The sequence below is a fragment of the Rissa tridactyla genome, unplaced genomic scaffold, assembly GCF_028500815.1.
Source record: "Rissa tridactyla isolate bRisTri1 unplaced genomic scaffold, bRisTri1.patW.cur.20221130 scaffold_47, whole genome shotgun sequence".
Taxonomy (NCBI): Eukaryota; Metazoa; Chordata; class Aves; order Charadriiformes; family Laridae; genus Rissa; species Rissa tridactyla.
The window spans coordinates 546584-616263 of NW_026529679.1; the positions used below are offsets into that span (position 1 = coordinate 546584).

Sequence of the window (69680 nt, forward strand, 5' to 3'; positions counted from 1 at the left end):
ACTCTCTAACTGGAACAACTGGAAAGGGGCTCAACACTGCCCAAGTCGTGTTACAGCGGGGCAAGACACAAGGCTCTCCTCTCCACAGCCAATCTATCCCGCCTCTTCCTTACCCCTGGCTTTCAGGCAGGTCTCCACGTTCCTGCCTATAGAGCATCTTCTTTGCCTTGGACTCTCCGTCTGAGTGCGGCTCCCGCTCTACTCCCAGACTGCTTTCCCACTCGGGCTCAATTCCCTCTCACATGGTGTTGCTCCAGCTCTCTTCCACCAGCCATGACCAGTTGTCTGCCCCAATCTCTCCTCCTTTCAGCTCACGTTCATTCACCTGAATGTGTTTTCACCTGCTGTTTGTGGGCCTCTCGCCCATCCCACCTCCGCCAGCCCTTCTCCCTCCAGCCCACGTTTGATCTCAGCAGTTTCTTCTCTCCCACCGACTGATCTTCGGTTCCGCTGGTTCACAATTGCCAACACCCGCTTCAAGGCATCAGCGCTTCTCGGAGAACATATTGCCGGGCTTCATTAACAATGCAAAAAATACATTTGTTCCTCAAACTCATTAGCTGTATTCCTTTGGCTCACCCTTCACGTAAAAATTTATCCTGATGCAAGAGGCAGCCTGTAAGACTTCAGCCAAAATGGTTAACATTCAGTAAAATTATAGGCAATGCAATTACACTCAAGCTGTGGATAAGGTCAGGTAATTTTAACCGTAATTGGCATTTTTGTCCAAGTCTGATATAACAAGGAACGCAGTGTGTTGTGTTTGTGTTTAAGAATACATAAACGAAGGAAAGATAAGGTGCAAATTAAAACAGTGTTAAATAATTAGCTATTTCATACAAATAATAGCTTTAGTTCATTTCTATTATAAAATGTTTGCATGTGTATAATCTCACCAGTTGTTGCTGACTCTGCAAAGATTAAAAATGATGACTATAAAATACAATACAAACACAGGCAACCTAGATATGTCTGGAAAAATTACCTTAAACAGGTGCTTTGAGATAGACAACTAAATCTTACAGCTTTCCAATTCAAGTAGCAGTGCTGTGTTAACACACCCAGCGGCCATTTGCTGCGGAGAGGAGCTTCAGGGCAGGTAAGTCTGCTCTGGGGAAGCGATCTGAAGCCAAAAGGGCCATGGAAAAGCTCTTTTTGGGTCTTCTTAGAAGCCAGGAAAAGCAGTGTGCCTGTGCTGGGGGCTGGCAGCTTGTGGGCGGGCCTGCTGAGCCAGCTCCTTGGGCTGTTTCAGCTGCTGTTTGCAGCTCGTTGGGTAGGACACGAGGTGCTGCACTTGGCTCAAGTGAAGATCAGCTGTGCTTAGTGAAGATTAGCCATGGCTTCCACCCGCAAGAAGGTGGTGTGCTCAGCCTCAACCAGAAAGGATGTGGGAACCCCGACGGAGCTCCCCCAGAGACACACAGCTGTCCAGGTCACGGGCTGCAGGGAGTGGTGGAGCCTTTCACCAACAATGGGAGGCAGCTGTGAGAACTGCTGCCTACATTGGGAACAGGTAAATGATGTGCTCAGCCTGGTGGCAGAGCTGAGTGAGGAAGCTGAAAGGTTAAGAAGCAATTAGCCCAGCTGAAGTGCATCAACACGAATGCACGCAGCATGGGCAACAAGCAGGAAGAGTTGGAGGCCATTGTACAGCAGGGAAACTATGACGTAGTTGCCATCACAGAAGCGTGGTGGGAAGACACGCACAACTGGAGTGCAGTGATTGAGGGCTACCAACTCTTCAGAAGGGACAGGCAAGGAAGGAGAGGTGGTGGGATGGCCCTCTATGTCAGGGGCAGTTTTGGATGCCAAGAACGTAACAATGTGCCTGACGACATTGTTGAGTGTTTATGGATAAGAATGAAGGGGAAGGCCAATAAGCCGGACATCGTGATGGGAGTTTGTTATAGACCCCCCAACCAGGATGCAGAGGCCGACGAAATATTCTATAAGCAGTTGGCAGAGGTCTCGCGATCGCTCGCCCTTGTTCTTGTGGGGGACTTCAACTTCCCAGATGGCTGCTGGAAATATAACACAGCAGAGAGGGAACAGTCCCGGCGGTTCCTGGAGTGCGTGGAAGACAACTTCCTAACACAGCTGGTGAGGGAGCCAACTAGGGAAAGTGCCCTACTGGACCTGCTGCTTGTTAACAGAGAAGGTCTTGTAGGGGATGTAAAGATTGGAGGTCGTCTTGGGCAGAGTGACCATGAAATGACAGAATTTTCGATTCTTGATGAAGCAAGGCGGGGAGCCAGCAGAACTGCCACCTTAGATTTCCGAAGGGCAAACTTTGGCCTGCTTAGGAGCATGATTGAGAGTGTCCCTTGGGGGACAGTCCTTAAGGGCAAAGGTGCCCAGGAAGGCTGGTCTTACTTCAAGGAGGAACTCTTAAAAGCTCAGGAGAAGGCCATCCCCAAGTCCCAAAAGACAAGCAGACAGGGAAGAAGACCAGCCTGGCTAAATAGAGAGCTTTGGCTGGACCGCAAGAATAAAAAGAAAGTTTATGATCCTTGGAGAAGGGGGTTGGCTACTGATGAAAAATACCAAGATGTAGTGAAGCTCTGCAAAGCAAAATTAGAAGGGCCAAAGCTCAAGCAGAACTATCTTGGCCACCACAGTTAAAGATAACAGGAAGAGGTTCTTTCAGTATATCAATAGAAAAAGGAAGACTAGGGAAAATGTAGGCCCACTAACGAATGAGATGGGCGCCCTAGTGGTGGAAGACACAGAGAAGGCAAAGCTACTGAATGCCTTCTTTGCTTCAGTCTTCACTGCTAAAGCTGTCCCTCATGAATGCCAGGCCCTGGAGGCAAGGGGGAAGGTCTGGAGAGAGGAAGAGTTTTCCCCAGTAGAGGAAGATCAGGTTAGAGATCACTTGGCTAAACTGGACATCCAAAAGTCCATGGGCCCTGACGAGATGCACCCGCGAGTGCTGAGAGAGCTGGCAGATGTTATTGCTTGGCCACTCTCCATCATCTTCGAAAGGTCATGGAGAAGAGGAGAGGTGCCTGAGGACTGGAGGAAGACCAATATCACTCCAGTCTTCCAAAAGGGCAAGAAGGAGGACGCAGGGAACTACAGACCGGTTAGTCTCACCTCCATCCCTGGGAAGGGAATGGAGCGACTCATTCTGGATGTCATATCCAAGCACGTTCAGGAGCAGGAAGTTATTGGAAGTGGTCAACATGGATTCAGCAAGGGTAGATCATGCTTGACCAATCTCATAGCCTTCTATGATGTTATAACTGCTTGGCTGGATGAGGGCAGAGCAGCAGATGTCATCTACCTTGACTTCAGCAAGGCTTTTGACACTGTCTCTCATAACATCCTCCTTAGGAAACTGAGGAAGTGTGGACTAGACGAGGGGACAGTGAGGTGGATGGAGAGCTGGCTGCGTGACAGGACTTAGAAGGTTGTGATTGATGGAACCAGTGGTGTCCCCCAGGGGTCAATACTTGGACCAGTATTGTTTAACGTATTCATCAATGACCTGGACGAGGGGACAGAGTGTATGCTCAGCAAGTTCGCCGATGATACCAAACTGGGTGGGGTGGCTGACACCCCAGAGGGCCGTGCTGCCATCCAGAGTGACCTGGACAGGCTGGAGAGCTGGGCAGAGAAGAACCTAACGAGGTTCAACAAGGACAAGTGTAGGGTCCTGCACCTGGGGAGGAAGAATGTCAGGCACCAGAATAGGTTAGGGGTGGACCTGCTGAAAAGCAGCCCTGAAGAGAAGGATTTGGGGGTCTTGGTGGAGAGTAAATCATCCATGAGCAAGTAATGTGCCCTTGTTGCCAAGAAGGCCAACTGAATTCTGGGCTGCATAGGGAAGAGTGTGGCCAGCAGGTCAAGGGAGGTCATTCCCTGCCTCCACTCTGCACTGGTGAGGCCACAACTGGAATACTGTGTCCAGCTCTGGGCTCCCCAGTTCAAGAGAGACAGGGAACTACTGGAGAGAGTCCAGCGTAGGGCAACAAAGAGGTCTGAGGGACAGGAGCATCTCCCTTATGAGGAAAGGCTGAGAGAGATGGGACTCTTTAGCCTGGAGAAGAGAAGGCTGAGGGGAGACCTTATTAATGTTGACAAGTATCTAAAGGGTGGGTTTAAGGAGGATGGAGCCAGACTCTTTTCAGTGGTTCCCAGTAACAGGATGAGGGGTAACGGGCACAACCTGGAACGTGGGAAGTTCTGATCAACTACGAGAAGAAACTTCTTTCCGGTGAGGGTGACAGAGCACTGGAACAGGCTGCCCAGGGAGGTTGTGGAGTCCCCTTCTCTGGAGACTTCCAAGACCCGCCTGGGTGCAGTCCTGAGTAATGTGCTCTGGGCAATCCTGCTTTGGCAGGGGAGTTGGACTAGATGATCTCTAGAGGTCCCTTCCAACTCTGAAAAATTCTGTGATTCCATGATTCTGTGAACATCTGCAGCCAAATTATTTGGTTTGCCAGGGACACCAAGACCTTAAAGGAACATCTAACCAAGATGTCTCTACAATGCCAATTTGGCAGTAAAAACCCAAGTCCAGGCATCCTTTGGGGATTGACAACCACTGCAGAACTGCAGCTGATGGCCCTGCCCTGGCCCCCTTGGAAGAGGATGGAAGTTGAGGAGAAGTGGGCAGTAAACGATCAATGGTTGGGAAAAAGCAGCCAAGCAAGCGGCAAAGGCAGGAGCCGAGTTGTCCCAAGGCCAGCTCAGCCCAAGGAGCTTTGGCTGGCCCGCTCTTGAGGATGCCAAGCCCTGGCCAGGTGAGCTCACAAGCAGCGGGCGGGTGCCGCATCACTGCCCCTTTGTGACAGGGACTACCCCCACACGCACGGGGATGCACTGCGGCCCCGCAGCCACCACAGCCCGGGCACCTCCTGGGGCCACCAGCCGGCAGGTGTTGGGCTGCCCCAGGCACTGCTGGCCAAGGGCTGCTCGTCTGCCCGTGGAGCTCCCGCCTCTGCCTGGAGCCGCACCAGCCCCAGGAATAAAAACCTGCCCAGGGCTGTCAGCGAGCCCCCTCACAGCTTTGGCTGGCACAGTCGGGGGGCTGAGGGCTTCTTTTCCACTCTTCCCAGGTACAGCACTGCGTCTGCGAGACTCCTGTAGCAAAGTACCTGCTGTCTGACAGTTTCCTTTCCAATGAATTTTATCCACCCCAAAGATACAGCCACAGGCTGACTCTGAACAAGCACCACCAAAGAACCACCTTGAGCAACCGCACTGGGTGGACCTTGGGTGGCTGCCAGGCCCCCACCCAGCTGCTCTCCCAACCCTGCAGCTCCAAAAGCCATTTGTGGGTGGCTTTTTAGCATCTGGTTCAACCCCTCAAGCCCCCTGGAGGGCAGTGAGTGTTGCTTCTGCCCCAACAAGGCAGCTGGTTGCTATTCCTGCCCACCTTGAGCTCGCCAGTTGGGCCCCTGCACCGCCTGGGTCCTCTAGTTTTCCCCACTCTTGCTCGGGGCAGTGGGTTCCTCCTGCTCAGCTCAGGGCAGGGAGTTTTCCTCCTGCTCCACTCAGGGAGGCTTTCTTCTTTATATCCTTCGCTTTGGGCATCCAGTGTGGCCTCAGCCATCCTCGGGTGGCTTCTTTTCATCATGTCCCTCTCAGGACAACCGTTTTTTCCCCTCTCTTTTGCCCCTGCCCTATACCAGGTGCCTGGATTTATTCCTGCCCTGCTCAAGGTGGCTCTTTGTGCCTCTGCTGAAATTGGGGTGACTCGCTTTGCTCCTGCCCCACTTGGGGAATTTAGTTACTTCCCTCTCCTGCTCAGAGTATCTTCTTCTACCCTGGCCCTGTCCCCACTCATTAGAAATTCTCTAACTCTGGGAGATTTTGGGGAGCCTGGAAAATCCAAGGGAATAGTTAGTGGTGTGTGATGATCAGTATGACGAGGAAGGCTAAAGGATTGTCTCAGTGGAATGATTTTTATCTTGAGCAGTTTTTTTCTGTCTTTCAGGCAGAGTTGTCCCTGTTGTGGCCCAGCAGTCAGAATAAGAGCAAACGCTGGGGAAATGGGGGACAAAGGAACCACAGCTGGGGAGTCGGTGGGAGGTTGGTGCAGCGCCTGGGCTGTGCAGCTCCTCACAGTTGACATCGACCTTCTCCCTATCGCTTGGCCAATTCTGCTGAAGTCAACAGCGTGGTTGTTATGGCCAGAGGATACCCCCGTGTTGGCCAGAAATGCAAAGAAATGCCCTGTGAAGCACTGGCTGTGCTTACGTCATAAAGAGTGTTGCCGGCCTCCTGTGTTCTACACAACATTTCGACGCAGTTCTTGCTCAGTGGATGCAGCCGTTGCAGCTCACTGCTGCTCTGGGAGTGAACCTCGCCAGTTTGGTCAGGTTTTGAGAGAAGGACAAACTTTCTTGCCCGATGGGGCACAAAGGGACTCTTGGGGCAGCACGGTGATGCCGGTGGTGCTGGGAAGGGACCGTGGAAGTTGTTAGAGGAGAGCTAGTCATGCTTTGCTGGGAAAGACGTAACTTATTTAGTGCAGCTCCTCACATCTCCCCCCTTCCTAAGTGTCTCCTGATCGTGCTGTATCTGTTCCCAACTTGCCTTCCTCACCTCCTCTTCCTTACGGTTTCAAGTGCCTTGAGATCAGCAGCCGTTTTCAGGCAGAGCTTCCAAACCTCCAGGACAGATCCCGTTTGGCCGAGGAGGAAGAGGGAGCATCGTTGGGGTGGAAGCCCTGGGGAGACATGGAGATGAACCCAGAGACACAGGACAAAGGTTTCTCTAAAACTTTTCTTCCACAGTCACCCCTGGGATACTGGGGGTCAAAGTTTCCTCATTTTCACAGCAGCTTTTTGGGCTTTTGGATTCTCTCCCTTCTCTTCTTGACTGCCTTCCCCCCTGGTAGCGTTAGAGGGAAGGAGATGGCTCAGTTCTGGCAGGACAGTGACCAAATAATAACCGGTGGTGCTCTCGGCAGCATCCTCCATGAGAAATGGGCATTTGTAGGCGTCGCACCTCATCTGCTCAAAGCCCCATCCAACCTGGTCTTGAACACCTCCAGGGATGGAGCCTCCAGAACTTCTCTGGGCAAGCTCTTCTTTTCTAGGCTGCTCTCGATCCATTCTCCGCCCAGCCTTGGTTTGTGCTTGGGATGATGTCCTCTTGCAGCGTGAAGCTTCAAACATTTTGGTGGTGTTATCCTCCTTGCTTGGATTTGTCTTGTTTTAATATACTGATCTCTGGGGGATATTTTGTTCTGCATTTTTTCGCAAAGGCAATTGATGATAAAATTGGGGTTGGATGCAGTTTCAGGGACACGGGTGCGTGGTGCCAGTGTGGCTGCCCTGGGACCCTCTGCCCAGGCTGCAGCTGCATCTTCCAAGGGGCTCTGCTCTCCAGCAGGTCCTCTGTGACAGCGGCCAGTCCCAGGCATGTGCTTCAGAGACACTGCGTCCTCTGGAGGCACCACCGGGCACTGATGGTCAGACAGCGGAGCTCTGCCTGAAAACCTCAGAAATTTTTAGACCTGTTAAAATGTATCAACTCAACCTCATCGGCTAAAAGAATCAATACTTTAAATCAAATGTCATTGTTTTCCCATGAGATCAGTGCTCCCTCTCAGGCTGTGCATTTAATCTCCCTCATCTGTCATGTATTTCCACCTCTCCCAACTAAATTGACCATGTCTGAAGTCACCTTTCCAGAACTACATCTGCACAGAAGCACTTGCGATGGCTCTCAAGACTTCCCTTTCCCTTCTTCTTTGAGCGTTCAGATACCTCCCAGCAGTCCACACGATGCTTTGAGCTTCAGGGAGTCAAAAGCTTGCCTATAATTCAATAGTCTCTCTCATTCTGTCTTTAGCACAATCTTGAATTTTGCTTATTTGATAGTTTTTCATCTCCCTCAAATATTTCTTGCATGGTTAAGCCTTGTGGAAGGTGAACCTCATTGGTTGCAGATTGTACATGGCAAACGGTTATGAAGTGTGCTTTGTTTTCAAGGTGAATCTGATCAGTTTTTTCTGTTTTTTCAAAAACAAGACAATCCCTGTTTGCCTGTGTGCAGCAGGTCTCTGAGGAAAGCAGGTGGGAGCTGGTGCAAAGGAGCTGGAACATCCAGCTGCAGACTGCTGTGGAGAAGTGTGATGGAAGGAAAAGGGATGCAAGTCCCAGGTGGCCGATGAGAGCCATGGTGGGGTTGGGGAGGTGAGGAGCAAGGTTGGCCATCCTGCGTCAGACCTCAAGGGACAGCTTCTGCCACCAGCCCAGATCTCCTTAGGAGAGACCCTGGATCCATATCAGTCAGAGAATGCTGCTGTCACCTCTTCTCTAAACTGAAACACAATAAACTACACCCTTGAAAATGAACAGTCTTTTTCATTAGAAGCTCTTTGAAATCTTTCTCCACAAGAACACTAGGAAACATCTCCAATTAAGTGGACAAGAGTAGAAAAGGAAGAGACATGGTCTGTTCGGGCTTTCCTTGTTGCAATGAGCCCCATGGTGCATTTGGTGCTGAGCCCTTGAGCCTCAGGTTGCACAAAGCTCTCAGGAAGTCAAAGTGAGAAGAAAGAAAGTACCTTGAAGTATGAATGAGTCCCTCTGAGGCAAACCCTGAGAAAGCCTCCCCAGGGGCTCGTTAGAGCAGCTGAGAGGAGGCCATGATTGCAGGCAGGCAAAGGTGCTGTGCAGGCAGCTGAGCTGCTGAGAAAGCCCTGGCTTTGTTTGATGGAGCAGAAAGGCCAAGCCCTGAGCCCCAGGCCCTGGCAAGGCAGATCCCGTCCCTCCCGCATGGCTCAGGGCTCTTCCTTGGGCAGTGGGAGGTGGGGGGTGTGATGCTGAGTGAAGGACACCGGTGGGACAGTGCCCAGCCTTGCTGGGGGTGTGCAAGGAGGCCAGGAGGCGCCCCCCCAGTGCCTTAGGACAACATGTCTCCTCACAGGCCTTGGTGGCAGAGACCATTGCTGTGCCCCAGGGGACAAAGACTTGCGTTCTCTTGGTGACTTCCAGCCTTGCCAGTGCCCTTTGCCATCTCCACCACAGCTTGTCCTATGCTGTTCCACAGCTGCTTCTTTTTCCCTGCAGGCTGGAGACACCCATCTCCCTTCCCCACCTTGCTCTCACCCTGGCAGTTCCAGACACTCACTGACATCTGTCCACCCTCACACTCTGCTCCTTGACACACAAAGACATGGACTCATCTCAGACTCCTTCTGCATGTCTTCTGGAAATGGCTTCTGCTGCTGCAGGAAATACAATGGCTGCCATAGGATGGAGGATACCAGCTCGCCAGACAGTGATGGGCATCACACACTCGCCATGCCCACCCCCATCCAGGACTGGGGTTAAGGGCCCAGGCATCTTGGCTCTGCTGGAAATCCCTCCAGTGAGTCCAGAAATCCCAACCCAGGGAAGAGAAATCCCAAGACACTTCACTGCTGAGAAGGGAAAAGCTGGCTGAAGCCCTGGGACCACTAGTGTGGACGTCCCAACACCTATGGAAGAGTCCAGGAAAGTTTCCAGGAAGAAGAGACCTCACAGGCACCAAACACAGCCACAAGCCTCATCCTGGCCTGAAAAGGTATGCAGAAGGAAATGACCTCACAAACACAGACCCCAGTCATGAGCCTGCTGCTGGACAATCATGTGCCCAAGGAACCATAACCTCAGAAGCAACCTCTAGCTGCTGGCATGTTCCATACATGCTGGCATGGTCCATCCTGTGTGTTGCATTCATACCCATGCTGCTGGCATGTCCCGTACTTGGGACCTCACAGGAACCAAGCCTGGTCATCAAGCCTCTGCTGGCCTAAGGGGTGCTCTGGAACACAGGCCTTCAAACACCCAGGAGCTTGCTCATGGGCTCTCAGGTCCTCAGGCAGCAGCACCCTCACAACTGCCATTCAGGCCATTCGCCTGCTGCGGGGCTATCAAGGACTCAGGCAGACGTGACCTCCAAATCAATAGCTGCCTGCTTCTGGCCTATCAGAGATTGTGGCAGCACTGACCTCCTAACCACCATCCACACCATGTGCCTGCTGCTGGCCTGTCAGGTACTCATGGAGAAAGGACCTCGTTGGCACCGAACCCAGCCTTGAGCCTGGGGTTGGCCTGCCACCTGCAGAGACAGGGGTGACCCCAAAATGAGCATCCAAAGCAGATGCCCACTGTTAGAGCAGCGGTGACCTCACAATAACATGCCAGACCTTGGCCTGCTGCTGGCCTGTTGGGTTCTCAGGCAGAAGGCACCTCACAAGCATCTACCCGAGGCATTGCTGGACTGCCATGTCCTCACAGAATCATGTAGATTGAAAGGGATCTTTGCAGATCATCTAGTTCAACCCCCCTGCCCTAGAGGGAGTCAGCAAGAGCAGGTCACTTAAGAAGATGTCCAGGCTGGTTTTTAGTATCTCCACGACAGGACACTCCACAGCCTCTCAGGGCAGCCTGTGCCAGGGTCATGTGCCCTTGATGCCAAAACCTGTTTTCTTGAGTTCAGTTGGAATTTCTTATTTTTGAGGATTGGGGCTTATCTGGGGATGGTGAGGGATGTGGGCTTCTTCAACCTGGTGAACCTCCTCCAGTGAGGGTCACCGTCCAAAAGGGATAACCTCACTCCAAGTATGGGAGAGAGATGGATGGGATATGACAGATGTAAACACATGGAAGGATTTGGCTGAAGAGATTCTTAGCCTGCTGAAAGACCAGGGCATTCTTCCAACTGCCTGAAGCTCAAAGCAGCACCTGGGGAGTTTAGAGGGATGTGCCTGAGCGAGGAGTAAGGGGACGGGGAAACTGGAGAGCAAGGGGAAGGCGGGCCCTGCTGCCCCATTATCGGTCTGATGGCCCCACCGTGCTGGAACCGCATGGGACAGGTGTGGTCAAGGGTGGGGAGACATGGCCCTGGCAAAGTGCCCTGGCAGCCCTCAGGGCTCTGTCCCCCTCAGCCCTCCTCTTTTGGTGGCCTCCCGCAGTGCTTGGGCCACAGATGGTCTGTGTCCCCTCAGTGGCAGCCCCTCTCCCCAGGCCAGCACAAGAGTCCTGCTCCAGGCACAGAGCAGCCTGCCCTGAGTGGGGGCCTGCAGAAAGAGGTTTCTCCTTCTCATGGATTCCTCCCTGCAGGCACAGAAATGCTCCCTAGCTCTTCTTCAGGGACACCACTTCTCCTGGGAGAGGCCTTCCCCAGGTGAGCGTGTCCCGGCTGGCCTGGCTGGACATTCCTGGTTCCCACTCCGTGCTCCCTGCAGGGCCCTGAGCTGGCGGTGCTGCTCTGCAGAGGGAGGGGGCTGTGGTGCCCTGGGGCCATGGGGTGACCCTGCACTGGCCATGCTGGTCAGGATGGGGAGCAAGCCAGCCAGAAAGGGATCACTGCTGCTGAGCCCCCTTCCATCTTCCCTCATTGCTCAGTAGCCAAGGACAGGGCTTGGCAGGATACTGGGATGTCTCCAGTGTCTCAAAGGGCAGGGAAGAGCTGCCCTAGATCAATCCCACTGGTTTTCCAGGACACTGGGCTGAACCATTGTTTAGTCTTATGTCTCTTTTGCCTGCTGGATCCTGGCATTGCAGGAGCCTCGTTAGCCCATGGGCTCTTCAGGTTCACATTTCCTTCAAGGACACTCCGCCTTGGATGGTCACTCATTTGATGAGGTGCCAATCACTGCTCATCCAGACTCACGTACTTTTCTGGGAGATCCCCTGAGCTCTCCTGGCAACTCCAGGTTCCTCTCCAAGATAGCATTGGCCATCGGCCCCACCACAAGTGGGACAATACCAGGAAGGGTAAGCAAAAACCATTTGCACTCTGCTTGGACATGTGCCACCAAGAAGGGAGCTCTAGGTCCAGCCTTTCATCCCTAACAGATTCCCATGCAACTCTGACCCTAGAACACCATGAGGACTTTTCATGGAACAGTTCCTTGGGTGTGTTCCTGATACCAGCTTTGGAAGAGTCATTCAGCCTCTGCCCCTGCCTTGAGGAGTCCCCTCTGACACAGTGGTTCATATGGCCTGTTCCTGCCTGCAGCCACAGGGGTGCCACTGTAGAGACAACAGGACTGTCACAAGGTACACGAGGCCTTCGGGGGAACACAAAGGCAAGGGCACAGCAGGACAGTGGGGATGTGAGGAGAGACCAGCACTGGAAAGGCCACGTCCTGCTGCTGTCCTTGGCCATGGCTCCAGGGAAGCAGCAGCCCCGACTCGCAGGCGGCACAGACAGAGTGCCCAGCGAGGCAGCCAGGGGCAGCCCCAAGGGACCCAGGGGCTGATCCTCCATGGGGCAGATGAGCATTTGCCTCCTGAACCCCTCCTGCATGCTGGGGCTGCTCACCCAGCTCCAGAGGAGAAGTAAAGAGATGAGAGGTGAGACAAATAGGTTTTTTCCACATTTCTTTATTGAGCTTTTTTAAAAAGGGAGCCTGGATCCATATATAAATAAGATCTTTGGGTCAAGAAAAAAAGAAGTAGAAGGCCAAGAATAATAACATCACAGGTCTCCAACAAAAAAAACCAACACATAAAAACAAAGAAACAAACCAAACCAAAATAAAACAAAAACAAAACCAAAAAAAATCCCACAAAGAGAAAGTAAAGAAACATATGAAAAAAAGTTCATCCTGGCTTTTCCCGAGATACAGTGGAACCCCATTGGCATAATGGGCGCCTTATTAATCTAAAGGAGATGGGATCCCAATAGCTTCCTCAGGGCATCCTTGAGCTCTTTGTTCCTCATGCTGTAGATGAGGGGGTTCACTGCTGGAGGCACCACTGAGTACAGCACTGCCACCACCAGATCCAGGGATGACCATGAGATGGAGGCGGGCTTCAAGTGAGCAAATAATCCAGTGCTGACAAGCAGGGAGACCACGGCCAGGTGAGGGAGGCACGTGGAAAAGGCTTTGTGCCGTCCCTGCTCAGAGGGGATCCTCAGCACGGCCCTGAAGATCTGCACATAGGACAGCACGATGAACACAAAACAAACAAAAGCTAAAGAACAACCTAATACAAGAAGCCAAACTTCCCTGAGGTAGGAATGTGAGCAGGAGAGCTTGAGGATTTGTGGGATTTCACAGAAGAACTGGTCCACAGCATTGCCCTGGCAGAGGGGTAGGGAAAATGTACTGGCCGTGTGCAGCAGAGCAGTGAGAAACCCACTGCCCCAGGCAGCTGCTGCCGTGTGGACACAAGCTCTGCTGCCCATCAGGGTCCCGTAGTGCAGGGGTTTGCAGATGGCAACGTAGCGGTCATAGGACATGACGGTGAGAAGATAAAACTCTGCTGACATAAAAAAGAAAAAGAGAAAGACCTGTGCAGCACATCCCCAGTAGGAGATGGCCCTGTTGTCCCACAGAGAATTGGCCATGGATTTGGGGACAGTGGTGGAGATGCAGCCAAGGTCGAGGAGGGCGAGGCTGAGGAGGAAGAAGTACATGGGGGTGTGGAGGCGGTGGTCACAGGCGATGGTGGTGATGATGAGGCCGTTGGCCAGGAGGGCAGCCAGGTAGATGCCCAGGAAGAGCCCAAAGTGCAAGAGCTGCAGCTCCCGTGTGTCTGCGAATGCCAGGAGGAGGAACTGGCTGATGGAGCTGCTGTTGGACATGTGCTTAGTCCGTGCATGGGGGACTGTTTAAAGAGGAGAAGACATTCACAAGTTAAGGCAGACTTCGTTGATCCCATCCTATTCCTTTTTCCAAAATTTTCCCCAAAATGACTTCTCTTTCCATGGAATAATTTCATTCAGACCCTTTTCGTGAGATCAGCTTTGTGCTGCTGAGGGCAGTATCTTTGTAGGGGCAGAGATCCAGATGTTGATTTCCAATACTCTCTGGGTTATTCACCTCTAAAAGAAACAGAGTTGGATTTTCAATTCCTTCTCCTCAACTGAGAGATGAATTTTTGTGTCCCATCACCCACCCAGACAATCCAGAGCAGAAGTTTGGAAGAAGAGGGTCCTTCCCTTTCGGGTAGCCCCTGCCGTGCTGTGCTTCTTGAAAAGTCTCCTGTGAATGTCCTGCAGTGATCTGCAGCTGTGAGCAGCTCTCACCCACGCAGCACCCTCTCAATAGCAGGACCCTTCCCTGCTGCGTCCCCACATGCCCATGGGGTCTCGCCAGGCTGGATGAGAGCTGACCCTGCAGGCGGCAGAGTCCCTGCCCCGGCACACAGACCCATGGGTTGCAGGGACCGTGCTCTGAAAGACAGCCCTGGGCACCCCTGGCTGCACACCCAGCTTATCAGCTATTCATATTTCATACCAGCCCCCTCTGCCCCCTTACAGATCCCATAAGCTGTGGCTGTGCCAGCTTTAGGAGATGCCTCCAGGAACTCCACCTGCACTGCCCTGCACCCAGAGACTCACCCTGTCAAGGGCCGCAAAGATTTCTCCTCCAGTGAGCTCTGAGTTGTCCTCCCAATCCTGACACCTTTAAGGTCTCTCTCTGCCTCGCTCATCTCCCTGAGACACCCTGGCAGTGCCCTCAGCCCTGCTGCGCTTGGCAGAGGAGCTGCTCCTGGGCAGAGCCGTCTCTCTGCAGCGCTGCCCGCTTGCCATGAGCTCCCTCCATGCCAGGAGCCCAGCCCAGCTCAGACGCAGAGGACCAGCCCAAAGCCTTTTAATGACCCCTCTGGTGGGTTTGATGCCAAGTCCATGAACCTCGGTCGCTGAGAGGAAGTTGAAGAAACCTCTCAAGGAGTCAAAGTCAAATTCAAACTCCAAAGTTTCTTGTAGTATTAATGGGTCCCACTGAGGGACACCACTGAGACATTGTCCCCAGGGTCTGGTTAGAGCAGAAACCTGGAGGCAGTGATGACAGGTTGGGAAAAGCAGGCTGAAGGTCTGATGCTGAGTAAACCTGGATGTGTTTCATTAGCGCAAAGGGCCAAGCCCTGACCCCATCACCCAAAGGGCCAAGGCACGACCCCCAGCCCCCAGGAAGGGAGATCCTGTCCCTCACTCATTCCTCAGGGCTCTTCCTGGCACAGGGGGATGTGGAGATGTGCAATGCCAAGGACAGGGCTATGGTGCGACACCACCAGTCTCCTGAGTATGGACAAGGAGGCAATGAGACCCCAGTGCTGGAAGGACTGGTTGTCTCCTCATAGGCGTCAGTGGCAGAGACAACAGCCATAGCCCAAGGCATGAAGAGGTTGGCTCTGTCAGGGGCCTTTCAGCTTTGCCACATCCCTCTGTCTTCTCCACCACAGGCTGTCCTACGGTGTCCCATCACCTCTGCCTCTTTCCCTGCAGGCTGTAGTCATCCACCCGGCTGCCCCACCTTGCTCTCACCTTCCTTTGCTCAGATCTCTCCATCCTCCCTGGCTCCTCCTTGAAACGCAAAGCCTTAGGCTTATCCAGGCTCCTTCTGGGTGTCGTGTTGCACCACAGCATTGCTCTTGGGGTGACATTTCTTTCTCCTTGTGTCCAGTCTGCACCTCCCCAGCTGCATGTTGGGGCATTATTTCTTTCTCATGCTGTTTTCCACTACAGAGAAAAGCTCCACCAGCTCTGAAAGCACCCTTCAAGCACGCTCAGGCTTCTCCTGTACTGTCCTCAGTCTCCACACCACTGTGCCCAGGGCCCTCAGCCTCCTGATACTGCTCAAGTGCTTGAGGCCTCCAAACCCCATCTTGGGAGAGCTCTGGGCTCTCTCCACGCTGTTTGCAGATGAAAACATAGTGGTCATAGGCCAAGAAAGATGGAGTGAGACTTTTTACCGAGGCCTGTAACAGCAGAACAAGGGACAATGGCTTACACTGAATGATGGTAGATTTAGATTGGACATAAGGAAGAAATGCTTTATGATGAGTCTGGTGAGACCCTGGAAGAGGTTGCCCAGAGCAGTGGTGGATGCCCCATCCCTGGAAGTATCCAAGGTTAGGAGCTTCGAGCAACTAGAACTAATGAAAGATGTCCCTGCCCATGGCAGGGGGTTTGGACTGGATGATTGTTTAGGACTTTTCCAAGCACAACCATTCTATGATTCTTTGATTCATCCAACTGAGGAGGGGGGTTTCTGCATCAGAGGTCTGACACTCGTGCTGGGAAGCCAGAAAGCACATTTTTGCATTGTGCGAGACTTGCCGTGGGATTTCTAGGAAAGGACCAAAGGAAGGGAAAGGTTGGGATCAAGGTGGTTTGTGGAGGAAGAAGCATGGGAAAACAGAGAGAAAAGGGATGAAATGAGATGGTCATGTGTAAACAGGTGGCTGGTCAGGACACTTCCCTGGCTGTGGCCCACAACTGATCACCACAGCCTGTCCTGTTTTCTTAATACCTCCTTTTCGAAGAGATTTGTGGGGCGAGGGAGATCTCTGCTCTCTCTGCACAGATGGAGGTTCAAGTGCCAGACACTGGAGTGGGAACCACAAGTCATCAGACCTTTTGAATGTTGGGGGGCCAGCAACTGGTGATAATGGTGCATATGCATATAACATTGGTGCGTATGTTAGTGGTTTACCCACAAGCAAACACCAGAGAAACCAGAAAGTAGAATACGCCTGCGGGGGCCTAATTTTGGACTGGACACTAGAGGGACCACAACATCTGCAACTTGGGTACTGGAAGAAAAAGGTAGCCCAGACCACCTCCTAGAGAAACTGGGGGGGGTCACAGTATCATAGAATTGTCTAGGTTGGAAGGGACCTTTCAGATCAGCAAGTCCAACCATCAACCTAACACTGACAAAACCCATCACTGATCCATGTTGCTAAGCACTACCTTGACCCGTCTAATTGGAAATACCTCCAGGGATGGGGATTCCACCACTTCCCTGGGCAGCCTGTTCCAATATTTGATAACCCTTTCAGTGCTTCCTAATTTCCTAGTATCCAGTCTAAGCATCCTGTGGCGCAACTTGAGGCCGTTTCCTCTTGTCCTATCACTTGATAGTTGGGAGAAGAGACCGACCCCCACCTCTCTACACCCTCCTTTCAGGGAGTTGCAGAGAGCAAGAAGGTCTCCCCTCAGCCTCCTTTTCTCCACGCTGAACACCCCCATTTCCCTCAGACACTCCTCACAGGACTTGTGCTCCAGACCCCTCACCAGCTCCCTTGCCCTCCTCTGGACCCGCTCCAGCCCCACAATGTCTTTCCTGTAGTGAGGGGCCTAAAACTGGACACAGCACTCCAGGTGGGGCCTCACCAGGGCCCAGCACAGGGGGACGATCACTTCCATGGTCCAACTCACCACACTGTTCCTGGTAAAGGCCAGGATGCTGTTGGCCTTCTTGGCCACCTGGGCACACTGCTGGCTCGTAGTCAGCCGGCTGTTGACCAACACCCCCAGGTCCTTTTCTGCCGGGCAGCTTTCGAGTGACTCCTCCCCAGGCCTGTAGCGCTGCATGGCGTTGTTGTGAAACAAGTGCAGGACGCGGCACTTGGCCTTGGTGAACCTCATACCATTGGCCTCGGCCCATCGATCCAGCCTGTGCAGATCCCTCTGCAGAGCCAACCTACCCTCAAGCAGGTCGACACATTCATCCAGATAATTGAGAAAGGCTTTAAAGAGAATGGGGCCCAGCACCGAGCCCTGGGGAACACCACTTGTGACCGGCTGCCAACTGGATGGAACGCCATTCACCACCACTCTTTGGGGCCCACCTTCCAGCCGGTTTTTCACCCGGTGAATTGTTCGAACATACAAGCCATGAGCAGCCAGTTTCTCCAGGAGAATATCATGGGAAACAGTATTTCCCACATTTGAGCCCAAATGATTTCAATTCGCACTGCCTCCCTCTCGCCTCTGACACTGGGTATTGTGTGACACAACTGTCCTGGCTCTCCAGGCATGATGGGCAACAGTTTGATGCCTCAGCCGGAGCTTTTCCTCTTGCTGGAAATGGGAGTGCAGCAGGGTCAAGCCAAGAGGCCCAAGAAACCCAGCTTCCCACAGGGACAACTGATGAAAACATCCCATAGGCTGTGGGAGTTTCTCTTCACTGACAGAAAATTTGTCAGTTCAGAATATACAGATGTGCCCATTTTTCCTCTCTTTTTTTAACTTGGCTTTTCTGGATGTAATCTTTTACGCCACTTTGAAACTGTTTGAAAAACTAGCTCAGCGTGTCTTTGGTGCTTCTCTCTAACCCAAACGAATATGCAGCACTAAAGTGGGTTTCCCTACATGGAGCAGCTTTGCACAATGTCTGCTCCAAGAGGGGAAATATCTCAGACTGCAGCCGGAAATGGGTGAAGGTGTGGAGGATAAATGTGTTGCTTCTGACACTATTTGACATGCATACAATACAAAAAGGCAGGGAAGGCTAACCACCATGAAAGAAACAGGAAAACTGCCCATCAATGAAGCTCTGCAGAAGGAGGATGGAGCCGTACATAACATGAGGTGATATCATTGGGATCAGCACCTAGAGAAGACTTCTGTAGGGAAGACTTTCAGCTGCTCTAGGTGACCCTGCTCTGGCAGGGGGGTTGGACTAGACGATCTCCAGAGGTCCCTTCCAACCCCTATCATTCGGTGATTCTGTGAGTTTTCAAATTCCTCAGAAAGAGGACAGTGCTGTAACCCAGCTGCAGCACTGTGTTAATGCAGAACTGGCTATTGAAAATCCAGTATTTCATTCACTTGGGCTCTTGGCTTTGGCATCTTTTCACTTTCACTCCACTCCTGACACCTCTCTCATGAACCCCATAAGAATGGAAGACTAAAGGAGAATTAGGCTCAGAGCTGGCTCCTTAGGGCGTTTGGCGTGTTAATGAGCCCTCTGGTGCCGAGTTCCTGCACTGCAGATCCTGAAAGACTGAGCAAGCCCCCGGAGAAGTAAAAGTCAGAAGCAAACCTCCAGGTTTCTGGGGGTGTTAGCAGGCCCTGCTGATCTCTGCCTCTGAAGAGACGGAGGAGGGAATGAGCAGACAAAGTTCCTGTCCCTGGGGGCTGGTGAAGCAGGAAAGGATGTCAGAGACACTTGCTACAGGAAGAAATTTAAACGTGGAAGTCATTGCGAAAGCCCTTGATTTGCTTCCCCAAGCAGGATGGCCAAGGCCTGACCCCCATCCTTTGGGGAGGGAGCTCCTTTCCCTCTTGGAATGCTCAGGGCTCTGTGTAATGTGTGAGCGTGTGAAGCCGGGTACTGGTCAGCAGGAGGACCCTTTGCAGGCTCTATGGTGGGTGGGTGAGGAGGCAACGAGGTGCTGGAGCTTTAAGGAACTCGTGCCTTCTCATGGGTCTCAGTGGAAGAGACAGAAGCCTACTCAGGTCTGTTGGGGTGTCAAGGCCCAAAGCCATGCCCACCGCAGCTACACTGTCCCATGCCTGTGCCAGGTTCTTTAGCTCCAAAAAAAGCTCTGGATTTATGAGGATTTGCCAATTCCTGTGGGTGTCCCCTCCCAACCTATTTGCTTTCTTCCAAAAGCCTTGTCAATGCTCATTTATCCCCCAAGATTTGCAAGCCCCAGACATGCTAGAAGCCTCTATTTAGCTCCACAACCCAGCGCTGAAGTGCGTATCCTCCTCATTCTGCTGCCTCAGAGTGAAAATTCAACCTCGGACATTTCAGCATGACACCCCTTGCTATTTCAGGTCCTTCTCCGGCCTTTCACACGCTCATTGCTATGCACACACTGCTCGTTCCCTGCATGCCCATGTCTCTCACAAACCCTTCCTCTTCCGCTGCCGAGATGGGACTTCAAGAGGTTTGTGCATCCTCCACGCCCATGGTCTGAACTCACAGTCGTCTCAGGGAAGCTGTGTCCGGCTGCGGCCAGTGTTGTCCTGCCAGCTCAGGGTCTGAGTTCCATTTGAGCCCAAACCATTCCAGTTCCCGCTGCCTCCCTCTTCCCTCTGACACTGGCTACTGTGTGACACAACTGCTGTACAACTCCAGGCAGGATGGGCCAAAGAGTTTAATTAGCAAATTGGGACCTTTCCCCTTGCTGGAAATGTGAACTTGGCTCTCAATATTTATGTATTGAACTGCTTTGCCACTTTGAAACTGCCTCTCCAAAAAACTAGCCCAGCGTGTTTTTTTCTAGGTTTGTTTTTGTTCGTTTGAACCCAAATGAACATGCAGCACTGAAATGAAATTCCATAGCATGGAAAGTGGGTTTCATAGAATCATAGAATCATAGGGTTGGAAGGGACCTCTGGAGATCATCTAGTGCAACCCGCCTGCCAGAGCAGGGTCACCCAGAGCAGGTTGCACAGGAACGCATCCTGGTGGGTTTGGAATGTCTCCAGAGTTGGAGACTTTACCACCTTTCTGGACAGCCTGTGCCAGGGCTCTGCCACCCTCAAAGTCAAGAAGTTCCTCCTCATGTTTAGCTGGAACTTCCTATGCTCAAGTTTGTGCCCATTACCTCTTGTCCTGTCCCCGGGCACCACTGAAAAGAGCCTGGCCCCATCCTCCTTACGCACACCCTTTAATTATTTATAAGTGTTGATAAGGTCCCCCCTCAGCCGTCTTTTTCCAGACTGAAGAGACCCAAATCCCTCAGCCTTTCTTCATAAGAGAGGTGTTCCAGTCCCCTAATCATCTTGGTAGCTCTCTGCTGTCCCCTCTCCAGCACTTCCCTGACCCTGTTGAACTGGGGAGCCCAGAACTGGACACAGTACTCCAGGTGTGGCCTCACCAAGGCAGAGTAGAGGGGGAGGATGACCTCCCTCCACCTGCTGGCCACGCTCCTCTTGATGCAGCCCAGGATGCCATTGGCCTTCTTGGGCACCAGGGCACATTGCTGGCTCATGGTCATCCTGTTGTCCACCAGGACTCCCAGGTCTCTTTCAGCTGAGTTGCTCTCCAGCAGGTCACCCCAACCTGTCCTGGTGCATGGGGTTATTCCTCCCCAGGGGCAGCACCCTACACTTGCCCTCATTGAATCTCCTAAGGTTCCTCTCTGTCTAGATCTCCAACCAGTCCAGGTCTCTCTGGATGGTGGCACAGCCTTCCGGTGTGTCAGCCACGCCTCCCAGCTTTGTGTCATCGGCAAACTTGCTGAGGGTGCACGCTATCCCCTCATCCAGGTCATTGATGAATATATTGAAGAGGACTGGACCCAGTACTGACCCCTGGGGAACGCCACTCATCACTGACCTCCAACTAGACCCTGTGCCCCTAATCATGACCCTCTGAGCTCTGTCTTCCAACCAGTTATCTGTCCACCTTACCGTCCATTTATCAAGCCCACTCTTCCTAAGCTTCCCTATGAGGATGCTGTGGGAGACCGTGTCGAACGCCTTACTCAAGTCAAGGTAGACCACATCTACCGCCCTCCCCTCATCTATCCATCCAGTCATGCCATCATAGAAGGCTTTCAGATTAGTCACACATGATTTCCCCTTGGTCAACCCATGTTGAGTACTTCTGATAGCTTTCTTTTCCTCCACATGCCTTGAGATGACGCCCAGAATGAGCTGTTCCATCATCTTTCCAGGGATGGAGGTGAGGCTGACTGGCTTGTAGTTCCCCGGCTCCTCCTTCTTGCCTTTTGTTAAAACTGGAGTGACGTTGGCTTTCCTCCAGTCCTCAGGCACCTCGCCTGTTCTCCAGGACCTTTCAAAGATGATGGAGAGCAGCCCAGCAATGCCTTCCCCCAGCTCCTTCAGCACTCTCGGGTGCATCCCATCGGGGCCCATGGACTTGTGAATATCTAATTGATCTAATTAGATTAGATTGAACAAAGACTACAGCTATTTCTCTCTCTGGTCCTTCTGCTCATATAGCTGACTACAGTGGTGGGGAACGCAACCATCATTTTCCTTCTATGCGTGGGTCACCGCCTGCAAACCCCCCTGTACTTTCTCATCAGCAATCTGTCCTTCCTGGAAATCTGGTTTACATCCTCCACAAGCACCAAATTGCTTGTGATCCTGGGTTCTGGTAGGAGAACAATCTCACTAAGCAGCTGCTTTGCCCAATCCTATTTCTGTTTTGCCCTGGGCACTACAGAGTTTGTTCTACTTGTTGTCCTGTCCTTTGACCGCTACGTTGCCATCTGCCAGTGTTTGCGTAATGCTGCCATCATGAAGCCTCAGCTCTGCATCCACCTGGTTGTTGCTGCTTGGGTCATGGGCACCACACTCTTGAGTTACTGCCTGGTCCTCCTCTACAAGCTGACTTTCTGGGGCTCAAACAAGATCCACCATTTGTTTTGCGACAGCTCCCCCTTGTTCAAACTGTCCTGCTCTGACACCAGCCTGCTTGGGAAAATGGACTCTATTTTATTATCATTTGTCATGCTGGGTTCCTTATGTTTAACTCCGGCATTTTACACAGGCATCCTTTTCTGTATTCTACACCTTCCAGGAGCCTCTGGGAGGAAAAAAGCTTTCACTACATGTTCTTCCCATCTCACCACCTTGGCCATTGCCTATGCACGCTGCATTGCTCTCTATGTGCATCCTTCAGAACACGTTTCCTCGCAGGCAAACAGAATGGTAGCTTTGCTAAACACTGTCCTGTACCCATTCTTAAATCCGTTCATTTATAGTCTAAGAAACAAGACCGTGATACTGGCCCGGAATGAAGCCATTGCCTGTGCAACAATAAAGCTTTTTGCCTTATCACGATGCATTTCTGGACAGCAATTCCCATGATCTGCTATCAAATGTTAATGCCCTGCCCCAGCTGCTCCCAGACCCATCACAGGAGAACTGCCTGGAACCCATCTCCAGAAACCAAGAAGAGCACAAAGGCACAGTGGCAGATGGGAACCCAAATTACAGGCTCCTGAGGAATGAACACCTTGTCCCACTTATTATGGGAAGTTTAGGGGAGGACACGACCAGTGCAGTCTGTCCTGTCTCCTCATTAAACTTAATTTCTATTGCTTTTCCATGTGAGTGAATCTTCTGTGTGAACGCGTGAGCACGGTGGTGTGAGTGCAGCAGCCGGAGCAGGACCAGGAGGTCAGACAGCCCATATGCCATTAGTGCCAGAACCGGAGAGACTGGAGTGACTGGACTTAAGAGTTCATGTGTGTGTGTGTGAGTGTGACTGGGGTGGTCTGTACCAGCATCTGGAATGGAGCTGTGGCCTCAGGGACTCGTATGTCCAGGTGGCTGCAACTGGGTAGGCTGGTATCCAGGGGCTGAGTGTCCGAGCCCAGATTCTAGAGGGATCCACCCTCTACAGGTGTATATATGATGGAAAGGAATGGAAAGGAATGGAAAGGAATAGAATAGAATAGAATAGAATAGAATAGAATAGAATAGAATAGAATAGAATCGTTCAGTTGGAAGGGACCTACAATGATCATCTAGTCCAAATACCTGAGCAGTTCACGGCTGGCCAAAAGAAAAATCATGTTATTTAGGGCATTGTCCAAACACCTCTTAAACACCGATGGGCCTCTTAAACACTTAAACACAAGGCATCGACCGCCTCTCTAGGAAGCCTGTTCCAGTGTTTGACCACCCTTTTGGGAAAGAATTGCTGCCTTCTGTCCAGTCTAAACCTCTCCTGGCAAAGCGTCCCATGCGTCCTATCACTGGGTATGAGGAAGAAGAGCTCAGCACCTCCCTCTCTACTTCCCCTCCTCAGGACCCTGTAGAGAGCAATGAGGTCGCCCCTCAGCCTTCTTTTCTCTAAACTGAACAAACCCAGAGTCCTCAGCCGCTCCTCACAGGACATGCCTTCCAGCCCTTTCCCCAGCTTTGTTGCCCTCCTCTGGACACATTTGGGTACCTTCACAGCCTTCTTACATTGTGGGGCCCAGAACTGCACACAGAGCTCAAGGTTGAGGTCGCATCAGCGCTGAATACAGTGGGATAACCACCAGCTGCTTATGCTGTGTGTGACACACCCCAGGATGCAGTTTGCCCCCGTGGCTGCCAGGGCACACTGCTGACTCCCATCGAGCCTGCTGTCGACCAGCAGCTTCAGATCCCTCTCTGCAGGGCTGCTTTCTAGCCACTCCTCTGCCAGTCTGTATTGTGTCCAGCATTATTTCATCCCAGGTGCAGAATGCAGCCTTTGTTCTTGTTTAACATGGTGGGAGTTACCTCCTTTGGGTCATGGATACAGGTGCTAAACTGAACAGGGCCCAGGAGAGCTTCCTGTGCTGCCCCACAGTGCCCCAGTATGTCCCAGTGGCCTCCAGGTAGGTTATGAGCCCTTCACCATTGCTCTCCCAGCCTCATCATCCAACTGGTGTTTTACCATCCGTTTGTCTGCCCTTACAGACTGTACTGTCCTAACTTGAGTACAAGAGAGATCATGTCAAAAATCTTGCTGAAGTTGAAGTGAACGACATCCACTCTTCTCCCCTCCTGCATAAAGGATGTTACTCGCTCCTTGAAAGTCCAGGCTTGCTGCTTTTGGACATGGTCTTCTCTTTTAGGTGCCCAGAAATATCACCCAAGAGATATCGATGGTTTACTCCTCACCAAACTGAGCTGGTACAGCCTGTAGTTCCCGGGGTTGCCCTTTTGGTTTCTTTCAGAGTTGGGTGCAACATTGGCTTGTCGTCTCTCACGAGAGACCTCTACCAAGCCCATGACATGTCAAAAAGGATATTCCACAGAAATCTCAATCTTCCCCTGTAACTTCATTACCACTATTCTGCCTGTTATACGATGTACTTAATTTCTCTATTCTTTCATATGTTTTCACCTGTCCTGATACAATGACCACTTCTAAAGTCATCTTTTCTGGTGCAGACTCTCTAGACAAAGGCCTTTTCTGTTATACTCCCGTTTTCTCCTTCTGTTACACTCTGTTCATTTAGGTTCCTGTCACCCATCCAGCTGCTGCTTCGAGTTTCACGTAGTTAAGAATTTGCCTGTCGTTCAGTCTAATTGTCTCCTGTGGCCAACTCTTTATACCTATCTGTTTGTACCTGTTTCTCATAAGATTATCCCTCGTAGAAAAGCAACCTCATTAGAGGCAGCTTGTACTTGGCATATGGCTGCAGAGGGTGTTTGAGTGTTTATCAAACATGATTATTCTTTACTTTTCTTTGCTTGCAAAGAGGAAAAATCCTTCTGTGCCTGGGTGCAGCCGGGTCTCTAGGGAGATCGTGTGGGAGCTGGTGCAATGGAGCTGTAACATCCAGCTGCAGAGATCAGTGGAGAAGTCTGATGGAAGGACAAGTGATGTAAATCCCAGCTGGCCAATGAGAGAGATGGTGGGGTTGTGGGGGTGAGGAGCAAGGATGTCCATACAGTGTCACCTCAAGGGACTGCTTTTCCTAGCCATCCAGACCTCCTGAGGAGACCCTCTGGATCAATATCAATTGCAGAAGACTTCCATCATCCCTTCTCTAAACTGAAAAATAAATTTAAAATAGTAATAGTAATAAAAAAATTATTAGGTTCACTTTGAAATCTTCCTTCTTAACTACACTGTGAAAAAAACCCCAATTAGCTGTAGAAGTATTGAAGACTTGAAGGAAATTGAAGGAAGAGAAATAGCTCGTTAGGGCTTTCTGTACTTTAATGAGCCCCGTGGTGGATTTAGCTCTGAGGCCATGAACCTCAGATACTGAGAGAAGATTGAAAAAACTGCTCAAGGAGTCAGAAGCAAAACTCAAAGTACCTGGAAGCATTAATGGGCCCCACTGAGGGCCACTGCTGACAAAGTCTCCCCATGGACTCATTAGAGGAGATAGCTGGAGGCTGTGATTGCAGGAAGGCAAAGGCACAGCACAGGTGGCTGCAATGAAGAGAAAACTGTTCCTTTGTTTGATGAAGCAGCAAGGCCAAACCTGACCCTCAGGCCCTGGGAAGGCAGATCCTGCCCCTCAGGTGTGGCTCAGGGCTCTTCCTGGGGGCAGTGGGGTGTGAGGGTGAGCAAGGCCAAGTGTAGGGAAACTGTGCAACACCTAAAGGCTCCCCCATGTGATGGTGAAGAAGAAACCAAGTCCAGAGTCTCAAAATAAAGTTTCTTCTGTTGTGCCTCGGTGGCAGAGGCAACTGCCATAGCCAAGGGGACAAAGACCTTGGTGCTGTTGGGCTTTTTAGCCTTGCCAGAGCCCTGGGCCATCTCTGCTGCAGGCTGACCATCACTGTGCCATGCCTGCACCTCTTTCCTTGCAGGCTGCAGACACCCATGATGCTTTCCCACATCGCTCTCACCCCGGCATTTCCATATCTGTACTGATGTCTCTCCACTCTCACCGGCTGTTCCTTGAAACACAAAGCCATGGGCTGATCCAGACTCCCTCTGGGTGACCTCTTGCACCACAGTACAACCATTTGAGTGAGATTTCTTTTTCCTCACATGCAGTCCGAACCTTCCAAGCTGCACTTTGTTGAGGTTTCCTTCTCTTCCCCCTACCAGGAAAAACTCCACCATCCCTGAAGCCACCCTTCAAGCAGGTGCAGGCTACTGCTAGAGAGCCCTGGGCCTCCACTTCAAAAGGTACAGAAGCCCAGCTCCATCAGCTTCTCCACACAGGCCCCAAACCCCGATGTCCTTTGGAGCTTCTCCAGTTCCTGCTCCTTCCTTCAGAACAGAGAGTCCCACACACAGACACACGAGTCCAGCTGTGGCCACACCAGTGCTGGGTCAAGGGGGCTGATAAATGCCTTGTCTGGGTGGCCGTGTGCCCCCTAATGCAGCCCTGTGTGCAGCTAGTCCAGTTGACGGTCCGCATGTGCCACTGGCTAAAGTTGCATCCCTCGTAATGCCCAGGCCCTTCTCCTCGGGGTCAGTCCTCGGCCAGTCAGGTCACAGCATGCCCTCATCTGTGGGGTAATCCTGCCCCCAGGAAAGGCCTGGCCACTTCTCCTTGTAAAACTATGTGAGCTTTCTATTTGCTGAATCCCAGAGTTTTTCAGGGTCCCCCAGGAATGAAGCTCCATTGGGCCAGTCGTTCATGTGTGCGTGCAGATGGCTCTCCCTGACATGTGGTGCCTCTGACAAGATAGCAGCATGAGGAATCGCAGGACACTACTGTGTCCTGTGATATAAAAGGTAGGCACTTGATCAATGGCATTGTTCACCAAGGTACACATTCCCATGGTGAAAAGCTCAGAAACACCAAATGGAAGTACAAAGGAAGCCAAACTAGGACCATGGAGGAAAGGGTAAATAGAGGTGGTCTATTTGCATGGGAGGGTACAAGGATGGTCAAGGGGAAGAACTTGTGCGTGGGAAAAGAGGGAAAAAGAAATGGTGAAGCAATGGAAAAGATCAGGGCTGTTTGCAGCCCCGCACCTGAGTAACTATGCCTGGAGTGGGACAAGAAAGTCCCAGATCATCTGACGGGATTTTCTGGTTGACTTCTGAGGTCACCAGGAACCTGACTGATTTCCCTCCCCTCATGTAGGAAAGATGGTGGACTGAAACACAGAATCGTTCATGCCGGAAGGAAGGTGAGGAGATCTCTAGTCCACCCTCCTGCTCACAGCAGGGCCAGCTGTCGGGTCAGACCAGGTTGCTCAGGGCTTCCTTCATTTTGGGCTTGAAAAGCTCCAAAGGCGGAGATGACACAAGCTCTCTGGGAAATCTTCTCCAGTGATTGCCTGTCTTGACAGAGAGAAAGGTTTGCCCATTTGTTTCAGCTGATGCCATTGGCCTTCATCCTCCCATCACCCACAATAGTGAAGAGCCTGCATGCTTTTTCATGGTGACAGCCAAGAAGCTGTGCGAAGGCTGATATTAGGTCTCCCAAAAGCCTTCTCTTCTCCAGCCTTTGTACCTTTGCAGCAAAGGTGGCCAATGACTTTCTTGGCTGCACTAGGAAGAGCACTGCCAGCAGGTCGGTGGAGGTGATCCTTCCTCTCTGCTCAGCCCTGCTACAATTTGTCTTGCTCATTTCCCTCGGTGTTTTCTACCCAACTACCTTCACTTAGAGGTAGCCGTAGGGCTTCAGGTTACTGGTTGTAAATAGGGTAAAGGCCTCTCATGAATGTTTTCACAGTCAGTGTCACAGAAGTCTAAACATCATCTGAACAGGTCTTAGCTCTTCAAACCTTCCATCCCCTACTGTTCTGTGATGCTGTGATTCTTTGATTCCACTGTCATTGCCCAGAGGGGCTACCACAGATGTAGACTGCTCCAGTGCAGGTATTTATATTTAGGCAGATCAATGATGTTGTTGCATTCATGTTTTTTTGTTGTTGTATATGCTGCTGCTGTTAGTGAAATCACACAAACACTTGAAGGACAATGGCAGGGTTACCACCTTGGTGGCCCTCCAGTGAGCTGGTTCCTGTTTGCCCTTGTCTCACTGTCACTGGGCAGGGTGTGGTGTAAAAGGTGCCGAGCAGAGCAGGATAATCACTTCTCCTGGCTGTGCTCCTGCTCATAGCGCCTCAGATGCTGTTGGCCGCCTTTGCTGCTGGCTCTTGTTTAGCCTGATAAAACTCAAGGAGCCCCAGAGCCATTTCCACAGAGCTGCTGCCCAGCCACACAAAATGATCCAAACTGGATCAGAGCAGCCCTGCTCTGACATCAGCCTGGTCTCTCAACATCCTTGGATTCATCCCATCTGGTCCAATGGACGACCAAAGGTTGACCTTACCTATGTAGCCCCTGACTTGATCTGCAGCCACTGCTGGATTTTGCATGTGGGGTTCTGCCTCTTAGGCACATGGAACTGGGAGACCTTGCTGGTGAAGATGCAGGCCAAGAGTACCTCGTACCCATCTACACCTACTCTTTGCAAATTCAGCCATGACCACACATTATCTTTCTTTATTGTTTCACTGTTCCTGAAGGAATAACTGCTCATTGTTGTGCCCTTCAAATCCCTTGCAAGTGTCAACTCTACGGGAGCTTTGGCTTTTCTAAAACCAACCATATTCCTCAATTCCTCCTTTGCTTTCATCCTTGCAGCCACCTTTTCAATGCTTCCTTTTTTCTACGGAGCTTCCCCGTGAGTGTCTTCTTTCCCCCAGCTCTACTTCTGATAGCTCTGCTTGTTGTCCTGACTATGGTATGACCACACTCTGGTACGTGAAAGACACTGTCCTTGAAGACCACTGTACTGCAGACCCTCTGCTGCCCTTCTGTGCTGCTCACACGGGCTCCCCACAAAAAAGTCACAAGACTAGGCCAAAGTCTGCTCCTCTGAGCTCTGTCATCTGCATTCTTCTATTATGCTTCTCCTTGGGAGGTGAGACCCCACTATTTCATGGTCACGACACCCAAGGCTAGCACTGGTTTTCATATGAAAAAACAACTTTCCAGTAGTTGAAAATGTCCATGGTATCGACATCCTTTGATTCAGGCACACTGTGATAATCATTGGCATGCCCAAAACTGGACAGAAAAGAAGCCTCACGACGTTCAGCAAAGGTAAAAGCAAGCCCTGGACACAGGGAGAAATAGTCCCCTGCACCAGTACAGGTTGGGGGCTGAGTGACTGAGAGCTTCTCAACACTTTGGCAGAGCAGTACCTTTGGTGTTCTGGTAGAGCAGCAGCTGACCGAGAGCCAGCAGCGTGCCCTTGCAGCGAAGCAGGCCCACAGCCTCCTGGGCTGCGTTAGGAAGAGCCGTGCCAGCAGGTCGTGGGAAGTGATCCTTCCTCTCTACTCAACACTGGTGACACACTTCTGTGGTGGTCAATAATTTACATTTACTTCCTTAACTGTTCCTCAAGAAGTAACTCCCCATCCTTGTGCCCTTGAAGTCCAGGGGAGCTCTGGCTTTTCTAAAACCTCCCTTATTTCTAAATTCCTCTTTTGTTTTAATCCTTCCTCAGCCTCTCATATGCTTCCTTTTCCTATGGAGCTTTCCCAAGGTGAGACCCCACTATTTCCCAGGTGAGACCCCACAAGTTCATGGTCACGACAGCCAAGGTTGACGCTGGTTTTGACATCCATGTCCAGGTCTTCCTTCTTTGAGAGTACAAGATGCAGATGGGTATCACCATTGTAGACCAACCTGGCAGCTGTGCCTTGACCAAGACCTTCCAGGACCCTCCAGGACTCTTTGCATGCTGCTGTGGTCCCTTTCCACTGAATGCCAGGACAATTACAGTCTACAAGGGGACTTTAATAGGTTCTTTGTCTCCCACCACAATGTCACCCTTATTAGTCTCTCCGCTGACACTCACCCACCAGGGCTCACCCAACTTCTTCATCCCAGAGAGGAGCTCCACACATCTCAGCAGCTCCTTCACACAGAGGACACATCCCTCCTGACCTTCCTGGACTCCTGATCATCCTGACCCCACCCAAGACAGCAGCCCAGGCATGTGAGCTCTCCCAACACCCCTCAGCTGTTATTCCCTCCAAGTGGAAGGAAGAGGCTGCCCACACAGCTCCAGCTCCTCCTCTCTGGGCCCCAGGCTGAAGGCATCAGGGGCATGGCTGGGCTGCAGCACCTCAGCTGTGGCACATTTGGGTTGAGAGTAGAACCCTGCTTCCAAGGCCCCCTCAACTGTGCAAAGGCTTTGCTTCAGAGCAGAGACATGCTGGAGTCTAAGGCAGATGGCTGTGTGAAGAAGAAATGAAGTGCCCACCAAGAGAGCAGACGATGCTCACCCCAATGTCAAACAGAAACAGAGCTGGGCTGTGTAGTGTGAGCAGGAGAGGGCTTTGCTGTCTGTTGTGTCTCTGCAGCCCTGAGGGCCTGTGCTGGAAGTGAAGCTGATCTCAGGAAGGAAGAGATGATGTTGACAATGTCCGTGGTGTGGACATCCTGTGATTCAAGCCCACTGTGAAAATCACTGGCCTGATCCATGATTGTATCATCAAGGGGATGGTTAAACCCATAGGGGAGAGAAGAACCAGCAGAGTCTGAGAGTGAAGGAACACGTGTGGAGACCCTGGTGTGATGTGCTTGGTATTCATGCCCTGCCCGGCATCTACCGTAAAGAGAAGGGACAGCCCTTGCGTCAGTGCAGTGGTGGGATTCAGTCAGTGGCCCAAAGGCAGCGCCCCTGTCTGAGATGCCCTGGGGGATGCCTGTCCCACAGCTAGTCTGGATGGGGACGGGGTTCCTGTACAGGAGCTGTGCTGTCCATGTCAGCTGCGTGCAGTTGTGCTGGAGAGCCCTGGCACCTCCCAGAGCACCACAGGCCTGAATGTGTCAATTAAAGTAAGATTCAGCTGCCCTGAGTTAGGTTAGGCAATGAAGGGTATGGGAGACATGTGGAAAATACAGCTGATGGAGATCAGAAAGACTCAGCTGACCCTGTGCCACATGACTCCATTTGATCAGCTGAATCCCTCTATGGGCTGCCCTGGACATAAGGAAGAGTTACAGGTTCCCTTGTCCTCCGTGTGGGCACCTTCTGTCATTGAAGTTGGCCAAGGGACTTTCCCACCATCCTCCAGGAAGATGCCCCCAGATGTCATCCTGTCTCTATGAATTGCTCCACCAGAGCTAGAGCTTGCAGTGACCAGCATGCATCTTGGTCACATCTGGCACCAGATATATCACCACTTATCTGTACCTGAACATATCCCTCTGGCCCAGCCTATACATTCCTTAGCAAGGGAGCTGAGACACGGAGCTCAACTGCAGGAGCCTATTTTGGGCATATGTGAACTGATGCAAAAGGAATCCCACCTTCTGGGTGTTTGAGGTGTGCCTGGGATGGAGCTAACTCCTCTTTTATCCCAGAGGACTACAAAGGCAGGATGAGGACCCTCCATTGACTCAGATGAATCCCTGCCCTCAGAAAAGGTAAAGGAGATTCCTTCCTGGTATTGTCTGGGTGTCCTGTCTAATATTAAAAAGAAAAAACTATTTTTGGACCTCAATACCTCTCTGATTGAGAAATGCAAATGTTGGAACAAAATGTCTTTTTGTAATGGGAGAAATAACACTGCAGGAAAGTGTCTCTGCCCAGCTGAGGCAGGGAACAGCAGGGATTACATCAGCAGGTTGCCCTGGAGCCCCAGGGACACCTGGAGGGAGCCCCGAGGGGGCAGAGAAAGGGCTGCCTTGGGCTGGTCCTCTGCTGCTGAGCTGGGCTGGGCTCCTGGCATGGAGGGAGCTGATGGCAAGCGGGCAGCGCTGCAGAGAGACGGCTCTGCCCAGGAGCAGCTCCTCTGCCAAGCGCAGCAGGGCTGAGGGCACTGCCTGCAGGCACCCGAGACGAGAGGAGAGGAGAGGAGGGAGGCAGAGAGAGATTAAAGGTAGACTGGAGGGGGAGGATGCTGAGAGTTAATGGGGGAGAAATCTTCACAAAGGAAAGCAGCTGTAGTTCCTGCAGAGATGTCCAAAAGCTGGCACATGCCACAGCCAGTGGGATCTCTCAGGAGGACTCTCCCAACTTCTCTACTGTGGAGGAGGAGGACATTCTCCAGATCAGGGCTTCCTTGCTGCACCATCAGAGGCACAGGGCATGATGGCTGCCTTCTCCCTGGAAAAGGTAAAGAGTCGTGAAAGTGGGTGTGCAGCCAGGGGTGCCCAGGGCTGTCCTTCAGAGCCGGGTCCCTGCACCCCAGGGGGCTTTGTGCCGGGGCAGGGACTCTGCCACCTGCCAGGGTCAGCTCTCAGCCTGCCCAGGAAGCTCTACATGGAGCTTCTGTGTGGAGAGACTGTAGTTGGAAGGAACGATCATTGTCAGACCAGGGTCCTACTGCATTCAAGAGAGTGCCATATGGATCAGGGCGGCTGACAGCTCCAGATCACTCCCAGGACATCAGCAGAGGCAGCATTTCAACAGAAAGGTCAAAGCAAGGGCTACCTGAAAGATGAAGACCTTTCCAGGGTCTGTGCTCTCAGGTTGTTCTAGAGGAGAAAGGGAAAGCAGCTGTCAAGTTTCAGTAAGTCACTGAGACTGCAGAACCATTACACTGAGGGATCAGCAGATCTGCCAGAAAGCTCACAAAGCGCCTTCACCCCCTCCTCTCCCTACACACAGCACCAGCAGCACCTTTGCTTCCAGCATCAGGCTTTCTCTCATCTCCTCCTGAGGAGCCACAAAGAGGGAGATGGCCCTGGGCAGTGCCCTGCTGCCAGGAGGGGTCTGCAGGGCAGAGCTGAGCCCCCAGCGGGTGGGATGGGCTCTGGGAGCAGGGAGAGGGAGGAGACCTGGGCACAGAGAAGCCGCTCCTGGCAGGGGCAGCTCCAGGCAGCAGAGAGCCACTCCACCCGGCTGCATCCCTCTTTGCTCGGCTGCACAGGGAAAGAGAAACCAGATGGGAGAAACCGACTTTGAAAATGGACACTTTAACACCCACAAAAGGCCATTTTCATCTTCAAGTACATTGTCAGGGAGACCATTGTCCAAGAGGTGTAAGCACAGGACAGCTGGGTGGTGCCCAGCAGGTCACTGGTGTGCAGAGCAGCTCTCCTGACTCTGCACTGGGGCACAGAGAGCCCTTTTGTCCCTCAGGGCTCAGCAGTGTTCAGGCTAAAGGCAATGGGAAAGAGAAGGATTTCTGCCCCTGCAAAGAAAGTGCCCTCAGCAGCACAAACTTGATCTCACAAAAAGGAGCTGAATGAAATTATTCCAAAGGAAGAGAAGTCCTTTTGCGGAGATCTTTTTGGAAACAGAATGAGGTGGGGTCAAAGAAGTCTGCCTTAACTTGCCAAGGTCTTTCCCTCTTTCAACAGTCCCCCATGCCCAGAGCGGAACAAATGTCCAACGGCAGCTCCATCAGCCAGTTCCTCCTCCTGGCATTCGCAGACACACGGGAGCTGCAGCTCTTGCACTTCGGGCTCTTCCTGGGCATCTACCTGGCTGCCCTCCTGGCCAACAGCCTCATCATCACCACCATCGCCTGTGACCACCACCTCCACACCCCCATGTACTTCTTCCTCCTCAACCTCGCCTTCCTCGACCTCGGCTTCATCTCCATCACTGTCCCCAAAGCCATGGTCAATTCCCTCTGGGACACCAGGGCTATATCCTACACAGGATGTGCTGCCCAGCTTTTTCTGTTTGTCTTCTTCCTTGCCGCAGAGTGTGCCCTTCTCACTGTCATGTCCTATGACCGCTATGTTGCCATCTGCAAACCCCTGCACTACGGGACCCTGATGGGCAGCAGAGCTTGTGTCCACATGGCAGCAGCTGCCTGGGGCAGTGGGTTTCTCTATGCTCTGCTGCACACGGCCAGTACATTTTCCCTGCCCCTCTGCCAGGGCAATGCTGTGGACCAGTTCTTCTGTGAGATCCCCCAGATCCTCAAGCTCTCCTGCTCACGCTCCTACCTGAGGGAACTTGGCCTTCTTATATTAAGTGCTTTGTTAGTTTTTGGATGTTTTATTTTCATCGTGCTGTCCTATGTGCAGATCTTCAGGGCCGTGCTGAGGTTCCCCTCTGAGCAGGGACGGCACAAAGCCTTCTCCACGTGCCTCCCTCACCTGGCCGTGGTCTCCATCTTTATCAGCACTGGCATATTTTCTCACCTGAAGCCCCCCTCCTTCTCCTCCCCATTGCTGGATCTGGTGGTGGCTGTGCTGTACTCAGTGGTTCCTCCAGCAGTGAACCCCGTCATCTACAGCATGAGGAACCAGGAGCTCAAGGAGTCCATTAGGAAAGTCATTTATTTGATGTTTGTCAATATTGATAAATTTTCCATCACTGTCCACAAATGACATCTACGGTATGCCAGTGCAGGCCTGTACTCTGTTTATTGTTTTTTCTTCCTTTTTTTGTGTTTGGTTTTTTTTTTGCTAGCATTTCCTGTAGTGTTGTTTATGGTTATTACATTTTTAAATAATTGTTTGTATTTAGCTCACTCTCCTGAGACATGAACCCATCTCTCTCTATCGCCTGAAACCTGTATAAAAGTTTTTCTAACACAATTTGAGGGCTGCCACTTCTGTAATGTCTCTCTAATACTGTGACATCTTCCCTGTGCAGTTCCTCAAGTTTTGGCTGTTCTTCCAAAGCTGATATCAGGAACAGGCCCCGATGTTTCACCCCAAAAGGGCCCGAGTAAAAAGCTCGTTGTCATATTGGAAGCTGTTAGGGAATAAGGGTTGGACTTAGGACTCATCTGTTGTTGCCTATTGACGGTGGAGATGGTGAATGGTCACTGAGATACTGTCATAGTGCAGTGTCCCAGCGTGCGACAGGGCAGAGGACGTACTCCAGGAGAAGGACCTGGAGGTGCCTGGAGAGCCTGCGAGATAGGCACGGACTGTGTGCACCTGGGGTGGTCAGTGACTGGAGCCTCACAAAGCGAGCAATCGCCCAAAGTGGAGTCACCCAAAGGGAAAGCATTAAGTCCAGGTATCTGCAAGGAAACAAGATGGACACAGGCAACCCGACACAGACCAACTCCAAAGGGCACCAGCACCTTTACAGCGACCCACTAACAGCAGCACTTACACGACCATGAGCAACACAACCGGCCCCATCCTTTTCCCACTCTGTGGCTGATCTGATGTGAAGGTTGCATGAGTGGTCCCTACATTCCCGGCCCTGGGTCTCTCCATTGCCCCGTGTCCTCCTTCTCCTCCTTGCCATCCCACTTTGAATTGACCAGCAAAGCATGTACATACATTCATGCCAAAACCACACAAACAAGAGTGAGCCCACTCACACAGCAAATAGCCAGGAGCAGAGTTGAGTAAATGTCGTGGTTTAACCCCGGTCAGCAGCTAAGCACCACACAGTCGCCCGCTCACGGTACAATGAGGGAGAGGATCAGAAAGGTAAAAGTGAGACAACTCATGGGTTGAGATAAAGACAGTTTGACAGGGAAAGCAAATGCTGTGTGTGCAAGCAAAGGAAAATAAGGAATTCATCCCCTGTTTCCCATTGGCAGGCAGATATTTAGCACTTTCCAGGAAAGCAGGGCTCCATCACGCATAACGATGACTTGGGAAGACAAATCCCATGACTCTGAACGCTACTCCTTTCCTCCTTCTTCCCACAGATTTTCTTGCTGAGCGCGATGCCCTATGGTATGGAATATCCCTTTGGTCAGTTGGGCTCAGCTGCCCTGGCTGTGTCCCCTCTCAACTCCTTGTGCACCCCCAGCCTAGTCGCTGGTGGGGTGGGGTGAGGAGCAGAAAAGGCCTTGGTGCTGTGCAAGCACGGCTCAGCAATGACTGAAACACTGGTGTGTTACCAACACTGTTTTCATCACAAGTCTAAAACACAGCCCCATACAAGTTACTAGGCAGATAATTAACTCCACCCCAACTGAAACCAGTACTGCAGGACTGACCACGGTGATGAGGCGTGGGGTTTGGCCAGACCAGCACTGACCAGCCACCTCCCCATGGGCAGCTGGCACCTTGAATCCCCCTCCTCCACATCTTCCATAGGCTTCTTCTCCACGATCGACCTTGATCCCTCCCTTTCCCTGCCCCAGTCTCCTCCCCAATTCGTAACCCACACCAATTACTTTTTGCCTAATAGTCTCAGGTTTTACCCATTTGTACACAATTTGATAGTTTGGATACCATTGCCTAGGTCCTCTGGGACTTCAGTGGCATCACTGATGGCCTCCCTAGGCACTTCCCTTGCAAGACTTGACTGCCCAGGAGATCCCCAGTGCTTCCCCTCTGTGCAGTTTGGCCACTTCTCACATCTGCAGCCGCCTGTGAGACCCAGGCGATACGGACCCTGTGATACGGACACAGGCAGCTGCCCATGCTGCTGGTCCCTTCTCACGCTGTTCTCTGTCACATTTCTCATGCCACAACCCATAGGTTCCCATGGCATGTGCTGGTGGCTTCAGCCCAGAGCAGGGCCTCACCAGGGCCCCAGTCATCTGTCTGCAGCCTTCCCATCTGATGTCCTTGATGACCTCATGATGTCTGCCTTCTCCTGGCCAATCACCTTGCTGTCATGAGGTGACTTCACAAGGTGATCTCACGCTGGATCCTCTGGAAGTACCACCGGATACTGATGGGCAGACAGCGGAGGTCTGCTTGAAAACCTGAGAAACAAATGTTAAAAATTATGAGCATGACATCATCAGCTGAAAACATTGAAAACTTTAAAAACTATCAGTGTTTTCCCACAAGATCAAAATGAGTTTTCAGGGTGTGCATGAATATCAAGAGGAGAGCTATTGACCTTCCACTCTGTTTGCAGTGTCAGTACTCTCTGGATCAGGCTGTGCATTTAATCTCCCTCATCTTTCACATATTCCCACCTCTCCCAACTAAACTGACCCTGTCTGCAGTCACCTTTCCAGCAGCGCATCTGCATAAAAGCACTTGCAACAGCTCTGTAGATTTCCCTTCCCCTTCCTCTTTCATCATCCAGACACCTCTCAACAGTCCAGTTGATACTTTGAGATTCATGGAGTTAAAAGCTTGCCTGTCTCTCAACAGTCTGTCTCATTCTGCACATTCTTTAGTTTTGCTGATTTGATAATTTTTCATCTCTCTAAAATATTTCTTGCATGGTCATGCCTTGTGGAAGGTGAACCTCATTGGTGGCAGATTGTACTTGGCACACAGCTGAGGAGTGGTTTATTTTAATGGTGAACCTTATCAGTTTTATTTTGTTGGTTCAAAAATAAAAACATCCCTGTTTGCCTGTGTGCAGCAGGTCTCTGAGGAAAGCAGGTGGGAGCTGGTGCAAAGGAGCTGGAACATCCAGCTGCAGACTGCGGTGGAGAAGTGTGATGGAGGGAAAAAGGATACAAGTCCCAGGTGGCCGATGAGAGCCACGGTGGGGTTGGGGAGGTGAGGAGCAAGGTTGGCCATCCTGTGTCAGACCTCAAGGGACAGCTTCTGCCAGCAGTCCAGATCTCCTTAGGAGAGACCCTGGATCCATATCGGTCAGAGAATGCTGCTGTCACCTCTTCCATGCCCTGGCAAGGCAGATCCTGTCCCTCCCGCATGGCTCAGGGGTCTTCCTGGGGCAGGGGGAGGTGGGGGGTGTGATGCTGAGTGAAGGACACCGGTGGGACAGTGCCCAGCCTTGCTGGGGGTGTGCAAGGAGGCCATGAGGAGGCCCCCCCAGTGCCTTAGGACAACATGTCTCCTCACAGGCCTTGGTGGCAGAGACCGTTGCTGTGCCCAAGGGGACAAAATCTTGCATTCTCTTGGTGACTTCCAGCCTTGACAGTGCCCTTTGCCATCTTCACCGCAGGTTGTCCTACACAGACCCACAGCTACTGGGTCTGGCGGGGATGGAGTGAACTTTCCCCATAGCAGCCCATACCCTGCTGTGCATTCTACTCGTGCCTGGAACAGTGTTGATTCCGCACCAATGTTTTGGCTATTGCTGAGCAGTGTTTGCACCGCGTGAAGGCTGTCTCTCCAACCCCCTCTAAAGGTAGTACACTCGGGGTGGGCAAGTGGTTGGGATGGACCACAGATGGGACGGCTTACCTGAACTGACCAAAGGGATATTCCTTGCCATATGACATCATGCTCAGCAAGAAAAACTGAGAGAAAAGAGAGGGAAGGGGATGACATTCATTATTAAGACATTTGTTTTCCAAAGAGACTGCTATATGTATAGGATCGTTGCCTCCCAGGAGGTAGCTGATATTGTCTGCTGACAGGAACTAGAGGAAACAATCTCATCTGGTTTTGCTTTGCTTCTGCCTGTGGCCTTTGCTTTTCACTTTATTTTTTTTTTTATCCTTTTCCCCACAAACACTCTCCCCCTCTGTTAAGTTACCTTTATCTTTACTCATGGGTATTTTCACCTTCTTTTCTCACTTATTCATGCTGAGGAGGAGGAGTGAGGACCTCCCATGGCTTGGTGGGCACCCGATGGCCAGCTGATAACCCACCAGTCATCCTTCCCAACTCTTGTCGGGTCTGCCAGCGGAAAAGTACAAGTATGCAAGAAACTCAAGGGCATGCTGACCTTGCAGATCTGAGACAAATAACTCTGAGGAGGTAGGGAACAGCTGGCCTTGCAGATCCGAGACAAATAACCTTGAGGAAGTAGGGAGTTAAGCAACAAGTTATAACTGTAGCTTCTAGCACATAGCAAAACTGTAGCTTCTAGCATGTAGCGAAACCCCAAGTAGGAGGGATTATTGTAATGAAACATTTAGAGCTAAGCCAATCAGAAATGATAGAATTTATGTAACTGTTAAGTAGCTGTATAAAAGGCTTTCCGACGCGTCTAATAAACTGACATTTTGCTTGCATCAAGCAGCGTCCCGTCTCTCAATCGCGGCAAACTCTCCTGCTACCAACAGTGCTAACTAGGGTGAGATTCCTCAAGGGCTCCCCACAACTTGGCATCATCCACAAATGAGCTGAAAGTGAATTTTCTCGCACTGTAGAGAGAGATGATACAAACATTCCACAGTGGTGGTCAAGGGTTAGTCAATGAGGGACGCCATTAGTAATTGGCTGCCAGGAGGACTTTGTACCAGAGATGACATTTTAACATTATTGTTCAGACCGCTTCCCACCCAAGCACGGTGAGAGCAGCAGCTGGAGAAAGTCTTCACCTGGGCAGGAGAGCTTTCCCAGGGTGGAACTTCTGATGCACACATGGGACACCAGCACTAATAGGAAGGAAAAGACTGGGTCTAAAAAGAAGGTTATGAAATCAAAGGCCATGAGTGTCATGCTTTCACTGCAGGGGCGTTCCAGCATTGGGGCAAAACAACAGAAGAAGTGGTCCGGGACATCAGGGACACAAAATGTATCTGGAAAAAGAACAAAATGACACCTGTAGACGACAGAAATCCCCCTAGCCAAGGTGCAGCCTTCTTCTGGAGACAGCCCTTCCAGTTCCCGAGCCTTGCCGAGAGCAGGGGGTGGCATACAGCCCAGTACTCATCGTAGGATGTGGCCACCAGCAGGAAACACTCCGTACGTGCCAAAGGTGCGGGAAGTAGCACAAATATTGCTGCGAGCAGAGATTGTGCTGTCCCCAGTCAGGGGACAGTCAGGGTGGTGCCGCTGGAGCAGGTTTCACAGTTTCCCAGGAGCATCCCCATGATGAGGAGGGTGTTCCCAACCACAGTCACGGGGCAGGTCGTGAGGAAGAGAGGAGGAAGAGATGGGAGGACAACTCTGAGTGAGACCATTTGTTTCTCTGTTTGGTGCTTAAAAAATATTGTGATCGACATTGAGAGAGGTGAAACGTGGAGGGGTGTGTGCCTCTGGCTGCATTCCTACTGCCTAGACGTGCTCTGTGCTTTGTGAGAGGTGAGAAATGCCATCTTCTGGAGGGCAATGCCGCTCACGCCTGCAGAACCCTTTCTGACTGCACCGGGGAGATGCTCCACAGAGGTGCTTCTGTCACACCGTGTAACCAAAGGGACAGGCCATGAAGAGAGGGGAGGGTGAGGTAGCACACAGGCTGTTCCTGGAGACACACAGGGCACTGTCAGGGCTCTGGCAGGGCTGTTCAGAGACACGAGTCCTTCCCTGGCACGGGCAGAGGCCCTGCAGCAGACTCCCTGGCCTCCTGTTGCCAATCCCAGAGGCTGGCAGCCCCTCAGCCCTGCGCTGTGTCTCCCTGCTCGGCACCTCTCTGAGATGCCCCACGGCGTGAGGAATGGACACAGGGACCTGGGGTCAAGGAAGCCCATCCCAGTGCTGCATTCAGGGGGTTTCCCTGGGGACGTTACTCTCCAAATGAAGTGACCTCCAGATGCTGTCTGTCCCACAGGCCTTCAAGGAACCCCCAGGAATAGCTGATGGTGTTTGTGCTCTCTCAGGTTCATCTCCCCACACGCACATGATGTGCATGCTTACATCTCATTCCTACAATACAAACATGAACTTCTTTGGAGGGATAACCAACCTCCCCAAGCTGGGACGAGAGGCCAGTGCTAGAAATGGTGGTTGTTACTGGAGAGGTGTGTGAGGATTGCCCTGGGGCATCTTACCCCTAGTGTCCAGCACACACAGGGACAGAGAAGAACCTGCTCTGCTGGCCCTTCATGTCTTTCCCAGGAGCCCTGGCTGAGTGAGGAAGCTGCCGCTTGTCCCCAGCCTGCACACTCACACAGTTAAGCTGCACACGGGTGTTTTCCCTTGCAGGGCACTTCCCTGGGCATTTTCTTGACAGCAACTTTGGAAGAAGGCCTGAGCCCTCAGGCACTGCCCTGAGGCAATGCCATGGTGTGATGGATGGAGCTCTGCCAGAGAAGCACCCGGTGCCTGTCCCTGCCTGAGGGGACAGCACACAGCAGGAGTATGAGCTGCCAGAGCACTGGGTCCTTACAGCAGCGCCAGCGCTCAGCAGGAGAGTGTGGAAACAGAGAATAAGTCTGAAAAGAAGAAGGCTGGTGCTCCCTGACAGTGCTGCTGTGCTGAGACCCTTTCCCCTCCACCTCTGCTCACAGGCATAGCCCTGCAGCTCCAGAGTGAGTTCCAGAGGGAAGATCTTGGGCAAACAAGTCACTAGAAGGTTCTTTATTTTGCTTAAACACACAGAGAGCACAGGTCCTCTTTTACAATGTCTGTGGGATTCACAAATTAAGACAGATGCATAATTAGCAAGTGCAAAAATGATGAGAATTCTTTGTGGACAGCATTATACAAAGAAAAACAATGACACAATCACAAACTCAAACAAAACCCAAGAAAAACTACAGAAGATGGGGTTGCCCTGTAACGAGGGACATTAGGAGTGATTTCCAAAACAGGACAGTTTACTGCTTCTGGTCATCAATTTCCACAGGGCGTCCTTGAGCTCCTGGTTCCTCATGCTGTAGATGAGGGGGTTCACTGCTGGAGGAATGAGCGAGTACAGCACTGCCACCACCAGATCTAGGACTGGGGAAGAGACGGAGCGGGGTTTCAGGTAGGCAAATGCTGCAGTGCTGACAAACAGGGAGACCACGGCCAGGTGAGGGAGGCACGTGGAAAAGGCTTTGTGCCGTCCCTGCTCAGAGGGGATCCTCAGCACGGCCCTGAAGATCTGCACATAGGACAGCACGATGGAAACAAAGCAAACAAAAACAACAAAAGCACTAACCACAATAAGCCAAACTTCCCTGAGGGACTCTGACTCTGAAGAGGAAAGCTGGAGGATGTGGGGGATTTCACAGAAGAACTGGTCCACAGCATTGCCCTGGCAGAGGGGCAGGGAAAATGTACTGGCCGTGTGCAGCAGAGCATTGAGAAACCCACTGCCCCAGGCAGCTGCTGCCATGTGGACACAAGCTCTGCTGCCCATCAGGGTCCCGTAGTGCAGGGGTTTGCAGATGGCAACGTAGCGGTCATAGGACATGACAGTGAGAAGAGAAAACTCTGATGTAGCACACAAAAATAAAAAAAAGACCTGTGCTACACAACCCCAGTAGGAGATGACCCTGTTGTCCCACAGGGAATTGGCCATGGATTTTGGGAGAGTCGTGGAGATGGAGCCCAGGTCAAGAACAGAGAGGCTGAGGAGGAAGAAGTACATGGGGGTGTGGAGGCGGTGGTCACAGGCGATGGTGGTGATGATGAGGCCGTTGGCCAGGAGGGCAGCCAGGTAGATGCCCAGGAAGAGCCCGAAGTGCAAGAGCTGCAGCTCCCGTGTGTCTGCGAATACCAGGAGGAGGAACTTGGTGACGGAGCTGCTGTTGGACATTTGTTCACTCTGGGCATGACAAACTGCTGAAAGAGAAGATATTGAGAAGTCATGACAGACTTCTTTGAGCCTATCCTGTGCTGTTTCCCAAAAAATCCCCCCATAATGACTTCTCTTCCTTTGTAATTCAGCTCCTTTTGTGAGATCAAGTTTGTGCTGCTGAAGAAACTGCCTTTGGAGAGGCAGACATCCTTCTCTTTTCATTGCCTTTAGCCTGAACACTAAGAAAAAAAAAAAAAGGAAAGAAGGGCTCTCTGCCCTTTGTGACCTGCTGGTCACCACACAGGCATCCTCTGCTTACCTTTTCTCTGGCAGATCTGCTGATCCCTCAGTGTAATGGTTCTGCAGTCTCAGTGACTTACTGAAACTTGACAGCTGCTTTCCCTTTCTCCTCTAGAGCAACCTGAGAGCACAGACCCTGGAAAGGTCTTCATCTTTCAGGTAGCCCTTGCTTTGACCTTTCTGTTGAAATGCTGCCTCTGCTGATGTCCTGGGAGTGATCTGGAGCTGTCAGCCGCCCTGATCCATATGGCACTCTCTTGAATGCAATAGGACCCTTGTCTGACAGTGATCGTTCCTTCCAACTACAGTCTCTCCACACAGAAGCTCCATGTAGAGCTTCCTGGGCAGGCTGAGAGCTGACCCTGGCAGGTGGCAGAGTCCCTGCCCCGGCACAAAGCCCCCTGGGGTGCAGGGACCCGGCTCTGAAGGACAGCCCTGGGCACCCCTGGCTGCACACCCACTTTCACGACTCTTTACCTTTTCCAGGGAGAAGGCAGCTGTCATGCCCTGTGCCTCTGATGGTGCAGCAAGGAAGCCCTGATCTGGAGAATGTCCTCCTCCTCCACAGTAGAGAAGTTGGGAGAGTCCTCCTGAGAGATCCCACTGGCTGTGGCATGTGCCAGCTTTTGGAGATCATTCCAGGAACCGCAGCTGCTTTCCTTTGTGAAGATTTCTCCCCCCATTAACTCTCAGCATCCTCCCCCTCCAGTCTACCTTTAATCTCTCTCTGCCTCCCTCCTCTCCTCTCCTCTCCTCTCGGGTGCCTGCAGGCAGTGCCCTCAGCCCTGCTGCGCTTGGCAGAGGAGCTGCTCCTGGGCAGAGCCGTCTCTCTGCAGCGCTGCCCGCTTGCCATGAGCTCCCTCCATGCCAGGAGCCCAGCCCAGCTCAGCAGCAGAGGACCAGCCCAAGGCAGCCCTTTCTCTGCCCCCTCGGGGCTCCCTCCAGGTGTCCCTGGGGCTCCAGGGGAACCTGCTGGGAAACAGGATGAAGTCAGCACTGATGTTCCCTCCCTCAGCTGGGGACAGACTCTTCTTTCCAGCAGCTGCATTTCTCAATCAGAGACAGATTGAGGTCCAAGAACAACTTTTTTCTCTTTTTCTTTTCTTCCTTTTTTTTTTGTTTTTAATTAGACAGGACACCCAGACAATGCCAGGGAGGAATCTTCTTCACCTGTTCTGAAGAAAAGGGATTCAGCTGAGTCAATGGAGGCCCCTCATCCTGGGCTTGTAGCCCTTGGGCTAAAAAAGGATTTAGCTCCATCCCAGGCACACCACAAACCCCCAGGAGGTGGGATTCCTTTTGCATCAGTTCACATGTGCCCAAAATAGGATCCTGCATGTGAGCTCCTTGTCTCAGCTCCCTTGCTAAGGAATGCAGATGGATGACAGGAGTCAGATGTTCAGACACAGTTACCTGGGGACGTATGAGGTGACCAAGATGCATGCTGGTCACTGCAAGCTCTAATGTTCATAGACACAGAGCAGCATCTGGGGACGTCTTGGAGACTAGTGGGAAATTCCTGTGGCCAACCTCATGACAGAAGGTGCCCACATGTAGGACAAGGGAACTTGTAACTCTTCCTTATGTCCAGGGCAGCCCATAGAGGGATTCAGCTGATCAAATGGAGTCATGTGGCACAGGGACAGCTGAGTCTTTCTGATCTCCATCAGCTGTATTTTCCACATGTCTCCCATACCCTTCATTGCCTAACCTAACTCAGGGCAGCTGAATCTTACTTTAATTGACACATTCAGGCCTGTGGTGCTCTGGGAGGTGCCAGGGCTCTCCAGCACAACTGCACGCAGCTGACATGGACAGCACAGCTCCTGTACAGGAACCCTGTCCCCATCCAGACTAGCTGTGGGACAGGCATCCCCCAGGGCATCTCAGACAGGGGCGCTGCCTTTGGGCCACTGACTGAATCCCACCACTGCAGTGACGCAAGGGCTGTCCCTTCTCTTTACGGTAGATGCCGGGCAGGGCATGAAAACCCAGCACATCACACCAGGGTCTCCACACGTGTTCCTTCACTCTCAGACTCTGCTGGTTCTTCTCTCCCCTGTGGGTTTAACCATCCCCTTGATGATACAGCCATGGCTCAGGCCAATGAATTTCACAGTGGGCCTGAATCACAGGATGTCCACACCACGGACATTGTCAACATCATCTCTTCCTTCCTGAGATCAGCTTCACCTCCAGCACAGGCCCTCAGGGCTGCAGAGACACAACAGACAGCAAAGCCCTCTCCTGCTCACACTACACAGCCCAGCTCTGTTTCTCTTTGACATTGGGGTGAGCATCGTTTGCTCTCTTGGTGGGCACTTCATTTCTTCTTCACACAGCCATCTGCCTTAGACTCCAGCATGTCTCTGCTCTGAAGCAAAGCCTTTGCACAGTTGAGGGGGCCTTGGAAGCAGGGTTCTACTCTCAGCCCAAATGTGCCACAGCTGAGGTGCTGCAGCCCAGCCATGCCCCTGATGCCTTCAGCCTGGGGCCCAGAGAGGAGGAGCTGGAGCTGTGTGGGCAACCTCTTCCTTCCACTTGGAGGGAAAAACAGCTGAGGGGTGTTGGGACAGCTCACATGCCTGAGCTGCTGTCTTGGGGGGGGTCAGGATGATCAGGAGTCCAGGAAGGTCAGGAGGGATGTGTCCTCTGTGTGAAGGAGCTACTGAGATGTGTGGAGCTCCTCTCTGGGATGAAGAAGTTGGGTGAGCCCTGGTGGGTGAGTGTCAGCGGAGAGACTAATAAGGGTGACATTGTGGTGGGAGACAAAGAACCTATTAAAGTCCCCTTGTAGACTGTAATTGTCCTGGCATTCAGTGGAAAGGGACCACAGCAGCATGCAAAGAGTCCTGGAGGGTCCTGGAAGGTCTTGGTCAAGGCACAGCTGCCAGGTTGGTCTACAATGGTGATACCAATCTGCATCTTGTACTCTCAAAGAAGGAAGAGCTGGACATGGATGTCAAAACCAGTGTCAACCTTGGCTGTCATGACCATGAACTTGTGGGGTCTCACCTGGGAATTAGTGGGGTCTCACCTTGGGAAAGCTCCATAGGAAAAGGAAGTATACAAGAGGCTGAGGAAGGATTAAAACAAAGGAGGAATTTAGAAATAAGGGAGGTTTTAGAAAAGCCAGAGCTCCCCTGGACTTCAAGGGCACAAGGATGGGGAGTTACTTCTTGAGGAACAGTTAAGGAGGTAAATGTAAATTATTGACCACCACAGAAGTGTGTCACCAGTGTTGAGTAGAGAGGAAGGATCACTTCCCACGACCTGCTGGCACGGCTCTTCCTAACGCAGCCCAGGAGGCTGTGGGCCTGCTTCGCTGCAAGGGCACACTGCTGGCTCTCGGTCAGCTGCTGCTCTACCAGAACACCAAAGGTACTGCTCTGCCAAAGTGTTGAGAAGCTCTCAGTCACTCAGCCCCCAACCTGTACTGGTGCAGGGGACTATTTCTCCCTGTGTCCAGGGCTTGCTTTTCCCTTTGCTGAACTTCGTGAGGCTTCTTTTCTGTCCAGTTTTGGGCATGCCAATGATTATCACAGTGTGCCTGAATCAAAGGATGTCGATACCATGGACATTTTCAACTACTGGAAAGTTGTTATTTCATGTGAAAACCAGTGCTAGCCTTGGGTGTCGTGACCATGAAATAGTAGGGTCTCACCTCCCAAGGAGAAGCATAATAGAAGAGTGCAGGTGACAGAGCTCAGAGGAGCAGACTTTGGCCTAGTCTTGTGACTTTTTTGTGGGGGGCCCGTGCGAGCAGCACAGAAGGGCAGCAGAGGGTCTGCAGTACAGTGGTCTGCAAGGACAGTGTCTTTCACGTACCAGAGTGTGGTCATACCATCGTCAGGACAACAAGCAGAGCTATCAGAAGAAGAGCTGGGGGAAACAAGACACTCATGGAGAAGCTCCATAGAAAATAGGAAGCATTGAAAAGGTGGCTGCAAGGATGAAAGCAAAGGAGGAATTGAGGAATATGGTTGGTTTTAGAAAAGCCAGAACTCCCGTAGAGTTGACACTTGCGAGGGACTTGAAGGGCCTCAAGTTCCTATTCCTTCAGGAACAGTGAAACAATAAAGAAAGATAATTTGTGGTCATGGCTGAATTTGCAAAGAGTAGGTGTAGATGGGTACGAGGTACTCTTGCCCTGCATCTTCACCAGCAAGGTCTCCCAGTTCCATGTGCCTAAGAGGCAGAACCCCACACGCAAAATCCAGAAGTGGCTGCAGATCAAGTCAGGGGCTACATAGGTAAGGTCAACCTTTGGTCGTCCATTGGACCAGATGGGATGAATCCAAGGATGTTGAGAGACCAGGCTGATGTCAGAGCAGGGCTGCTCTGATCCATTTTGGATCATTTTGCGTGGCTGGGCAGCAGCTCTGTGGAAATGGCTCTGGGGCTCCTTGAGTTTTATCAGGCTAAACAAGAGCCAGCAGCAAAGGCGGCCAACAGCATCTGAGGCCGTATGAGCAGGAGCACAGCCAGGAGAAGTGATTATCCTGCTCTGCTCAGCACCTTTTACACCACACCCTGCCCAGTGACAGTGAGACAAGGGCAAACAGGAACCAGCTCACTGGAGGGCCACCAAGGTGGTAACCCTGCCATTGTCCTTCAAGTGTTTGTGTGATTTCACTAACAGCAGCAGCATATACAACAACAAAAAAACATGAATGCAACAACATCATTGATCTGCCTAAATATAAATACCTGCACTGGAGCAGTCTACATCTGTGGTAGCCCCTCTGGGCAATGACAGTGGAATCAAAGAATCACAGCATCACAGAACAGTAGGGGTTGGAAGGTTTGAAGAGGTAAGACCTGTTCAGATGATGTTTAGACTTCTGTGACACTGACTGTGAAAACATTCATGAGAGGCCTTTACCCTATTTAGAATGAGTAACCTGAAGCCCTACGGCTACCTCTAAGTGAAGGTAGTTGGGTAGAAAACACCGAGGGAAATGAGCAAGACAAATTGTAGCAGGGCTGAGCAGAGAGGAAGGATCACCTCCACCGACCTGCTGGCAGTGCTCTTCCTAGCGCAGCCCAGAAAGCCTTTGGCCACCTTTGCTGCAAAGGTACAAAGCCTGGAGAAGAGAAGGCTTTTGGGAGACCTAATATCAGCCTTCCCACATCTTCTTGGCTGTCACCATGAAAAAGAATGCAGGCTCTTCACTATTGTGGGTGATGGGAGGATGAGGGCCAATGGCATCAGCTGAAACAAATGGGCAAACCTTTCTCTCTGTCAAGACAGGCAATCATTGGAGAAGATTTCCCAGAGAGCTTGTGTCATCTCCGCCTTTGGAGCTTTTCAAGCCCAAAATGAAGGAAGCCCTGAGCAACCTGGTCTGACCCGACAGCTGGTCCTGCTGTGAGCAGGAGGGTGGTCTAGAGATCTCCTCACCTTCCTTCCGGCATGAACGATTCTGTGTTTCAGTCCACCATCTTTCCTACATGAGGGGAGGGAAATCAGTCAGGTTCCTGGTGACCTCAGAAGTCAACCAGAAAATCCCATCAGATGATCTGGGACTTTCTTGTCCCACTCCAGGCATAGTTACTCAGGTGCGGGGCTGCAAACAGCCCTGATCTTTTACATTGCTTCACCATTTCTTTTTCCCTCTTTTCCCACTCACAAGCTCTACCCTTGACCATCCTTGTACCCTCCCATGCAAATAGCCCACCTCTATTTACCCTTTCCTCCATGGTCCTAGTTTGGCTTCCTTTGTACTTCCATTTGGTGTTTCTGAGCTTTTCACCATGGGAATGTGTACCTTGGTGAACAATGCCATTGATCAAGTGCCTACCTTTTATATCACAGGACACAGTAGTGTCCTGCGATTCCTCATGCTGCTATCTTGTCAGAGGCACCACATGTCAGGGAGAGCCATCTGCACGCACACATGAACGACTGGCCCAATGGAGCTTCATTCCTGGGGGACCCTGGAAAACTCTGGGATTCAGCAAATAGAAAGCTCACATAGTTTTACAAGGAGAAGTGGCCAGGCCTTTCCTGGGGGCAGGATTACCCCACAGATGAGGGCATGCTGTGACCTGACTGGGCGAGGACTGACCCCGAGGAGAAGGGCCTGGGCATTACGAGGGATGCAACTTTAGCCAGTGGTACATGCGGACCGTCAACTGGACTAGCTGCACACAGGGTTGCATTAGGGGGCACACGGCCACCCAGACAAGGCATTTATCAGCCCCCTTGACCCAGCACTGGTGTGGCCACAGCTGGACTCGTGTGTCTGTGTGTGGGACTCTCTGTTCTGAAGGAAGGAGGAGGAACTGGAGAAGCTCCAAAGGACATTGGAGTTTGGGGCCTGTGTGGAGAAGCTGATGGAGCTGGGCTTCTGTACCTTTTGAAGTGGAGGCCCAGGGCTCTCTAGCAGTAGCCTGCACCTGCTTGAAGGGTGGCTTCAGAGGTGGTGGAGCTTTTCCTGGTAGGGGGAAGAGAAGGAAACCTCAACAAAGTGCAGCTTGGAATGTTCGGACTGCATGTGAGGAAAAAGAAATCTCACTCAAGTGGTTGCACTGTGGTGCAAGAGGTCACCCAGAGAGAGTCTGGATCAGCCCATGGCTTTGTGTTTCAAGGAACATCCGGTGAGAGTGGAGAGACATCAGTACAGATATGGAAATGCCGGGGTGAGAGCGATGTGGGAAAGCATCATGGGTGTCTGCAGCCTGCAAGGAAAGAGGTGCAGGCATGGGACAGTGATGGTCAGCCTGCAGCAGAGATGGCCCAGGGCTCTGGCAAGGCTAAAAAGCCCAACAGCACCAAGGTCTTTCTCCCCTTGGCTATGGCAGTTGGCTCTGCCACCGAGGCACAACAGAAGAAACTTTATTTTGAGGCTCTGGACTTGGTTTCTTCTTCACCATCACATGGGGGAGCCTTTAGGTGTTGCACAGTTTCCCTACACTTGGCCTTGCTCACCCTCACACCCCACTGCCCCCAGGAAGAGCCCTGAGCCACACCTGAGGGGCAGGATCTGCCTTCCCAGGGCCTGAGGGTCAGGTTTGGCCTTGCTGCTTCATCAAACAAAGGAACAGTTTTCTCTTCATTGCAGCCACCTGCACTGTGCCTTTGCCTTCCTGCAATCACAGCCTCCAGCTATCTCCTCTAATGAGTCCATGGGGAGACTTTGTCAGCAGTGGCCCTCAGTGGGGTCCATTAATGCTTCCAGGTACTTTGAGTTTTGCTTCTGAATCTTGAGCAGTTTTTTCAATCTTCTCTCAGTATCTGAGGTTCATGGCCTCAGAGCTAAATCCACCACGGGGCTCATTAAAGTACAGAAAGCCCTAACGAGCTATCTCTCTTCCTTCAATTTCCTTCAAGTCTTCAATACTTCTACAGCTAATTGGGGTTTTTTTCATAGTGTAGTTAAGAAGGAAGATTTCAAAGAGAACCTAATAATTTTTTTATTACTATTACTATTTTAAATTTATTTTTCAGTTTAGAGAAGGGATGATGGAAGTCTTCTGCAATTGATATTGATCCAGAGGGTCTCCTCAGGAGGTCTGGATGGCTAGGAAAAGCAGTCCCTTGAGGTGACACTGTATGGACATCCTTGCTCCTCACCCCCACAACCCCACCATCTCTCTCATTGGCCAGCTGGGATTTACATCACTTTTCCTTCCACCAGACTTCTCCACTGATCTCTGCAGCTGGATGTTACAGCTCCATTGCACCAGCTCCCACCCGATCTCCCTAGAGACCCGGCTGCACCCAGGCACAGAAGGATTTTTCCTCTTTGCAAGCAAAGAAAAATAAAGAATAATCATGTTTGATAAACACCAAAACACCCTCTGCAGCCATATGCCAAGTACAAGCTGCCTCTAATGAGGTTGCTTTTCTACGAGGGATAATCTTATGAGAAACAGGTACAAACAGATAGGTATAAAGAGTTGGCCACAGGAGCTAATTAGACTGAACGACAGGGAAACTTTTACCTACATGAAGCTCGAAGCAGCAGCTGGATGACTGACAGGGACCTGAATGAACAAAGAGTAAGAGAAGGAGAAAACGGGAGTGTAACTGAAAAGGCCTTTGTCTAGAGAGTCTGCAACAGAAAAGATGACTTTAGAAATGGTCATTGTATCAGGACAGGTGAAAACATATGAAAGAATAGAGAAATTAAGTACACCGTATAACAGGCAGAATAGTGATCATGAAGTTACAGGGGAAGATTGAGATTTCTGTGGAATATCCTTTTTGACATGTCATGGGCTTGGTAGAGGTCTCTCGTGAGAGACGACAAGCCAATGTTGCACCCAACTCTGAAAGAAACCAAAAGGGCAACCCCGGGAACTACAGGCTGTACCAGCTCAGTTTGGTGAGGAGTAAACCATCGATATCTCTTGGGTGATATTTCTGGGCACCTAAGAGAGAAGACCATGTCCAAAAGCAGCAAGCCTGGACTTTCAAGGAGCGAGTAACATCCTTTATGCAGGAGGGGAGAAGAGTGGATGTCGTTCACTTCAACTTCAGCAAGATTTTTGACACGATCTCTCTTGTACTCAAGTTAGGACAGTACAGTCTGGAAGGGCAGACAAACGGATGGTAAAACACCAGTTGGATGATGAGGCTGGGAGAGCAATGGTGAAGGGCTCATACCCTACCTGGAGGCCACTGGGACATACTGGGGCACTGTGGGGCAGCACAGGAAGCTCTCCTGGGCCCTGTTCAGTTTAGCACCTGTATCCATGACCCAAAGGAGGTAACTCCCACCATGTTAAACAAGAACAAAGGCTGCATTCTGCACCTGGGATGAAATAATGCTGGACACAATACAGACTGGCAGAGGAGTGGCTAGAAAGCAGCCCTGCAGAGAGGGATCTGGGGGCGCTGGTCGACAGCAGGCTCGATGGGAGTCAGCAGTGTGCCCTGGCAGCCACGAGGGCAAACTGCATCCTGGGGTGTGTCACACACAGCATAAGCAGCTGGTGGTTATCCCACTGTATTCAGCGCTGATGCGACCTCAACCTTGAGCACTGTGTGCAGTTCTGGGCCCCACAATGTAAGAAGGCTGTGAAGGTACCCAAATGTGTCCAGAGGAGGGCAACAAAGCTGGGGAAAGGGCTGGAAGGCATGTCCTGTGAGGAGCGGCTGAGGACTCTGGCTTTGTTCAGTTTAGAGAAAAGAAGGCTGAGGGGCGACCTCATTGCTCTCTACAGGGTCCTGAGGAGGGGAAGTAGAGAGGGAGGTGCTGAGCTCTTCTTCCTCATACCCAGTGATAGGACGCACGGGATGCTTTGTCAGGAGAGGTTTAGACTGGACAGAAGGCAGCAATTCTTTCCCAAAAGGGTGGTCAAACACTGGAACAGGCTTCCTAGAGAGGCGGTCGACGCCTTGTGTTTAAGTGTTTAAGAGGCCCATCGGTGTTTAAGAGGTGTTTGGACAATGCCCTAAATAACATGATTTTTCTTTTGGTCAGCCCTGAAGTGCTCAGGTATTTGGACTAGATGATCATTGTAGGTCCCTTCCAACCGAACGATTCTATTCTATTCTATTCTATTCTATTCTATTCTATTCTATTCTATTCTATTCTATTCTATTCTATTCTATATATACACCTGTAGAGGGTGGATCCCTCCAGAAGCTCTGCTTGGAAACTCAGCCCCTGGATACCAGCCTACCCAGTTGCAGCCACAGCTCCATTCCAGATGCTGGTACAGACCACCCCAGTCACACGCACACACACGCACATGAACTCTTAAGTCCAGTCACTCCAGTCTCTCCGGTTCTGGCACTATTGGCATACGGGCTGTCTGACCTCCTGGTCCTGCTCCGGCTGCTGCACTCACACCACCGTGCTCACACGTTCACACAGAAGATTCACTCACATGGAAAAGAGTTAGAAGTTTAATGAGGAGACAGGACAGACTGCACTGGTCGTGTCCTCCCCTAAACTTCCCATAATAAGTGGGACAAGGTGTTCATTCCTCAGGAGCCTGTAATTTGGGTTCCCATCTGCCACTGTGCCTTTGTGCTCTTCTTGGTTTCTGGAGATGGGTTCCAGGCAGTTCTCCTGTGATGGGTCTGGGAGCAGCTGGGGCAGGGCATTAACATTTGATAGCAGATCATGGGAATTGCTGTCCAGAAATGCATCGTGATAAGGCAAAAAGCTTTATTGTTGCACGGGCAATGGCTTCATTCCGGGCCAGTATCACGGTCTTGTTTCTTAGACTATAAATGAACGGATTTAAGAATGGGTACAGGACAGTGTTTAGCAAAGCTACCATTCTGTTTGCCTGTGAGGAAACGTGTTCTGAAGGATGCACATAGAGAGCAATGCAGCGCGCATAGGCAATGGCCAAGGTGGTGAGATGGGAAGAACATGTAGTGAAAGCTTTTTTCCTCCCAGAGGCTCCTGGAAGGTGTAGAATACAGAAAAGGATGCCTGTGTAAAATGCCGGAGTTAAACATAAGGAACCCAGCATGACAAATGATAATAAAATAGAGTCCATTTTCCCAAGCAGGCTGGTGTCAGAGCAGGACAATTTGAACAAGGGGGAGCTGTCGCAAAACAAATGGTGGATCTTGTTTGAGCCCCAGAAAGTCAGCTTGTAGAGGAGGACCAGGCAGTAACTCAAGAGTGTGGTGCCCATGACCCAAGCAGCAACAACCAGGTGGATGCAGAGCTGAGGCTTCATGATTGCAGCATAACGCAAACGCTGGCAGATGGCAACGTAGCGGTCAAAGGACAGGACAACAAGTAGAACAAACTCTGTAGTGCCCAGGGCAAAACAGAAACAGGATTGGGCAAAGCAGCTGCTTAGTGAGATTGTTCTCCTACCAGAACCCAGGATCACAAGCAATTTGGTGCTTGTGGAGGATGTAAACCAGATTTCCAGGAAGGACAGATTGCTGATGAGAAAGTACAGGGGGGTTTGCAGGTGGTGACCCACGCGCACAAGGAAAATGATGGTTGCGTTCCCCATCACTGTCGTCAGGTATATGAGCAGAAGGACCAGAGAGAGAAATAGCTGTAGTCTTTGATCAATCTAATCTAATTAGATCAATTAGATATTCACAAGTCCATGGGCCCCGATGGGATGCACCCGAGAGTGCTGAAGGAGCTGGGGGAAGGCATTGCTGGGCCGCTCTCCATCATCTTTGAAAGGTCCTGGAGAACAGGCGAGGTGCCTGAGAACTGGAGGAAAGCCAACGTCACTCCAGTTTTAACAAAAGGCAAGAAGGAGGAGCCGGGGAACTACAAGCCAGTCAGCCTCACCTCCATCCCTGGAAAGATGATGGAACAGCTCGTTCTGGGCGTCATCTCAAGGCATGTGGAGGAAAAGAAAGCTATCAGAAGTACTCAACATGGATTGACCAAGGGGAAATCATGTGTGACTAATCTGAAAGCCTTCTATGATGGCATGACTGGATGGATAGATGAGGGGAGGGTGGTAGATGTGGTCTACCTTGACTTGAGTAAGGCGTTCAACACGGTCTCCCACAGCATCCTCATAGGGAAGCTTAGGAAGAGTGGGCTTGATAAATGGACGGTAAGGTGGACAGATAACTGGTTGGAAGACAGAGCTCAGAGGGTCATGATTAGGGGCACAGGGTCTAGTTGGAGGTCAGCGATGAGTGGTGTTCCCCAGGGGTCAGTACTGGCTCCAGTCCTCTTCAATATATTCATCAATGACCTGGATGAGGGGATAGAGTGCACCCTCAGCAAGTTTGCCGATGACACAAAGCTGGGAGGGGTGGCTGACACACCGGAAGGCTGTGCCACCATCCAGAGAGACCTGGACAGGCTGGAGAGTTGGGCAGAGAGGAACCTTAGGAGATTCAATGAGGGCAAGTGTAGGGTGCTGCACCTGGGGAGGAATAACCCCCTGCACCAGGACAGGTTGGGGTGACCTGCTGGAGAGCAACTCAGCTGAAAGAGACGTGGGAGTCCTGGTGGACAACAGGATGACCATGAGCCAGCAATGCGCCCTGGTGCCCAAGAAGGCCAATGGCATCCTGGGCTGCATCAAGAAGAGTGTGGCCAGCAGGTGGTGGGAGGTCATCCTCCCCCTCTACTCTGCCTTGGTGAGGCCACACCTGGAGTACTGTGTCCAGTTCTGGGCTCCCCGGTTCAAGAGGGACAGGGAACTGCTGGAGAGGGGACAGCAAAGGGCTACCAAGATGCTGAGGGGACTCGAACACCTCTCTTATGAAGAAAGGCTGAGGGATTTGGGTCTCTTCAGTCTGGAAAAAAGACGGCTGAGGGGGGACCTTATCAACACTTATAAATACTGAAAGGGTGGCTGTCAGGAGGATGGCGCCAGGCTCTTTTCAGTGGTGCCCAGGGACAGGACAAGAGGTAATGGGCACAAACTTGAGCATAGGAAGTTCCAGCTAAACATGAGGAGGAACTTCTTGACTTTGAGGGTGGCAGAGCCCTGGCACAGGCTGCCCAGAGAGGTGGGGGAGTCTCCAACTCTGGAGACATTCCAAACCCACCTGGATGCGTTCCTGTGCAACCTGCTCTGGGTGACCCTGCTCTGGCAGGGGGTTGGGCTGGATGATCTCCAGAGGTCCCTGCCAACCCTGTGATTCTATGAAAGTGCCAAAATACTAATTGTGTTACATATGCTATTTTGACCAAACAGCAGTAGTAATGTCACCTGAAAACATTCCTAAGATTCTGTGTGATTTAGGAGTCCAGGGTCCTCCTAAAAAACATCTTAATTGCCAGAATTTGCTTTAAGATAACCTTGAAAATGCTACAATATTTTAGGAATTATTTAGTACGTTTGAAAACTTGCTGAGACTCCACATACTCATTGATCTATATCTGCATGCTACTCATTAGGAATCAGACATGCCACCATAGACACAGTTTACAAACGATTCATACATCATCCAAAGTGTCCCACGAGCAGAGGCAATTCAAAGGCTGCTGTGGAACTGATGGACAAACAGAAAGGCTCCTGCTTCTTGCCACTGCTAGACCACCACCAGGCTCCCAATTACAGCCACGCACCTCCTGAAGATGAGGAAGTAAAAGGAAATACTTTAGATTACCACACAATGGTTTCTTCATCCATCTACCTCGAAGAACATACTACAAGGCGAGGAACGGATTTTGAAGGCCTCTCCACCATTACAGCATACATTCATCATTCCCAAACTTTAGCCACTCTACCAGTTGTTTCTGCAATGTTTCCGGCTGAAGGAATAGAAAGCCAACCTGCCCGGTTAAATTTCAACGTTAGCACAGCAGTGCCGTCTGTCCTTATCCCCAGGTACAGGTGTTTATTTGATCGCTGATGCTCGTAACATCTACCCTCTCATTTTACGGCAGCATTACAATATCCGTGAAGGGCGTCATCCAACCAGAAACAGAGAACGCATTGACAAGGCAGCACAAAGCAGACATATTTAAATTAACCCCCAAAGCATGGCCATGTTTATAAGCACAACACTGTGGCATCTAGGCATTACTCGGGAGTGCCTGGAGGCACTGCAACGACTTCTTTACAGTGAGGTGGTGAGGCACTGGCCCAGGTTGCCCAGGGAGGGGGTGGCGGCCCCATCCCTGGAGACATCCAAGGCCAGGCTTGATAAGGCTCTGAGCAACCTGATCTAGTTGAAGATGGCCCTGCTCACTGCAGGGGGGTTGGACTAGATGACCTTTAAGGGTTCCTTCCAACCCAACACATTCTATGATTCTGTGATTCTATGAACTACCTTCATGGGTACCAGGATGCCGTTGTGTTGTTTGTGCGTGACACACTGTAACTCATCAGTCTACTCTATTTATTGAGAACCAACACTAGAAAGACATGCAAACCCACAAGCTAATAATATCTACTAGTTGTGTGGGAGAGATGTATCTTTAAGAAGGCTGGAAAACATGACCAATTGTCATGGTTTGGCCTCAGAGGGCAACAAAGAACCACGTGCCGTGCTGTCGGGCTTCCCCAAGGTGGAGAAGAATGGGAAGAAAAAAGGCAAAACTCGTGGGTTGCGACAAAGGCAGTTTAACAGAACAGCAGAGGGAACAGGAAAACGACACCGGACCCGGGACCCGCGCCCGCTCCAAGGGGAGACTTCCTGCTCCCTCCCCTGGCAGCTCAGCCTGGGCATGGCTCCCATGGGATGGGACACCTGTGTCCCTGCTGGGGCCTGGGGAGAATTAACCCTATCCCCGCCGGAACCAGGACACCAATCAAACAACATTAATGTAGCTGATAGAGGTCTGGACTGTATGAATACGTAAGTGACAGCAACAGTCCCGTAGTCAGGAGTGCATTTGAATAGCTGCGGTTTTAATCAACACACCCGATTCTCTGTCCTCCGTAAATCCGAGGAATACAGAATTAAAACCTGGAGCACAGATCTCAGTTCAGGGGGAAAACAGACTTAGAAAGATAACTAGGAGCATTCGGTAATGTGCTAAACTGCCTCCTGAGTTTCAATTTTGGAAAGGAATAACTATTCCTTCACCGTACTCGCACAAAAGGCAATACGCTTCAGGATATTGTTCTCCTGTTCTCTGAAATGGACATGATGCTTAGGGAACTAATAGGAATCACTTCTGTATTAAGCTTCTTGTTTGCATCGTTTGCCAGCTGGCAACCCTTGGTCTTTCCTCTATAGCTAGTAAGCAACAAACTCCAGATTTGGGTTGCAAATACATCTGCTATATCCCTGTTTTGTCAGCCTGTTTTGGGAGAGAGACATTAAAATCCAACCCATGACAACAAAAATTAACAGCAGCTTTAACAAGAGAGAGACAATCTGAATGCCTCAGGAAACGAACATCCATACAAAATGTTCACACACTGAAACCCCTCACAAAGACTACAGTGCTGTGTGGATACTGACACCGCAGGTGTTCTGCTGGTAACGTTAACTCCTCCAGCAGGGATACTGCTGACAGTCACCCATGAGCTCTTAGGGATCAGGGCATTGTCACCTGGGTCATTCTTTCCTGATCCAGCTGAAGCTGCTTGTGCTTCTGTTCGGCTACAAACCCAAGAGATCTTTGGAGAAAAACAAACCACAGCAAAGTCTCCCCTGCATAAATCAGAGTCTGAAGTCAGACCAGCTCGCCCTGCAACCAAACAGGCACTTGGCTAAAGCATGAACATTCTGCACCGTTGCTTTCAGAGCTGTCACCTAAAAACAATTCACCCAATGCCGCCAGCGCTCGAGACTGGCAGAGCACAGCAGAGACCCCGCCAGCTCCGTTCTGTTTCTTGGAGCACCAACAGCCACGTTTCTCAGCTGCTCGGGGCTTTACATTGAAACGGAAACAGCATATCCCAGTGTCCGAGTTGGGCCAGAGTGGAAAAATACCTGACAAAAGTCAATTCTCTCAGACCCTGTAAGCAGCGATTCTACTGGGGCCAGGGAAATTTTTCCCTGTGGCCAGGGAAATTTTAACTACAGGCGAGCCTCTCGTGCATCCACCTCTGTATACACATCAGCTCTTACGAGCGTGGATGTTCTTACACTTTACTGGATCCAAATATTTGTGTGTGCGCACATAAAAGGGGCTCATTGGAGTCGCCCGTTGGGAAGGGACCGTTAGTCCCTTTAGTGCGGTGCGGCGTGGTGCGGTGCAGCAGTCACCTACCTGGAGCCGCCGTGTCCGCAGCATGAGCCCCGTCACGAGCATCAGGAGCGGAGCCAGGTGAGGCGGGGAGGGACGTTGGAGCGCCCCATGGCACCCGCTCCCAGTCACCGGCACAGTCCCGCGATGCGGATCCCCAGTGACCTCCTGCGTCGCCAGTGCCGGGACCCCCAGCGCTGCTGGGGTGGCAGGGGCCGAGGCTGCAGTCTGCCCGGTTGACGCCAGACTGCGGTGCCCGGTGCCCAGCGCCCGCGGACGGCTCCCGCGGCACCCGCGCCCCCTTTTATAGTACAGCAGGGAGGAACACCCCCCTTTGTGACATCACGGGGCAGTCAGAGCCCCCCTTTGTGACATCACGGGGCAGGCACCGGGGCCTCTGAACATCGCCAGCCGTGCCCAGCACTGTCCTGGTGCGGGCGGACTCCATAACGAGCTGCAGCATTTCAGGTGGAGTGCCGGAGATTTTATTTGGATAGTGGCGCATGAGGGGGGTTGCACGAGGGCTGGCATGAGGGTTTGCACGAGGGTTTCTGGGGTGCAAGGGGCATGGGGGGGGTTGAGGGGGCATTTGGGAGGTGGGGGAGGGGGCGGGGGCACGCGAGGCGGCTCGTATGAAGATGTGCACGAGGATTCACACGAGGCCTCACACCAGGGTTTGTGCAAGGGCTCTTCAGGGGCTGGGGGGGAAATGAGGGGTGCGGGAGGGGGGTGGAGGGGGATCAGGGCCACGGGGGGTGGGTGTTGATGCACGGTGGGTATCGCACAAAGGTTTGCACAAGGGTTTGCACGAGGGTGCGTCGGGGGCTGAGGGTGTTACCAAAGACAGGCCTCCGCTTTGTTTCTAAAATGATTGTTTCTTACTAACCTTCTTGTTGTGTGAGAAACTAGCTAATTCCTGACCTCCTTACTGTGTAAAAAAATCGTCACTGAGCTGGTGTTACAGATAGCGATAATGAGGAGACAGCCAGAAGTAGCTCATCACCAAGGATGGGATCACAAGGAGTAGTTAATCACCTCAAGGTTCTTCTATACGTCAAGTACGTATGCCTGTCCCAATTAGGATAGAGTTATGGCTACTTCACACAACACCCTTAGTATCTTCAAGAAGTTGGCAAACTTACAGCAAACTTTGACTGTCCTGAGATGACTCAGTGCCTTAAAAGGATAACGTGAGGAGGGGTCTCCTTACCCAAACGACCACCAAGACGCTCAGGCTTGCGCAGAAGTGTTTTGCCGACGCAGCAAAATTTGATACGCATGTGCAAAAAGACTATTTGGTCATCCTAATGAATACGTAAGCCTGGGTGGAGTTATGGATTAGGTAGGCAGAATAATGAGAATATTTTGTGTATAAATAATGGATAAATATCCCTGGTAAGGGGTGCTAGGTTTGTGGGTTCTTCCCCCTAGCCCCCGACACCGAATAAAGCAGTATCTCTCAACGACTTTTGGTTTCAAGGGCTTTTATTGATGGTGTGGGGGAGGGTTTGGGGGGTTGGAAGGGGGCGGGGGATGGGGATGGGCAGGGCAGGGTGGGTGCGTGAGGGGGGCTCGCACAAGCCCTGCCCTGCAGCTGGGTCTCAGTCCTGCTCCCACCCCCTGAGACCTGCCACCCCGGGTGCCCCGGCAGGGAGGGTGGCTGCTGCTCTCAGCGGTGCCAATCGCTGCCCGTACCTGGACAGGATTCACACAAGGGTTGGTAGGGGCCAGGGGGGTGCCGAGGGCCTGCCAAGGAGGAGACGCTCTCGGCAAACCAGAGGGCAAACAGAGGCGCCGTTTCCCACAGCACCTCTGAAAAGGAGCCTGCAGCAGGACCTGGGCACCGGGAGACTGCACCGCCGTTCACCCTGGAATCGCCCTTGGACCATAGCGAAGGTCCCGAGTCCTGGGAGCAGGACGCCCTGCCCGGGAGAAAGACCAAAGGCAGATGAGTGAGGACTTCAGAGAGGGGCAAAGGGAAAGCTTTGGAACAGGCCCGCGTTCTCCATTTGTTTTCTTCCCCTCCTCAAAACATTTGCCAATGTTTCCCTCGGCTAGAGGCACTTCCAGCACAGGGAATGCCCCTGGGACTGATTCCTATGGGTTATCCTGGGCATTGGCCCCGCATGGGGGGTTTGTAGGGGCTGGGGAGGGGGTTGAGGGGGGACTTAGGGCGTGGGGGTGGGGGGAGTGGGATGGACGGTGGCTCGTGAGGGGGTTTTGCAGGAGGATTCGCACGAGGCCTTGCACCAGGGTTCACCGGGAGCTGGGGGTGTTGGGGGGCAGGGGAGGGGGCTCACACGAGTGCTGGCACAAGGGCTTATAGGGGTTGGGGGGGGTTGGGGGTGGGATTTGAGGGGGAATTTGGGGGGTGTGGGAGGGGGTGGGTGATGGTGTGTGAGCGTTGGCACGAGGGCTTGTGGGGGGTGGAAGACTGGGGTGTGGGGAGGGGGCTGAGGGGGGGTTTAGGGGCTGGGGGAGTGGAGGTAGATGTCACGCAAGGGGACTTTGCACGGGGGTTTGCATGAGCGTTCGTAGGGGGCTGGGGGTGCTGTGGGTAGTGGCGGGGGCTGAAGGGGCATGGGGGAGCTGAGGAGACATTTTGGGGCCTTGCGGGGACTGAGGGGCCCCAGAGTGAGTTAAAGGGGACATGGGGAGCTAAGGGGACATGGGTGAGGGACTACACGGGGCTGAGGGCACATTGGGGGGCGTTTAGGGGACATTCTGGGTGGCTGAGGTGACACTGGCGGGGGCGAGGGGGCCTGAGGGCACCCAGAGAGTGTTTAAGGGGACATGGGGGTGTTGAGGGGACGCTGGAGAGGCTGAGCAGACGTCGGGGGGGAGCGGCTGACGGGACCCGGGGGCGCTGAGGGGGACCGGGGGTGCTCGGGGCTCTGAGGGTACCCGGGGGGTGTGAGGGGGACCTTGGGGGGGCCCGTGGGAGGGGTGAGGGGACGCTGGGGGACCCGGGGACGCACCAGCCTGAGGACGCGGAGCCGCCGCTCCCGCCCAAACGCCGCCGCGCGCTGCCCGCCGTGGCCACGCCCCCAGCAGTTAAGCGCGGGCTGAGCTACGCCCCCACCGCGCGGCCCCACCCCCGCTTTGCGCTTTCCGGCCTCGTGGCGACAGCGCCCGCCGGGCCGGGGGGGGGCCGGTGGTGCGGGGAGGGGCTGCCCCGCGCGCACTGCGGGGAGACTGAGGCACGCACGAGCCTTGAGGGGGGTGGTGGGGGGTGTCCTGGAGGGCCCCAGGCGTCCGGGCCACCCCCGTCCCTCCTCACTTCCCCCCTGCTGCCGGGGCGGGGGCACCCGGACGCCTGGGTCCCCTGGAGAGGAGCAGAGCAGCAGAGCGAGCACAGCAGGGGCGGGGGGGGTGTCCCCAGATTTGGAGGGGGGCCCAGATGGGGGGCGGGGGCCTATTTGGGGGAGGGTTCCCATAGATTTGGGGGTTGCTGTTGGGGGTGGTGAGGGACAAATTTGTGGGTGCCGAAATGTGGGGTGGAGGGCAAATGTGGAGGGCCCCATAGAGTGGAGGGGGTGCCCTATAGATTGGGAGGGGGTCGCCAGCTGGGTGCCAAAGAACACCCCCCGGCCCCCAAACTGGTCCCCACCCAGCCCTGGGAACAACCCCCCCGGCCTTGTTGCCTCCCCCAGGCCTTGGATCCCATCTCTTGGAAGTGCCCGACCGCAGCCGAAGCCCAAAAGGCACCTGCCCGGGGGGGCTCCCAGTCGCAGAGACATGGTGGTGCAGGGGGCAGAGGGGCTTTTTGGAAAGGCCCTGGGGAGAATTCCCAGGACAAGAGGGGAACCCCGTCTCCTCTTTGCCCAGCTGTGCCGCCTCCCTGCTGGTGTCGGTGGCAACGAGTCCCCGCCCGGGGTGGCAGGCGTGCCTCCCAGGTAACCCCCACACCATCCCAGGTGCCCTTGCAGAACAGATACGATGTTCTGCAAAGGGAACTGGAGGATGACAAGGACAACAGCTTGCTGAACTTGGAGCTGTCACCGAGGCCAAGACGGATTACACCTCGTATAACAACATCCTCAGCTAGGAAAGAAAGACGGGCCCTTGTAGTAGGGGACTCGATTCTGAAGGGAGCGGAAGGTCCCATATGTCAACCAGACCCAGTCTGTAGGGAAGTCAGCTGTCTCCCTGAGGCCAAAGTTAAGGATGTCCAGAGGAAACTCCCTACCCTAGTTAGGCCTACTGACTACTACCCTTTATGGATTTTTCAGGTAGGCAATGATGAAATTTCAGGAAGAAGCCTGAGGGCAATGAAGAAAGACTTGAGGGCCCTGGGACGGCTGGTGAGGGGATCAGGAGCACAAGTAGTGTTTGCTTCTATGCCAGCAGGTGCGAGGATGGATGAGAAGATTAACAGGACATGCCAGCTGATCAATGCCTGGCTCAGAGACTGGTGTCATCGGCAGGACTTTGGGTTCTTTGGTCAGGGGCTGCTTTTCAGGACACCGGGCCTGCTGGCAAGAGACGGCAAAAGCCTGTCTCAGAGGGGGAAAAGGGTTTTAGGGCCGGAGTTGGCGGGGCTCATTGACAGAGCTATAAACTAGATTCGAAGGGGGATGGGGATAGATCCAAGCTTGCTACAAAAAGCCTGAAAGCGGCATGCTGGCACTTGACTTGGAAAAGACAGGGGGCGTAACCGGGCTCCTTAGGAATAAGTCTGGGGGTGGCAGAATTTCACCTCCATCCAGTGAAAAGGAGAAGGACCGATAGCCCAGCTGAAGTGCTTATACACTAATGCACGTAGCATGGGCAACAAACAGGAGGAGCTGGAAGCCATTGTACAGCAGGAGAATTATGGCGTAGTCGCCATCACAGGAACGTGGTGGGGTGACTCACGTAGCTGTAGTGCTGCCATGGATGCCTATAGGCTCTTCAGGAAGGATAGGCAAGCAAGGCGAGGCGGGGGTGTGCCCCTGTATGTCAGGGAGTGCTATGGATGCTTTGGACTAAATGATGGTGATAATGGGGTTGAGTGTTTATGGGTAAGAATCGGGGGCAGGGCTAACAAGGCAGATATCGTAGTAGGAGTCTGTTATAGACGGCCCAGCCAGGATGAGGAGGCAGACGAAATATTCTATAAACGGCTGGGAGAAGTCTCAAGATCGCGAGCTCTTGTCCTCGTGGGGGACTTCAATTTGCCGGACATCTGCTGGGAGTACAATAGAGCAGGGAGGGAAGAGTCTAGAAGGTTCCTGGAATGCACTGGGGATAACTTCCTGACACAGCTGGTGAGAGAGCCAACTAGGGAAGGTGCCCTGCTGGATCTGTGGTTTGTAAGCAGGGAAGGTCTTGTGGGGGATGTGAGGGTTGGAGGCTGTCTCGGGAGCAGTGACCATGAAGTGATAAGAGTTTTCGATTCTGGGAGAAGCAAGGAGGGGGCTCAGCAGAACTGCTACCTTGGACTTCCGGAGGGCGGACTTTGGGCTTTTCAGGAGCCTGGTTGACAAAGTCCCCTGGGAGGCAGTCCTCCAGGGCAAAGGAGCCCAGGCAGCCTGGATGTTTTTCAAGAAGGAAGCCTTAAAGGCGCAGGAGCAGGCTGTCCCCATGTGCCGGAAGACAAGCCGTCGGGGCAAAAGAGCGGCCTGGCTAAACAGGGAGCTAGTGTTGCAACTTAGGGGAAAAAAAGAGGATTTATGTCCTTTGGAAGGGAGGGCAGGCCACTCAAGAGGACTACAATGTGGTAGCGAAGCTACGTAGGGAAAAAATCAGGAGGGCCAAAGCCCAGCTAGAAGTAAACTGGCTTCTGTTGTCAAGGACAAGAAAAAAAGTTTCTATAAATACATTAGCAATAAAACGAGGACTAAGGATAATCTCTGTCCTCTAGTAGATGGGGCCGGTAACATAGCGACCAAGGATGAGGAAAAGGCTGAGGCACTTAATGCCGTCTTTGCCTCAGTCTTCAGCAGTAGGACCAGTTGTTCCCTGAGCACCCAGACCCCTGAGCTAGAAGACAGGGATGGGGAGCAGAGTGAAGCCCCTGTAATCCAAAGGGAAACGGTGAGGGACCTGCTTCAGCACCTGGAGGTGCACAAATCTATGGGGCCGGATGGGATCCACCCAAGGGTACTGAAGGAGCTGGTGGAAGTGCTCACCAGGCCACTTTGCATCATTTATGAGCAGTCCTGGATAACCGGGGAGGTCCCAGCTGAGTGGAGGTTGGCAAATGTGACACCCATCCACAAGAAGGGCCGGAAGGAGGATCCAGGGAACTACAGGCCAGTCAGTCTCACCTCGGTGCCTGGGAAGGTCATGGAACAGATCCTCCTCAGTGCAATTACACGGCTGTCCTGAAAGCCAGGGCTGTGGTCCTGCTCTTTGCCCTTTCTCCCTCCCTTCCACATCCTCAACTCCACCGTCTCGGGGTCACTGACTTTCAAATCCCCACCCAGTTCTTCCTCCTTCACCAGTACAAGGTCTCCAGCAGAGCACCTCCCCTCCTTGATTCCTCCATCACCCGTGCCAGGAAATGCACTCTAGAAATGTCCTCGATTGCTTGAGCCCTGATGGATTGTCCTTCCAGCAGGTATCCGGGTGGTTCAGGTCCCCCAGTGAGGACCAGGGCCTGTGAACATGAGGCTTCCTTCACTTGTTTGAAGAAGGCCTCCTCTCCATCCCCCTCCTGAACAGGAGCTCTCTAGCAGATACCTGCTAACACGGCACCCACCTTGGTCTGCCTGCTGACCCTGAACCTGTCTGCTGTCTCCTGTCCCACTCCGAGCAGGAGGCAAGTCCACCACCTCGCCTTCCCAGACAGCCCTTCCCGAGGAGCCCGCGTCCCTGCACTGCAGCCCTCCTGCCGTGCCATCTACCCACCGCACCTCTGCGCTCCCCCGGTGGTCCCAGCCCGCTAATCACGCACAGACTTCTGGCCCTGCTGGTGGTTCTCCACGCTGCGTGCAGGAGCGTGCAGGTGCTTCAGGGAGGCACCAGCTCTGCTGGTTTCCCGGGAAGAGCGGGAGAGGCTCCTGGGTCGTGCGGCCTGTGTGTCGGCATGTGCAGGAGTGGGGCTGCACGTGGTCCCGCTGTGGGGTATGTGTGGACTCGAGTCCCTCCTGCCCCGAGGAGCAGTTCTGGGATCACACCTGGGCTGTGTATAACCCCTTTAGACCGATCCATCGCCAGGCACAGGCCAGTCAGTCCGGCTGGGAACAGCCCCAGAGCTCTTTATTTTGTATTTGTCGGTGCGTCTCAGCAGCTGGGAAGCTCCAGCGCCCTGGCTAACAGCCACTGCTACGGCCACCGCTCCCGGCACCTTCCCCTCTGCTGCGGTACCAGCATCTAGTGCTAGGGAGGAAGAAAGAAAAGCGTGTGATCCTATGCACAGGGAGAAGGGAGAGAAGTCCTGCAGGCGTGGCTCAGGCCACCTGTGTTGGGATCTGCTTGCCATGAAGCCTCAAGGTGTCTGTGAAGCAGGAGAGGCCCCTGATGCCCAAGCCCCTGAGAAGGTCCCAGGTGCAGCTGGTCAGCCTGGGGCTGAGTCTGGTGGGGCTGGGACCTTGGGTGTCCCATGCAGGTGTCCCCCCTGGGGGCAAGGTATGTTGGGGCAGGACTCTGCAAGGGAAGGGCGTGCTCTCTGGTTCAGAAAGGAGAGAGCCAGCCATCAGTGGGATCCCTCTGCCTTCGGCCAGTACTTTTACATCCCCCATGGAAAGCCACTTGTGGGTGCCCAGGCAGTCCCCTTGGGTGTCAGGGAGGCCCAGCCCAAAGCCAGCCTCCAAAACCTGCTTCTGGCTCACGAGGGCTGCCAGAGAAATCCCCTCTTTCCCCCAGGGCTGCCCTCAGTGGAGGCAAGGGCCCTGCAGCCGGGGGAAGCACCGTCCCTTTGTGGAGATAGTTACCAGGGGAGCTGCCTCTGCTGCTCTTGACGCCACCTCTTGTTCTCAGCGACGTGCTTGTATGTGGTCCTCCGTGCCTGATGCGGCTCCAGCCTTCTGAGGACCTGGGCGGCTCGTGGGGAAAGGGGGCTGCAACAACAGGGAAACGTCATCCCTCAGCCTCTGCCGGAGACCCTTCTGCCTCTCCCCGCCTCCAGCCCCTGCGCCCACCCTGTCCCCCGTGCGCCCACCCTTTCACCCTGCGGGTGAGTTTGGGCCTTGGCTGTGGGGGTAACCCGGCTCATGCCTGGGTTAGGAGACATCAGAGGGTGTCCTGTGCAACCCCAGGATGCAGGGACAGGGAACCTGGATATCCGCTGGTGTCCAGTGTTCACCGCTGCTCCACTGCCCCAGGCTGTGTCGGAGCAGGCGCGCACTTACTCAGGATGGAGTCTGTGCAGCTGGGCTGCAGCCGCCATCTCCTCTGCTGGGAGAGGGTTTCCAGCCTTCCTCCAGCCCTGCCTGGCCTCCTTTCTCCTGGGCTGGGCTGGAGGGTGGGGAATCCAAGTGCCTCCAGTGCCAAGGGCCTGCCAAGGAGGAGACGCTCTCAGCAAACCAGAGGGCAAACAGAGGTGCCCTTTCCCAGAGCACCTCTGAAAAGGAGCCTGCAGCAGGACCTGGCCGCCGGGAGACTCAGCACCACGTGTCCGCCATCACGGGCCGACGGCTGCTTCTGCCCCTCGCATCCTGCTGCCGATCTCTCCCGCAGGGGGACGAGCAGGCAGAGCCCTGCCCTGCAGCTGGGTCTCAGTCCTGCTCCCACCCCCTGAGACCCGCCACCCCGGGTGCCCCGACAGGGAGGGTGGCTGCTGCTCTCAGTGGTGTCAATCGCTGCCCGTACCTGGGGCGGCTTTTGGTCCTCTCCTGCAGACCAGGCTTCCCACGCCGCCGATTCCGCCTTCGCTTGCTGCAGCTGCTCTTCGCACCGGGTCTTGGATTTCTCCCACTCTGCAGAGAGCTGCCAGACCTCCTGGAGAGGATGGAAACGCAGCAAGAGGCAGGATTAGTCTCCGCTCCTGCAGGGGCTTCCTCCGGCTCTGAGCCACGTTGGTGCCCCTCGCCTCAGCCGCCCAGTCGGCAGCGCTTTGCCCCTGCCCAGATCAGAGTCCTGCCAGGCTCCTCAGCTCATGGCACACACAGCTGAGGGACCAAAGACCTCCACTGTCAACGACCTCGAAAGGACTTGCACATTTTCCGTAGCCTCTGGCCAGAATCAAGTGTTTTGTGATGACCCAGGGGGCAAGAACAGGCGGGAAGGGTGTGCAGCGCCTTCCTTTTCATCAGGAAGGTCTGAAGGAGGTGACAGAGAGGTGACAATGAAAAGAGGCCGAGGGACCCTTTCAGGATGGCTCTCTGCACACAGAGGCGTCTGCCGAGTCTCAAGCAGCACGGCAGTTAGAGCAAGGCAGAGCACGTACCTGCAGCATTCTCCTGAAGCCCTCAGAGGAGGGGATGGCAGCGGTGGGCCTGGCTGCAGGCGCAGGCTCCTGCCTGACGGCCTCCTTCGTCCTGGGGGGGCTGCCTGGACATGGGGGGAGCACACTGCAAAGAGACACCAGCAGGAGTGGGCATGAGCCCGGGGCAGGTTGGTCTCCCATTTTCACGTGGGATGCGAGCTCCCCAGGCTGGAAGAAGAGGCGCGGGAGGTGGGGCCGTTTCCTGTGGGATGGGGGAGCCTGTCTGCCATCTTCCCCACTAAGGGGCCTGTGATGAGGCAAACGAGCTCATGAAAACCGTGGGGCACGTGTCGGGGACCTTCCTGAGTCCCTCCAGCCGGAGTGTCCAAAGGGGATGTGTCTCCTACCTGGGCTCAAGGATCCCTTTCATCCCATCCAACGAGGTCTCACCTGGCAGAAGTCTTCTCCCCCAGGTCTTGCTGCCTTCTGCCTGGACTCTGGCTTGGCAGCACGGGGAGGGAAAACTTTGCCCGCCTCTGCAGCAGCTTCTCCGGATGCCCCGCTGTGCCTGGGAAAGGAGGAAGCTCTTTAGAGCAGCCCCGAGGGGAGCGCGTTTGAACCGGGCTGTGTCACCCAGCGTGGGGAAGGGATGGAGAGCTGGGACCCGTTCCCATACCTCTTCTGATCCTCTGCTCTTCTGCAGCCTTCTTCTGCCGGTTGGCGAGAGCCTTGACCGCCACGGTGTTGATCACAACGAACCGAAAACTGGAAAGCGAGTGATGACACGGGTTTGAAGAAGGGTGACCCCTACCCTCTGCAGCTGCCCAGCACCAGTCCTCCTGGCTGTCGTGCGAGGCACGGCACCCCTTTCCCTTTGTGGCCATGCAGAGGTTTTATTTGCAATCTCCCCCCAACACCAGAAGATGTAGCTGAAAGTCCTGTCCGTGCGCAGCTGCTTCTCTCTGATGGGAACGACGGCAGGCTGGGCGTGAGAAACACGATCACAATTCCCGGCCATGCCGTGAGAATACACGCGTAGCCCAAATGCAGCATTAGTTCACCAGAAACCAGTCGCCTCAGGACTGATCCCTGACTCAATGCCGAGTGCTGAGCCCCAACTATGCGCGCTCCTGAGCAGGAGCTGGGAAGCCGCTCGCTCAGTCGGTCGAGGGCCGCAGAGGAACCGCACTCACCTCGGGAACGTGCGGTCAGGAGCAGCCTGCGTCCCCCGAGCGGTGGCCGCTCCACCGGAGACCGCTGCACATGGCACCCACAGCCTCTGCAAAGTGGCACAGAGCTGTTAGAAGCTTCCCAAGGCAGTTTTCTCTTGGCTCCCAAAGGAAGTGGGCACTGTGTCCTGCTCCAAAAGAAAGCCACCTCTCAAGAGCCCTCTCCCAAACCCTCCTCCATGAACATTAGCCCTTGCTCTGCTCTGGAGAAGCTGCAGAGTAAACCCCGAGGCTGTGCAATATAACACCGCCAGGCTGTTCCTAGGGCAAGGACCCAGAACCTCAGAAGAAACTTTCTTTGCCGAGGCAGAAGTCAGCGGGGGTGAGCACGGGGAAAGGCGTGTCACTGCCCTGCCACATCCAGGCTGGCCAACGGCGATTGGCTTGCTCACCCTTCCATAGGCTTCCCAAAGACACTGAGGCGCCCTCAAAAGCGGAGACACTTACGGTGCGAAGCAGTGCCATGCGGCTGGCCTTGCTCTCCAGCCCTGTGACGCAGTCGTAATAAAACCGCATGCACAGCACACCGTCTTGGCAGGAGAGAACGCCAATGTCCTTGAAGGTGAAGGAGAGGTGCTGCCCGTTCCTCAGTTGGGAAGAGTAGAGGAGTATGGTGTCTCGCACGCAGTCCTCCACCATGTGCCGCGGGAAGGAGGTGGCTCGCGATAGCCACCTGTAGTTCAGCGGCTTGATCTCGACATCCTCTGCAAGGAGGAGGAACATCGTCACTGCCACAGCAGGCTCAATTTCCATGTAAGATTCCGAACAAAATGCCACTGAAAAGGTCATTTATCAACAGAGCTCTTGGGGATTGGTTTGTTTTGGGGGCGCTCAAGCCGTTCCCCGACCTTTGGAGGCAACTCTCTGCTTCTCCCTGCCCTTTCCAAAGAGCAGAGAGCACACAGCTGCCCCTAGACACGGAGCGGGGAAGTGGTGGGTGGCCGCTGCCTTCTCACCAGGGATAACCACTGTGGGGAACGTGAGCTCCTGCAGAAACGCCACATCCATGTTCAGCTGGAAGACTGGTCTTCGAGCCGTAAACACCTCTTCTTCACCCTGGAATCGCTCTTGCACCATAGTGAAGGTCCCGAGTCCTGGG

At 52.8% G+C, this 69680-nt stretch overlaps 4 protein-coding genes and 1 pseudogene across 4 annotated transcripts; 2 read left to right on the top strand and 3 right to left on the bottom strand.

The window, feature by feature from the left end:
• Positions 1-12618: 12618 nt before the first annotated feature.
• LOC128903559 (olfactory receptor 14J1-like) lies at positions 12619-13545 on the bottom strand. The gene has a single exon (XM_054187577.1). The coding sequence runs from the start codon at positions 13543-13545 to the stop codon at positions 12619-12621; it is 927 nt and encodes a 308-aa protein (XP_054043552.1).
• A 6032-nt stretch (positions 13546-19577) lies between these two features.
• On the top strand, positions 19578-22491 carry LOC128903560 (olfactory receptor 49-like; annotated as a pseudogene).
• A 9196-nt stretch (positions 22492-31687) lies between these two features.
• LOC128903561 (olfactory receptor 14A16-like) lies at positions 31688-34342 on the top strand. The gene is made up of 2 exons (XM_054187578.1): positions 31688-31809; positions 33373-34342. The coding sequence occupies exons 1-2, from the start codon at positions 31781-31783 to the stop codon at positions 34340-34342; spliced, it is 999 nt and encodes a 332-aa protein (XP_054043553.1). The 5' UTR covers positions 31688-31780.
• Positions 34343-41267: 6925 nt separating this feature from the next.
• On the bottom strand, positions 41268-42221 carry LOC128903562 (olfactory receptor 14A16-like). Its single transcript, XM_054187579.1, has one exon. The coding sequence runs from the start codon at positions 42219-42221 to the stop codon at positions 41268-41270; it is 954 nt and encodes a 317-aa protein (XP_054043554.1).
• A 10362-nt stretch (positions 42222-52583) lies between these two features.
• LOC128903564 (olfactory receptor 49-like) lies at positions 52584-53501 on the bottom strand. Its single transcript, XM_054187580.1, has one exon. It carries the CDS (start codon positions 53442-53444, stop codon positions 52584-52586), a length of 861 nt encoding a protein of 286 aa, XP_054043555.1. The 5' UTR covers positions 53445-53501.
• Between the last annotated feature and the right edge of the window lie 16179 nt (positions 53502-69680).

Excerpts from the sequence above, each read along its gene's own strand:
- LOC128903559 (XM_054187577.1), bottom strand. The coding sequence starts at position 13,545 with ATGTCCAACAGCAGCTCCATCAGCCAGTTCCTCCTCCTGGCATTCGCA.
- LOC128903561 (XM_054187578.1), top strand. The coding sequence starts at position 31,781 with ATGGAGGGAGCTGATGGCAAGCGGGCAGC. Across the intron at positions 31,810-33,372 it reads GCTGATGGCAAGCGGGCAGC|AGCGGAACAAATGTCCAACG; the intron begins GCTGCAGAGAGA and ends CCCCATGCCCAG.
- LOC128903562 (XM_054187579.1), bottom strand. The coding sequence starts at position 42,221 with ATGTCCAACAGCAGCTCCGTCACCAAGTTCCTCCTCCTGGTATTCGCA.
- LOC128903564 (XM_054187580.1), bottom strand. The coding sequence starts at position 53,444 with ATGGGGAACGCAACCATCATTTTCCTTGTGCGCGTGGGTCACCACCTG.